The sequence below is a fragment of the Nicotiana tomentosiformis genome, chromosome 8, assembly GCF_000390325.3.
Source record: "Nicotiana tomentosiformis chromosome 8, ASM39032v3, whole genome shotgun sequence".
Classification (NCBI taxonomy): domain Eukaryota; kingdom Viridiplantae; phylum Streptophyta; class Magnoliopsida; order Solanales; family Solanaceae; genus Nicotiana; species Nicotiana tomentosiformis.
This window is the reverse complement of record NC_090819.1, coordinates 94,082,143-94,154,231: the sequence shown is the minus strand read 5'-3', so window position 1 is coordinate 94,154,231 and position 72,089 is coordinate 94,082,143. Positions and strand designations below refer to the sequence as shown.

Sequence of the window (72,089 nt, the reverse complement as noted above, 5' to 3'; positions counted from 1 at the left end):
TGAAACAAGATGAATTTGAATTATCATGATTCTTGGTCTTCCACCCGTATTTAGGGGCCAATTCTTTCCACAAGCGAGTCTCGGGCATCGTAATGTCCAAGATCTTTTGTAGCCACCAGTCCAAACCTTCAAACACCAGTGGGATTCATCGAGTTGTTGAAATAAACAAAGGATGGAGGATCAATACGACTATAAAAAAAATTTAGTAAAAGGAAATACTAAACAAAGAGCTTACGAGTGCGGTTCCAAGCGGCCAAAAAGGATGAAGTCATTCCCGGAATGATGTCGGTGGTGGCAATTGCAATGAACTGTTCCATCCATCCCCGATCATTGTCGTCATCCATGCTAGACAACAAAGCATGGTGTCCATGCTTGCAGAGGTTTATCATTCCCCTGCGGAAAATTTTGGGAGAATAAAGATTCATCATATGAGCTAGGGGTGGGCATAATACCGGCTGAACCGAAAAAACTGGCTGAACCATGAAGTTTGATTTTTCGGTTTTGGTTTAATCGGTTATTTGGTCGGTGTGCGGTTTTTAAATTTTAATTTTTTTATTTTTCAGTGCGGTTTACGATTTTGGTGTTTCAATTTTTGGTTAAACCGAAAAACCAAAATTTTGGGTATGAATCCAAAACTTACGTTACCCATCTAAAGGCTGAAGCCCACCCAATTTAACCAAACCCTAATTAGCCTACAAACTAAGACTTAGGTTACTTCCCATTTTCCTTCCTTAGAAATTAGAAATTAGGGTTCCTCCTCTATCTATAATGTTGCCGAGTGTCGACGCCCCTGTGACGCCTTCTTCCTCAGCTCGTCACTCATCATTCTTCCTCAGGTTAGTGGTTACCTCCTTCTTCTGAGTTTTCCTTCCACTACACTTCTAAGGTACCTCTTCTGTGTCAATTTTTTCAAATGTTCTAATCCATTCAATACGAGAAGAAAAATATCAATGCATGTTTCTTTTCCAATAAAATCAAACAAACAGATGTCCTAGATCCCTCACTCACGAAAACGTGTACAAGCTACTTTGCCCCTCCCTTTTTTTTTATTTAGTTAAGTCTTACATTGGATGTAAATCAACAAAGACGAGTTGTGTTTTTTCAGTTGAGATATACATTTGATCTTTTGTACTTTGGTGCCCTTTTGTCCACCCTAATCTCAACCTTCCCCCTACCTAATGCCCCTTCAAATTCTATAAAGACATTAGGGACAACTTAAGCAACATTAGTTTATTCTAGTGTCTTATTCTTGTTCTCTTCAATAATACTTTACAAAGACGACCGCATGATGTTAAATACTACTTAGTTTATTTCTGAATATATTTTCAGACAATACTAGCTCCCTTTTTGTTTCCTGTTGTAATTTTTAGTCCTGTACAGTGTACTGCATTTTCCCAATCCAAAAACCTTCAACACTTATAAATGCATGAGTTATATAGAAAATCTTTCAAAGGAAAGATAATTCAAACTTCGAAGCATATAAATAACTTTTATATCTCTATATCTTTTTTATCTTCTTTGTGTTGTTATAGCTTTGACAACAATAAAAAGCAGTATGCGTATGGTAGTTTAATATACTTGTTATATGATATCACGCAAAGCTTTTATCTTCTTTGTGTTATTGTAACGACCCAACAGGTCGTTTTGACTGTTAGAACCCCGTTCCCCTAAATAAAACTTCCCGTATATATTTTTAATGATTTATGACTTGCGGGGATGGTTGGTTCGCGATTTGGAAGTGTTCGGGTTGAAATCGGAACACTTGTTTCCTTAAGTTAGCCTTAAAAGACCAAGTTTGACTTCCGTCAATATTTTGAGAAAATGACATCAGAATCGGGATTTGGCAGTTCCAATTGGTTTGTATGATGATTTCGAACTTAGGCGTATGTTCGAATAGGGTTTTGGATAACCCTAGAGCGTTTTGGCGCTTAAAAGTAAAAATCAACTATTTGAAGGTTTAAAGTTCTTTAAAATTGGTTTGGAATAGGTTTTGGAGTAATCGAGGTCCATTTGGAATTTCGAGTATGAGAATAGCTCAGTATAGTGATTTAAGACTTGCACGCAAAATTTCGTGTCATTCCGAGTAGTTTAAGTATGTTTTGGCGCATTGGAAGTAAATTAAAGAACTTGAAAATTTTAAGTTTGAATCAATTTGGTTTGGGGTATGATTCTTAGATTTGATGTTGTTTTACACATTCTGTGAGTTTGAGCGAGTCCGTTTTATTATTTCAAACCTGTTGGTATGTTCCGGCGAGGCCCCGGATGCCCCGAGTGTTAACCGGGCGAGGCTCGGATCAATTTTGGAATTTTGAAGAAGAACTGAAGCCTTTTGTTTCTAGTACGTTTGCACCTGCACTTGGACAGCCGTAGGTGCGACTCTCACAGATGCGAGGTCTATGCGCAGAAGTAGAAAAAGGGAAGGGGAGGCCACCGCCGCAGATGCAGAATTTTGGCGCACCTGCGAACGCGCAGGTACGAGGCAGTGTGCGCAGATGCGAGAGGGGGGCAGGCGATCGAAACTCGCACCTGCAAGGATTTTCCGCAGGTGCGAAAGCTGCAGGTGCAGTACCCCTTCCGCAGGTGCGAAACCACTGCTTTGCAGAATGGTTAAAAATCGGGGCTCAAACATTTTGAGCCCATTTTTTCCCTCTATTTTCGGGCGATTTCAGAGCTTTTGAGAAGGGAGATCAACTAACAACTTGGAGGTAAGTTAATTCTACACCCCTTGAGTTAAATACATAGATTATAAGTATATTATAACTAGTAAATCTTAGAAATCAAAGGCTTAGATGAAAAACCTAGATTTTTATAAAAATGAGATTTTAACCACGAAAATAGTTATGGAATTGGGTAGAAATTATATATTTGAGTTCTTGAGATTTTGGGTAATGTTTTCATCCAAATATTTCCAGAATCCGGGCACGTGGGCCCGGGGTGAATTTTAGGAATTTTATTGTTTTGGATAGGGTAATTTATTCAATTGCCTAAATTAGAATTTTTGAATATGTATTAATTATTTCATATAATATTTGGATAGCTTCGAATATTTCGGCACTGAATTGTACATTTAACGCGATGTGGTAATCGGAAAGTGGACTTCGAGACAAGCTAAGTCTCTTGTCTAATCTTGTGAGGAGGAAATTACCCCATAGGGATTAAATTGAATAATTGTTGCTAATTGCGGGGGCTACATACACACGAGGTGACGAGAGTCCGTGCGTAGCTACTATTAATGCTAAAGTCCGGGTAGTTTAGGACTCAAAGCATGAATTACTTGTGTACATTATATTCTTTTTTTAATTAATATTAATTGATATATATGAATATATTGTGAATTGCTAGATAAAGATATTAAAGGATGAAAATATCATATGATTGATTTCTGTTTAAATTAATTAATCGTTAAAAGAAATTTTTCTTCCTCTCGATTTTATCTTATAATAAATATACTCTCCTTCCGGAGGTACATAAGAAAATGTCCTCCTTTCTTGTGGAGCGGGTCGAATGCCTCGGCAGGATAGATGCATCTATGGATCGCGCCGCACGTCCCTCGGCAGTGCACACGACACTCTGGATCGAGCCGTACGTCCTCGTCAAAAATCGTACATAATAATAATAATTACACGATACCTTAATAGTTTATTTCAGCTTGCGAAGCTAATTTATAAATTGGAGAATCCTTGAAATTTAATGAATTATTGATCCTTCTTGTTAAGGAATTAATTGTTATTCATGTAAATGAGATTAATTGATAAATTGGAAATTATTTGTGTGATAACCCAAAAGGTCATCTTATATTTTAGCACTCGAATATGCGCTCTTAAGCCTTAAAAATCTCATTTTTACCCTCCTCGATTTGCGTGTGCAGTCCGGGCAGGTTTCCGAAAAGCTTTTATGTTGAAAACTAATGTAAATAAGAATTATTGCCTTAAAAGTTGATTTTAGTTGATTTCGGTCAATATTTTTGGTAAACGGGCCCGGATCCATATTTTGACAGTCCCGGTAGGTCCGTATCGAATTATGGGGCATAGGCGTATTCCCGGAATTGAATTCGGAGGTCCCTAGCTTGAGTTATGAATTTTTGATGAAAATTAAAAGTTTGAAAATTATTTGTTTTTAAGAATTGATTGATATTTGGCATTGTTCGTATCGGGTTCGTATTTTGGTTCTGGAGCCCAGTACATGTTCATTATGATATTTAAGACTTGTCTGTGAAATTTGGTAAGAAACGGAGTTGATTTGACGTGATTCAGACGTCCAGTTGAGAAAATAGAAATTTTAAAGTATTTTTTGAGAATTTCATTTGATTTGGTACTAAATTCATAGTTCTAGGTGTTATTTTGGCGATTTGATTGCGCGAGCAAGTTTGTATGATGTTTCTAGACTTGTGTGCATGTTTGGTTTGGAGCCCCGAGGGATCGAGTGAGTTTCGGATAGGCTACAGAGTGAGATTTGGCTTGGAAAACACTGCTGGGCATCTGATATTATTGCAGGCCTCTGATCTCGCATTTGCGAGATCAGGCATCGCAATTTCGACCTCTGAGATGTTCGCATTTGCGAGCTTCTCATCGCAAATGGAAAGAGAAGTTGGGCCAATAGTTTTCGCATTTGCGAATTTTCGTTCGCATTTGCGAAGAGAGTCGGGGAAAGGCAGTGATCGCAAATGCGATCATTTAGTCGCATTTGTGAAGATACAATGGTCGCAAATGCGACACTGTCCTCACATTTGCGAAGGCAACGGGACTGTGAAGGGCATCGCAATTGTGAGTGTTCCTTCGCATTTGCGAAGCTAAGGTCGCAATTGCGACACCTGCAGCTGAGTAAAAGGGACTTAGACGGGATTTTTCATCCATTTTTCATATTTTCAAAAGCCTAAACCTTAAGAGGCGATTTTCCAAAGACCAAATCTTTCCCAAATCATAGGTAAGTGATTCCTAACTCTTTTCTTTCAATCTTTTATATCTTATAACAAGATTTCAACCTAGAATCTACAATTTTTATGGTGAAATTAGGATTTTTGGGTAGAACTTAGGAATTTCGAAATTTGAGGATTTAGACCTCAATTTGAGGTCGGATTCCAAAACTAATTACATATTCGGGCTCGAGGGTGAATGGGTAAAAGGATTTTGGTCCGAACCTCGGGTTTTGACCCAGCGGACTCGGGGTCGATTTTTTAACTTTTTAGAGGAAAATTTGGGGAATTTAATTTATGCAATATAATTGATTTCTTAAGCAATATTTGAGTCATTTTTGAATAGATAAGAGTGGTTTGGAGGTGAATTCCAAAGGAAAAGTTGTGATTGAGAATTAAGTGGCCTTCGGAGTGAGGTAAGTGTTGTGTCTAACCCTGACTTGAGGGAATTAGGAACCTTAGATTACTTGCTAAGTGAAATTCATGTGAGCGGCGTATATGTGAGGTGACGAGTACTTATGCGCCGCCAATTTACCTATTTTTCATGTTTCTCAGTTTTTCTTATATTGTCTCATTACTATGCCTAATTGCAATGTGTTATACTAGTGTTGTTCAATTTATCATTCTTATCATGTTTATGGATTTTCTGGTGATAATTGAGTTTTTATTTCTAAGTTGAGATTGATGTTACGAAACCAAATGTTGAGGTAAGGTTTGTACTTCTTATTCTATCTCCATGTTGATATTTATGCATTGCATTATGGTAAGGGAGAGTGTTAATGCATGAAGGGTGATGTCGTGCCATACTGTGAGTGTTAATGCACGAAGGGTGATGTCGTGCCATATTGTGAGTGTTAATGCACGAAGGGTGATGTTGTGCCATATTGTGAGTGTCAATGCACGAAGGGTGATGTTGTGCCATATTGTGAGTGTTAATGCACGGAGGGTGATGTCGTGCCATGATATGAGAGTTAATGCACGAAGGGTGATGCCGTGCCGTTTCTATTAATTTTATGGTGAGATTGAGAGTAAAAGCACGAAGGGTGATGACGTGCATTTTTCCTTACTGTATTCACTATTCCTATTGATTCGTGGTATATTGTCTGCTCCGGTGATCATTCTGTTGTAGTCTAAGTATGTTCCCCTCCCGACATTCCCTGTTTAGTTCTTCATTTCTGTTATGTGTATATACATTGTTAAATTGTACATGTTGATTTGTAGGTGCCTTGCCTTAGCCTCGTCACTACTTCGTCGAGGTTAGGCTCGACACTTACCAGTACATGGGGTCGGTTGTACTGATACTGTACTTTGCACTTTCTGTGCAGATTTTGATACCGACTCGGGTTGATCGAGTGATCGAGATTTTACTATTGGTCCGCTGTCCAGAGACTCAAAGTAGATCTGTCGGCGTACACAGACCTTGAAGTGCCCATTTATCTTTTCTGTTCTACTGTTTCTTTCATTCAGACAGTTGTATTTCTTTCAGACTATTACTTGTAGTAAATTCTAGAATTCTCGTGAATTGTGACTCCAGATCCGGGTGGTATTAATTAATACATTTTTTATGATATTCCCCACTTATTTGATTTCATCTTAGTTGAGTATTGTTAATTACTGAATGGAAATAAGGAATTGGTTTAATAATTCTCTAACGTTGGCTTGCCTAGTAAGTGAAATGTTAGGCGCCATCACGGTCCCGTCGGTAGGTAATTCCGGGTCATGACAGTTGGTATCAAAGCACTAGGTTTCCTAGGTCTCACGATTCACGAGCAAGCTTAGTAGAGTCTGGAGGATCGGTACAGAGACGTCTGTGCTTATCTTTCAGAGGCTATGAAGTTTAGGAACAAGTTGCACTTATATTCTTCTCCGTCATGCGATTTTGCTTTCTCAATACTGATTGAACTCTTCTACTCATATTCTCTTGCAGATGGCGAGAACACGTACCACTTTCAGAGCCTCCAGTGGCAGCTCCTACGCGGGGAAGAGGTCGAGGCCGAGGCCGTGCTAGAGGCCGAGGTAGGGGCAGGGCTCAGCCTAGGGCCCGAGCAGCAGCCCCAGCAGTGGAGCCTCAGATAGAGCTTGACGAGGATGCTCCAGCCCAGACTATTCCTACCGGACCAGCTCAGGTTCCGGAGGGGTTCATTGCTACCCCAGTACTTCAGGATGCTTTGGTCTGTTTGGTGGGCCTTATGGAGAGTGTGGCCCAGACTGGCGCATTTCCCATGGTACCAACAGTCTCTCAGGCTGGAGGAGGAGCCTAGACTCCTACCACTCCCGCTCCGGAGCAGATAGCTCCCCAGTATCAGGCTCCAGCAGCTCAGCCAGTCGGATTAGTTCAGCTGGTTATTGCGGAACAGGTCAGAGATGGGCCAGCTATGTCTTCTGAGGCTTTATGGAGATTGGACAGGTTTACTAAGCTCTTTCCTGTTCACTTCAGTGGTGCTCCTTCAGAGGACCCCCAGGAATATCTTGATAGCTATCACGAGGTTCTACAAAACATGGGTATAGTGGAGACCAATGGGCTCGATTTTGCTGCATTTCAAATGATTGGTTCCGCCAAGAAATGGTGGAGAGATTACTTGTTGACCAGACTAGATGGGTCGCCTGCTCTTACTTGGGACTAGTTCTCTCAGCTCTTCATAGAGAAGTTTCTGGCTATCACATTGAGAGAGGAGCGTCGCCGTCAATTTGAGCGTCTCCAGCAGGGCAGTATGACTGTTACTCAGTATGAGACCCGTTTTGTGGATTTGTCCCGTCATGCCATTCTTTTGCTTCCCACCGAGTGAGAGAGGGTGAGGAGGTTTATTTATGGACTTGCTCAGCCTATCAGATTGTAGATGGCTAAGGAGACTAGGAGTGAGATTTCTTTTCAGGCGGCTGCTAATATCGCCAGACGGGTCGAAATGGTTCTTACTCAGGGAGGTCAGGGGTCTGACAAGAGACCTCGTCATTCCGGTGAGTTCAGCGGTGCCTCATCTAGAGGCAGAAGTACTTTTGGTAGAGGCCATCCTCACAGGCCATTTCATTCAGCGCTTTGGGCATCCCACGGTGCCTCAGGTGGTCGTGGCCCTCAGATGAATTATTCCGACCAGCTAGCCTACAGTGCACCACCAGCTCCTATTAGTGCACCTCCACTCCAGAGTTATCAAGGTGGTTATTCGGGTCGACAGGGTCAGTTTTAGGGTCAGTAGTCACTACAACCAAGGTTATGTTATACTTGTAGTGATCTGAGACACATTGCTAGATTTTGCCCTCGAGAAACGGGCAGCTCACAACATCAGAGTTCTCATGCCATGGTTCCGGCACCAGTTTCTGCACCATCTGCTTAGCCATCCAGAGGTAGGGGTCAGGCAGCCAGAGGTAGAGGCCAGACTGTGAGAGTTGGAGGTCAGGCCGTTAGAGGTGGAGCCCAGCCAGTTAGAGGTCATCCTGGGGACGTAGTTCAGGGTGGTAGGGCCCAGCCCCGGTGTTATGCTTTCCCAGCCAGACCTGAGGCTGAGTTATCTGACGCTGTTATCACAGGTACTGTTTCAGTTTGCAGTAGAGATGCTTCAGTTCTATTTGATCCGGGATCTACTTACTCTTATGTGTCATCCTATTTTGCTTCCTATTTGGTTGTGCCTCGTGATTCTTTGAGTGATCTTGTGTATGTGTCCACACCAGTGGGAGATGCTATTACTGTAGATCGTGTTTATCGTTCGTGTGTGGTCACCATTGGGAGTCTTGAGACTCGTGTAGATCTTCTACTTCTTGACATGGTTGATTTTGATGTCATACTGGTATAGATTAGTTGTCACCTTATCATGCTATATTGGATTGTCATGCCAAGATAGTGACCCTAGCTATGCCGGGGTTACCTCGGTTAGAGTGGAAAGGAACTCCTGGTCATTCTGCCAGTAGGGTTATTTCTTATATGAAAGCTCGGTGTATGGTAGAGAAAGGGTGTCTAGCCTATTTGCCTTATATTCGCGATCCCATTGCGGATGTTCCTTCTATGGACTCAGTACCAGTTGTTTGTGAATTTCTAGAAGTATTTCCTGCAGATCTGCCGGTGATGCCACCCGATAGAGATATTGACTTCTGTATTGATTTGGCTCCAGGTACTCAGCCCATTTCTATTCCACCATACTGTATGGACCCGCCAGAATTGAAAGAATTGAAAGAGAAATTACAAGACTTGCTTGATATGGGATTCATTAGACCAGTGTCTCGCCCTGGGGTGCACCAGTACTATTTGTAAAGAAGAAAGATGGCTCTATGCGGATGTGTATAAATTATCGGTAGTTGAACAAGGCCACTATCAAAAACAAATATCCGCTTCCAAGAATTGATGACTTATTTGATTAGCTTCAGGGTGCCAAGGTATTTTCGAAGATTTATTTGAGGTTCGGTTACCATCAGTTGAAGATTAGGGCATCTGATGTCCCTAAAATAGCTTTTCGGACTCGGTATGGGCATTATGAATTTCTAGTGATGTCATTTGGGTTGACAAATTCCCCAGCATCATTTATGGATTTGATGAATCGGGTGTTCAAGCTTTATTTGGATTCTTTTGTGGTTGTATTCATTAATGATATCTTGATTTACTCCAGCAGTCGAGAGGAACATGAGTAGCATCTTCGAAGTGTGCCTCACACCTTGAAGAATAATCAATTATATGCCAAGTTTTCAAAATGTGAGTTTTGGTTAGACTCAGTTGCCTTTTTGGGACATGTATCGGCAGAAGGCATAAAGGTGGATCCTAAGACGATTGAGGCTGTTCATAATTGGCCTAGACCTACTTTAGTTACAGAGATCTGGAGTTTCCTGGGTTTAGTAGGTTATTATCGTTGGTTCGTGGAAGAGTTTTCATCTATAGCAAGCCCATTGACCAGATTAACTCAGAAAGGTATCCCATTCAGATGGTCAGACGAGTGTGAGATGAGCTTTCAGAATCTCAAGACTGCTTTGACTACGGCACCAGTGTTGGTATTACCCACAGGTTAAGGATCGTATACGGTATATTATGACGCATCTCACATTAGGCTTGGTGAAGTATTAATGCAAGATGGCAAGGTAATTGCATATGCGTCGCGGCAGTTGAAAGATCATGAGAAGAATTATCTTGTTCATGACTTAGAATTGGCAGCCATTGTTCATGTGCTGAAGATTTGGAGGCATTACCTCTACGGTATCTCGTGTAAGGTATTTACTGATCATCGTAGCCTTCAGTATCTGTTCAAACAAAAGGATCTTAATTTGAGGCAGAGAAGATGGTTGGAGTTGTTAAAAGACTATGATATCAAAATTTTGTATCACCCTGGAAAAGCCAATGTGGTGGCTGATGCTTTGAGTAGAAAGGCTGTGAGTATGGGCAGTTTTGCGTATATTCCGGTTGGTAAGAGGCCATTAGCTGCAGATGTTCAAACTTTGGCTAATCAGTTCGTGAGGTTAGATGTTTCAGAACCCAATCGGGTTCTAGCTTGCACAGTCGCTCGGTCTTCTTTATATGAGCGCATCATAGATAGGCAGTATGATGATCCTCATTTACTTGTCCTTAAGGACACGGTGCGGCACGGTGATTCTAAACAGGTTGTTGTGGGGAGGGATGGAGTTCTGCAAATGCAGGGTCGTATTTGTGTGCCTAATGTGGATGGGCTTCGTGAATTAATTCTTGAAGATGCACACAGTTCCAGGTACTCTATTCATCCAGGTACCGCCAAAATGTATCAAGATTTGCGGCAACATTATTGGTGGAGGAGAATGAAAAAGGATATAGTTGCTTATGTAGCTCGGTGTCTGAATTGTCAACAAGTTAAGTACGAGCATCAGAGACCTGGTGGTTTGCTTCAGAAGTTAGAAATTCCTGAGTGGAAGTGGGAGCGTATCACTATGGATTTTGTTGTTGGACTCCCATGGATTCAGAGAAAATTTGACGCAGTTTGGGTCATTGTAGACAAGTTGACCAAGTCAGCACATTTCATTCCAGTGGCAGTTACCTATTCTTCAGAGAGTTTAGCTGAAATTTACATTCGTGAGATTGTCCGCCTTCACGGTGTGCCCGTGTCTATTATTTTAGATTTAGGTACACAGTTTACCTCACACTTCAGGAGGGCTGTACAGCATGAGTTAGGCACGCGGGTTGAGTTGAGTACAACATTTCATCCACAGACAGACGGATAGTCAGAGTGCACCATCCAGATATTAGAAGATATGCTCCGCGCTTGTGTTATAGACTTTGGAGGTTCTTGGGATCAGTTCTTGCCACTTGCAGAGTTTGCCTACAATAACAGCTACCAGTCGAGCATTCAGATGGCTCCCTATGAGGCATTATATGGTAGACGGTGTAGGTTGCCAGTTGGGTGGTTTGAGTTGGGAGAGGCTCGGTTATTGGGTACAGATTTAGTTCAGGAGGCCTTGGACAAGGTCATGATTATACAGGATCGACTTCGTACAGCTCAGTCCAGGAAAACGAGTTATGCTAACCGTAGAGTTCGTGATGTTGCATTCATGGTCGGAGAGAGATTGTTACTTCGGGTATCACGCATGAAGGGTGTAATGAGGATTAGAAAGAAGGGCAAGTTGAGCCCTAGTTATATCGGACCTTTTGAGATTCTGGAGAGAGTGGGAGAGGTGGCTTACAGGCTTGCGTTTCCACCTAGTTTACCAACTGTTCATCCAGTATTCCATGTGTCTATGCTTCGAAAGTATCGCGGCGATCCGTCTCACGTGTTAGATTTTAGCTCTGTCCAGTTGGACAAGGATTTGACTTACGAGGAGGAGCCAGTGGCAATTCTAGCCCAAAAAGTTTGCCAGTTGAGATCAAAGAGTTACCCTTCAGTTCGAGTGCAGTGGAGAGCTCAGCCTATTGAGATAGCTACTTGGGAGTCCGAGTCCGATATGCAGAGTAGATATCCCCACCTTTTCACCAGCCCAGGTACTTTTCTATGTTCGTTCGAGGACGAACGATTGTTTTAGAGGTGGAGAATGTGATAACCCAAAAGGTCATCTTATGTTTTAGAACTCGAATCTACGCTTTTAAGCCTTAAAAATCTCATTTTACCCTCCTCGATTTGAGTGCGCAGTCCGGGCCGATTTTCGGAAAGCTTTTATGTTGAAAACTAATAAAAATAAGAATTTTTGCCTTAAAAGTTAATTTTAGTTGACTTTGGTCAATATTTTTGGTAAATGGGCCCGAATCCATATTTTGACGGTCCTGATAGGTCCGTATCAAATTATGGGACCTGGGCGTATGCCCGAAATTAAATTCGGAGGTCCCTAGCTTGAGTTATGAATTTTTGATGAAAATTAAAAGTCTGGAAATTATTTGTTTTTAAGAATTGATTGATATTTAGCATTGTTAGTATCGGGTCTGTATTTTGGTTCCGGAGCCCGATACAAGTTCATTATGATATTTAAGACTTGTCTGTGAAATTTAGTGAGAAACGGAGTTAATTTGACGTGATTCGGACGTCCAGCTGAGAAAATAGAAATTTTAAAGTGTTCTTGAGAATTTCATTTGATTTGGTACTAAATTCGTAGTTCTAGGTATTATTTTGGCGATTTGATCGCGCGAGCAAGTTTGTATGATGTTTTTAGACTTGTGTGCATGTTTTGTTTGGAGCCCGAGGGCTCGGGTGAGTTTCGGATAGGCTACGGAGTGAGATTTTGCTTGGAAAATACTGCTGGGCATCTGATATTATTGCAGGCCTCTGATCTCACATTTGCGAGATCAGGCATCGCAATTTCGACCTCTGAGAGGTTTGCATTTGCGAGCTTCTCATCGCAAATGCAAAGAGAATCTGGGCCAATAGTTTTCGCATTTGCGAGTTTTCGTTCGCATTTGTGAAGGGAGTTGGGGAAGGGCAGTGATAGCAAATGCAATCATTTAGTCGCATTTGCGAAGATACAGTGGTCGCAAATGCGACACTTTCCTCGCATTTGCGAAGGCAGTGGGACTGTGAAGGGCATCGCAATTGCGAGTGTTCCTTCGCATTTGCGAAGCTCAGGTCGCAATTGCGACACCTGCAGCTTAGTAAAAGGGTCTTAGACGGAATTTTTCATCCATTTTTCATATTTTCAAAAGCCTAAACCTTAAGAGGCGATTTTCCAAAGACCAAATCTTCCCCAAATCATAGGTAAGTGATTCCTAAATCTTTTCTTTCAATCTTTTACATTTTATAACAAGATTTTAACCTAGAATCTAGAATTTTTATGGTGAAATTAGGATTTTTGGGTAGAACTTAGGAATTTCGAAATTTGATGATTTAGACCTCAATTTGAGGTCGGATTTCAAAACTAATTACATATTTGGGCTCGGGGGTGAATGGGTAAAAAGATTTTGGTCCGAACCTCGGGTTTTGACCAAGCGAGCCCGGGGTCGATTTTTCAACTCTTTGGAAGAAAATTTGGGGAATTTAATTTATGCAATATAATTGATTTCTTAAGCAATATTTGAGTCATTTTTTAATAGATAAGAGTGGTTTGGAGGTGAATTCCAAAGGAAAAGCTGTGATTGAGAATTAAGTGGCCTTCGGAGCGAGGTAAGTGTTGTATCTAACCCTGACTTGAGGGAATTAGGAACCTTAGATTACTTGCTAAGTGAAATTCATGTGAGCGGCGTATATGTGAGGTGACGAGTACTTATGCGCTGCCAATTTACCTGTTTTCCATGTTTCTCAGTTTTTCTTATATTGTCTCATTCCTATGCCTAATTGTGATGTGTTATACTAGTGTTGTTCAATTTATCGTTCTTATCATGTTTACGGATTTTCTGGTGATAATTGAGTTTTTATTTCAAAGTTGAGATTGATGTTATGGAACCAAATGTTGAGGTAAGGTTTGTACTTGTTATTCTATCTCCCTGTTGATATTTATGCATTGCATTATGGTAAGGGAGAGTATTAATGCACGAAGGGTGATGTCATGCCATATTGTGAGTGTTAATGCACGAATGGTGATGTCGTGCCATATTGTGAGTGTTAATGCACGAAGGGTGATGTCGTGCCATATTGTGAGTGTAAATGCACGAAGGGTGATACCGTGCCATATTATAAGTGATAATGCACGAAGGGTGAAGTCATGTCATATTGTGAGTGTTAATGCACGAAGGGTGATGCCGTGCCATGATATGAGAGTTAATGCACGAAGGGTGATGTCGTGCCGTTTCTATTAATTTTATGGTGAGATTGAGAGTAAAAGCACGAAGGGTGATGCCGTGCATTTTTCCTTACTGTATTCACTATTCTTGTTGATTTATGGTATATTGTCTGCTCCGGTGATCATTCTGTTATAGTCCTTTATCTTGTATTCCCCTTAGTATGTTCCCCTCCCGACATTCCCTGTTTAGTTCTTCATTTCTGTTATGTGTATATACATTGTTAAATTGTACAGGTTGATTTGTAGGTGCCTTGCCTTAGCCTCGTCACTACTTCGTCGAGGTTAGGCTCGACACTTACTAGTACATGGGGTCGGTTATACTGATACTGCACTCTGTACTTTCTGTGCAGATTTTGATACCGACTCGGGTTGATCGAGATTTTACTATTGGTCCGCTGTTCGGAGACTCAAGGTAGATCTGTCGGCGTACACAGACCTTGAAGTCCCCATTTATCTTTTCTGTTCTACTGTTTCTTTCATTCAGACGGTTGTATTTCTTTCAGACCATTACTTGTAGTAAATTCTAGAATGCTCGTGAATTGTGACTCCAGATCCAGGTGGTAGTAATTAATATATTTTTTATGATATTTCGCACTTATTTTATTTCATCTTAGTTGAGTATTGTTAATTACTGAATGGAAATAAGGAATTGGTTTAATAATTCTCTAACGTTGGCTTGCCTAACAAGTGAAATGTTAGGTGCCATCACGGTCCCATCGGTGAAAAATTTCGGGTCGTGATAATTTGAATTGAAGGAATTTAATTAATATATTGAGAATTGTTGCATTTGAAGGAATTTGATTATTTCTGCTGGTTAAATAAATTATTGTAAATTCTGTGAATCTTACTGATTTAGATATTCTAGTTTTATTTCAATTATTATTATTGACTCATAGTGAGTGTCAAAGTCGGCTATCTCGTCTCTACCACTTCGAGATTAGGCTTGATACTTACTGGGTACACGTTATTTTCGTACTCATACTGCACTTGCTACACATTTTATTGTGTAGGTACATATATGTATAGCGGTCTTGTGGGCACAGAGGTGTAGTTAATAATTATGGGGACATAGGTGAGTTGCATTCTATATTACGATCCGCAGCTAACAGAGTCTCCTTCAGAGTTATTATATTTTCCTGTCTAATTTGTATTCTGGACAGATGCTGTATTTTATTTTTAATTCCCTAGTAAATGCTCATGCACTTGTGATACCGGGTTTTGGGAATGGTTTTAAATTGTTTAGAAATTTAGTTGCTAAAAATATTTATCATTTACTCTATGAGTTTTATCTTTACTATTTCATTGAAGAAATTTTTATTTCAAAAATACTAAAATGGGTAATTAAGTTAATTAATTATAGTTGGCTTGCCTGACATTGGTATCCGGCGCCATCACGGCCTATTTGGATTTTGGGTCGTGACAGTTATGGTAGTTTAACATTTGTTATAGGATATAACATCTATATACATTTTTATAGGATATAACTTTGCGTGATATTGCACAACTAGAACATTTTGACTTAAAATTGTTTACCAGTTTGCATTTTTAATTCTGTTTTCATTCAATTTTCTATAGATGACAGAAGTTGAAAGTAGAGTAAGTTAGGTGGGTTTATCTGAAAGCGAACCTACTTCTTCACCTACAAATTCAGTTGAAACTAGTCAAGGCCCAAAAACAAATCCGTACAATACAGATCAACTGCTTGGGATCATTTTGAAAAGTTTAAATATGATAATGGAGGTGATAAAGCAAAGTGTAAATATTGTGGTCATGATTATAAGACTGATTCACGATTGAATGGAACAACATCATTGAATACTCATTTAAATAAGTGTCCAAAAATACCACAAAAAGTTGATAATACACAAACACAATTGTGTTTACAAAAGGATGGGTAAATTAATGGTGGGGTGCTTTGGAAATTTGATCAAGAACTAGTTAGGAGGGCTTTAGTTGAGATGGTGATTACAGAGAAATTACCTTTTAGCTTTGTTGAAAAGAAAGGTTTTAAGAAGTTTATGAGCATAGCCCAACCTCTATTTAATGTTCCTTCTCATAGGACAATTACAAGGGACTGTTTTCAAGTTTACAGTGAAGAGAGGCTTAAACTAATGAAAAACTTCAAAGAAGTAAAACCAAAAATTTGCCTTACCACAGACGCATGGACTTCGTTACAAAGAATTAACTATATGTGTTTGACAGGTCATTTTATTGATAGAGATTGGGTGTTGCATAAAAAAAATACTAATTTTTACCCTATCTCTAGTCATAAGGGCAACGAAATGGAAAAAGTTATTGGTAATTGTTTGCTTGAATGGAAATTGGATAAGGTATTCATTGTTACTGTTGATAATGTTTCTTCGAATGATGTCACAGTCAAAGAATTGTCTAAACAACTAGATATATGGAAAACGAATTCGATGAGTGGTAAGCATCTTCATGTGAGATGCATGGCTCACATACTTAATCTAATTGTGCAAGATAGTTTGAAGGAAATTGATATTTCTGTAAAACGTGTTAGGCAAGCTGTGAGGTATATGAGATCATCTCCGCAAAGGACCTTAAAGTTTAGGGAATGTTGTGCACATCAAGAGGTAGAATGTAGCAAAATATCTCCATCTAAATCTACTTCATCTAATGACACATCTGATTAATCTAGTGGGAATGTGAGAACAAAGCAATTGTTGAAAAGGCAAAAGGAAGACTCTGGAAGTGTAGGTGCTAAATCTGAGTTGGAAAGATATATTAGTGAAGGACAAGAGCCATTGTCTGATGATTCTGATGACTTTAAAATCTTAGATTGGTGAAAAATTAATGCACCTTGATTTCCTATTCTATCTGAGCTAGCTCGTGATGTATTAGCCATTCCAATTTCAAGTGTTGCATCAAAATGTGCATTTAGCACCGGTGGCCGCATTTTTGATTCATTTAGGAGTTCATTGATTCCTCGGTTGGTTCAAAGTCTTGTTTGTGTTCAAGATTGGTTTATATGTGAAGGCACTCCTATTAATGTTGAAGAAGATTTGGAGTTTCTTGAGCAAATTGAACTTGGTAAGATTTTGCGTTTTATGAGTGTTTTAGTGAAAATTAGTTTACTTTGTAAGTTTAAAGACACACTTTATCAACTTCTATTTAGATATGGCAAAGAGCGGAAGAGAAACTTGCATTATTGAAAGAGATACTAGCATTGTTGATATATAGTTTGAACACGTGGGAAGTTTAAAGATTTGCTTGTTTTATGATATCCTTTATTCATTTTGTTATTTATAATTAAAAATATTTTATTAACTTGTGATCTTTTCTTTTTTTGTAGGTTCAACTATGTCTCGTGGTCCTAACGCTAGATCGCCTATTTGGGAACATTTTGAGCTAGTTGAAGTAAATGAGAAAGCCCGCAAAGCAAAGTGTCTTCATTGTGGTCGAGTTTATAATTGTCATCCGAAGTATTATGGAACTTTTGGCTTAGTGAAGCATATTAAGAAGTGTCTCATGCCTCATCCAGTGATTCGTATTTAAGACTTTAAGTATCCTTTTCTAGACTTACTTTGTGGCTTGTGGCTTGTGATTAGTTTGCCACTGTTTTGTTGTTTGGTGATAGAATTTCTAGACTTGTTTTGGACTTTGGTAGTTGCGAGTTTTAGCTAAACTGTGTTTGCTGAACTGTGTTAGCTGATCTTCTTGTTTGAAGTATTTAATGGCACATCTGAAATCTTTCAGTGGCACGTCTGAAATCTTCCAGTGGCACGTCTATCTATATTCAGTTACATAAATGGTGTATCTCTTGGTTTGTATTTCCATTTTCTATCTCAGAATGCATGCCAAAAAGATTAGTCGCTGTTACAGCTTTCTGATTTTTATATGGAAATTGGAAGGGAAAAAGATTTTCTTTGCAATTTTGTTTAGCTATAATTGCTAGCCAAAGGCCGACCTAAAATTCCGTAGTCTACATCGGATATAAAAATCTTGAACCGTTAATAACCAAAAAACTAAACTGGAAATAACTGAACCGAACCTTGAAAAAATCGCACCGAACCGTAAATACTTTGGTTTGATTTGGTTATTAATATTACAAAATCGAAAACCGATAAACCAAACCGTACTTTCATAATAACCGACCAAACCGACCGACGTCCACCCCTAATATGAGCTAAGATTAGTTCCTCTCCAGCTTCCTGGCACAAAATGCCGAAGGCAAGCAACTATCCTCCACACAGAAGGACTTACTTGTACCAAACACACCTTGTAACGGAGGCAAAACTCCGCAATCACGGAGTCAAGCTCTCCGCTCAATGAGAACGCACCCAAAGTAAAGGGATACATGTAAACATATGTAAAACCCACCTTGAGTAGGGTGACTCGCTTCGATAGATCAGGAGCGATAATCTCCAAGTCATGGCAGCGGCAATCTTCCTTCACTGCAGGAATGCTCGAAGGATGTATGGAAGAAGGATACATGCTAACGACCCATATACGAGAGTTAGCAGTAGGAAATTTCTCTTCGAAATCTTTTATAGTAATAAGACTTCTAGGGATGATGAAACTCACTGTTAGAGGAGCAAAGTCCTCGGTCTTGTTCTTGCTTTTTGAGAAACCGGTATGTTTTGAAGAAGAAGCCATTGTAGGAAAGAAAAAAAAGGGTCTTTCGTTTGAAGAGAATTATAGAAAGGATGAAGAAATAATATGCAAGTTAGATAAAGGAAGTTTGAAAAGTTATGAAGTATTAGGGAGGAAGAAAGTTTTGGCGGCTAAATTCATGGCCAGGATTACCCCGATAATCGACAAAAGTTGTGCTGAATCATGGGACGACGTGTGTTCGGGGCATTAAATGCGGAGAGACATGTGTCTAATCAACCGCCAGAAGCCTTCAGAGAGAATTATAGTAATTCCCACCAAAAGTGTATTTCTACCGACTTTCCGGTAACATAAAGTTATGTCACCGGAAAGCAGGGGGACCATCTGTATAGGATAAAATATGTTATGACACGTGGTTGTCCGAGAAAGGGACATGTGGAACCCAAGACCGGGGGATGACTGAAGACAATTGTTTCGTTTGTCACCAAGAAGAATAATGCTCATGAAGATGTGATAAATGCTCTTCTCCCGATAGCATTTAATAGAGAATATTCATAGCATTAAGAGCAGTTACCCATTACAAGGAATTTGGCATTTATGTTCACCGTTATATCTTCATCATTGCCCCTCATAATTTACATTAATAAAGAGCACGACCCTAGGACCCTTTTGATAGCTATAAATAGTGAGCTCGATTATCATTGTAAGGGACATGGATTTTCTGGCAAACTTACACTATATTTTATAAAAAGCTCAATTCAATCTTGTCTTCTGATTTCTTAATTTCTTTGTTGTTGTGCCCGGAAACCCTGTTCCTGAAATTGTTGCTTCTGTTGTTTTGTCTATATCCTAAGGCTAAGTATTGCATAACTCTTCGATCATTTATTTATTTCAGGATCAAATTAATTCACTTATCTAAAACCACATATAAATTCAATTGTATCATTTTACAGATAAACAAAGAAGAAAATGAAACTGTTGTTTCTGCTAAATGGCCTGTTTTTTACGTAAACTTTTTTCCTTCTTCCCAAAGATTTTGGCAAACACAATCGAGTAATATATACTTTTTATGTTTCTTTATATATTATTTTCGATCGATGAGATGATGACTGAATTAGTATTTTCACTAAAAAATTAGAATTGTTATATTCGAATTGATAAAGTACTTTATCTTTAATGACTTTAAGTTAGTTTGAGCCTTTTTCTATTGTTTCTGTTTCATTGTTTACTTTTAATATTTTGGTTATATATCGTTTGTATTTCTTGGTTCAACTCTTGCTGTTTTTATTATTCTTCATTGTCCATTTCTTTGCATTTTGGAATTGAGGTCCATGGATCTTGCAAATTTTAAGCGGCATGTCTAATTTCCATATTATAAGTTATGATATTTTATTCTTGAGTTCTTGTTCGGTTATAATAGTGCATCGTTCCATTATAAGAAACGAATCGATATGTCATATGTATTGGCATTAGTAGATCCAAAATAAAGTGGTAAAGTTATAGCAATTTAGCAACTTTGAAGTCTATGATCTGATTTTTGAGTCCCGAACTTATATTGAAATTCATATATAATCATTAGAAATTCTATGCTTTTTTAACCTTTACCGATCGTGGTCAATGATACTAATTATCTGTAAGAACTAATGCCAAATACTTTTTACTGTTTCATCTAAAATTTCCAATTTAGGATGACCAACCCTAGCCTGATTCTTTCTGAAATTTTGTGATTTTGGCTTCATTTTCTTACCTTTGTGGTGGAAGAATTACGATTAAAAGTATATTTTACGATTAGGATGTTACATATGATATACAATGTAAATGATTTTATTTGACATTATTGTAAGAAGGAATATATACAATACATATGAATATTGTTACGACCCAATTTCACTTGTAGGTCGTGATGGCGCCCAACACTACAGCTAGGCAAGCCAACTTATAAATTAAGCATACATTGATTAAACTTTTATTCCAAGAAAATAATAAAATACCAACTTCTACCAATGTGTGTGCCAAGACCCGGTGTCACAAGTGAATGAGCATCTAGTAGATTATACAAAACTCCAAATACTGTTTGAAATAAAATAGACAGAATATAAATATCAGAAGAGACACTGGTAGCTGCAGAACGGCTCAGAAAGGCAGCTCACCACTATGCTTTTGGATGACGTGGGTATGTGATGATAGATCCTCCACTAGTACCTGTCTCAGATCCTGCACAAAAAGTGCAGCAAGTGTAGTATGAGTACGTATACAACGTGTACCCAGTAAGTATCAAGCCTAATCTCAAAGTGGTAGAGATGAGATGGCCGACTTTGACACTCACTATAGGTCAGTAACAATTGAAATAAAATTAGGATATTTAAATCAATGTGATTTACAGAATTTATTTAATCAGCGGAAATAATCAAATTCCTTCAAATGTATCAATTTCAATATATTAATTAAATTCCTTTAATTCAGATAAATTCTAATTTATCAATTAAATCTCATTTACAGGAGTAACAATTAATTCCTTAACAAGCAAGAATAATAATTCATTAAATTTCAAAGATTTTTCAATTTACTAATTAGCTTTACAAGCTGAAATAAATTATTAAAGTATCGTGTAATTATTATTATTATTAAGCACGATTTCTGCCGATGACGTACGGCCCGATCCAGAGTGTCGCGTACACTGCCGAGGGACGTGCGGCGCGATCCATAGATGCATCTATCCTACCGAGGCGTTCGGCCCGCTCCACAAGAAAGGAGGACATTTTCTTATGTGCCTCCGGAAGGACAGTATATTTGTTATAAGATAAATTTGGGAGGAGAACAATTTCTTTTGACAATTAATTGATTTAAATAGAAATCAAGCCTATGATATTTCCATCCTTTAATATCTTTATCAAACAATTCACAATATATTCATATATATCAATTAATATTAATTAATCAAAGAATACAATTTACACAAGTAATACATGCTTTGAGTCCTAAACTACCCGGACTTTAGCATTAATAGTAGCTACGCACGGACTCTCGTCACCTCGTGCGTACGTAGCCCCCACAATTAGCAATAATTATTTAATCTTAATCACCTATGAGGTAATTTCCCCCTCACAAGATTAGACAAGAGACTTACCTCGTCTTGCCCCAATTTAATCCACAATTTTGTCTTTTCCACGATTATCCAACTCCGTCTGGCTCGAATCTAACCAAAATAATTCGATACAATCACTAAATATTATAGGAATCAATTCTATAAGAAAATACTACATTTTAAAGAAAAGATCCGAAATTAATTAAAAATTCGTCCGCGGGGCCCGCTTCTCGGAATCCAGCAAAAGTTATGAAATCCGATAACCCATTCAATTACGAGTCCAACCATACCAGTTTCACTCAAATCCGACTCTGAATCGATACTGAAATCTCAAAATTTTATTTCTATGAGATTTCTAAACTTTTCCAAATTTCAATCTCAAAACACTAATTAAATTGTGAAAACAATGATATATTCTTATATATTGATCAAATCCGAGTTAGAATCACTTATCCAAATATTTTTCCCTTGAAAATCTGCCAAAAGTCGTCTCTGCTCAAGCTCAAGTTCGTCAAAAATAGCAAATGGGACGAATGCCCTCTGTTTTTATATCTGTCCAGCAGTTTGGAATTGGGCCTCGAACAGGGCCTCGATCGCGGCATCGAACATGTGCCCTCGGTTGGGCCTCGATCCTAGCCCTCGAGCCATACCTTCGATCATGCCATCGAGCCTTACCTTCGATCGTGACTTCGATCACAGGCTCGAGCCTGGACCTCGGTCATGGCCTCGATCAGGGTATCGAGGTTGGGCCTTCGATCATAGCCTCAATCATAGCATCGAGCTTGAGCCTTCGATCAGGGCATCGAGCATGGGTCTCGATCCTAGCCCTCGAGCCTTATCTTCGATCATGCCCTCGAGCCTTGCCTTCAATCGAGGCTTCGATACTGAGCCTCGTCCCTGGCTTCGACTCAGGCCTCGATCGTGGGCTCGATATCTGGGGCTCGATCTGAGGCTCGATCTGAGGCTCGATATCTGGGGCTCGATATGATGCTCGATATCTAGGGCTCGATCTGAGGCTCGATCACAGCCCAGAATATGCAGCAGAAGAGAAAATTGCAACAGCTTTTTAAGTCTAACTTTTGATCCGTTAACCATCCGAAACTCACCCGAGACCCTCGGGACCTCAACCAAATATATCAATAAGTCCTAAAACATCATACGAACTTAGTCGAACCTCTAAATCACATCAAACAATGCTAAAATCATGAATCATACCCCAATTCAAGATTAATGAAACTAAGAGTTTTCAACTTCTACGTTCAATGTCGGAACCTATCAAATCAACTCCGATTGACCTCAAATTTTACACACAAGTCATAAATTACATAACAGAGCTATGAAAATTTTCAAAACTGGATTCCGACTCCGGTATCAAAAAGTCAACCCCCCGGTCAAACTTTCAAACTTTAAATTCCTATTTTAGCCATTTCAAGCCTAATTTCACTACGGACTTCCAAATAAAATTCCGATCATGCTCCTAAGTCCAAAATCACCATACGGAGCTGTTGGAATCATCAAAATTCTATTCTGGGGTCGTTTTCTCAAAATATTGACCGAAGTCAAACTTAGCACTTTAAGGCCAACTCAAGGAACCAAGTGTTCCGGTTTCACCTCAAACACTTCCAAATCCCGAATCAACCATCCCCGCAAGTCATAAATCATTACAAGCACCTACGGAAAGTTTTATTTTAGGGAACGGGGTTCTAAAAGTTAAAATGACCGGTTGGATCATTACAAATATATATAGATAAAGTATCTAAGTTATATTTAGTTTATGACTACAATTCATTTCTCATATATTTGAATGAACCGTTAGAATGGTTGGGAAGCATAACATAGTCTTTGATTGCTATGAAGATAACCGGCTAAGCTTGGCTTTAACAAATTTAGTCATTACAATTCGTATTTTAGTCAAATTGTATTACGGCATACCTATCTAACCAAATGGGGAAAAATTCAAAAATAACTAGATTTACAAATGATCGTTCAAAAATAGCCACAGTTTCAAAAGTAATCGAAACTTAGCCACTTTTCATATAAAGATAAATCTAAACGAAAACACTGTTCAAAATTCGAAAAATACTCCAGCATAATATACTGGCAGCATAAGTATACTTGATTATACTGGAGTTCCAGTATAATATACTGGACTTCCAGCATAATATACTAGAGTTCCAGTATAATATACCGGTCCAGCATAATATGCTGGAAGTTCATACACAGGTGCTTCAATCTCCAGTATATTATGTTGGAACTTTCCGCATGTTGGAGTTCCAGCATAATATGCAGGAAGTTCATACACAGGTGCTTCAATCTCCAGTATATTATGTTGGAACTTTCCGCATGTTGGAGTTCCAGCATAATATGCAGGAAGTTCATACACAGGTGCACCGATCTCCAGTATATTATGCTGAAACTTTTTGTGTTGCAGCAAAATAGTGGCTATTTTTCAATGACTTAGCAAACACTGACTATTTTTGAATGACTAGTTCGAAAACTGACTAGTCCGTACTATTTTTACAACCAAATGTAGTTGTTAAATTTCGAGTTGACCCACGGATCTAATCATTTTGGGTTTAGTACATCACATAAGCCGATCAATTAGGCTAACAATTTATCAATTTAAGCTTGTATTTTTTCTTTCAGATTTCGTTTTAATCATTACAAACATATTTTTTTAATAATATACACTGCTAAAAATTCGATAAAAACCGATCAAGGTCGACCGACCAACTTTGGTCGGTCAAAAAATAGGCCAAAAAACCGACCAAAGTTGGTCGGTTTTTCAAAATATATTATTTTTTAATTTTTTTTACGAAACCGACCAACTTTGGTCGGTTTTCTTTGGCGCAAAAATGCGGGAAACTATTTTTGAGTCCCGCAAAATTTATTTTTCAAGAAACCGACTAACTTTGGTCGGTTTTCAATTAAAATAAATAAAAATTAATATTAAAAAAAGAACCAAAATTGGTCGGTTAATTCGGCCGGTCATTTTAAAAAACCGACCAACTTTGGTCGGTAATTTTATTTTTTTAATAAAACCGACCAACTTTGGTCGGTTATTTTCGAGCGAAAATACAATTAAATAGTATAAATCAAATAAAAGATAGTCTTAAAATAAAATGCACCAATGGTCTAGTGGTAGAATAGTATCCTGCCACAGTACAGACCCCGGTTCGATTCCCAAATGGTGAATCTTTTGATTACATAATTAAAATACCGATCAACTTTGATCGGATTTTTTTGCAATATTTTTTTTTTTTGAATTTAATTGACCGACCAAATTTGGTCGGTATGCCTTTCCGTCCCCTAAAATACCGCTTATACGTAAATGGTCGCGTTTTGGACGGTTATTGGCCATTACCGACCAATGTTGGTCGGTTTTTTTGTCGGTTTTTACCGGATTTCTAGTAGTGATATATGTCGTTTTTAAAATATTGTAATAATTAACATGGGATACACGTGCGACGCACGTATCCAGAAACTAGTATAATAAAATGTAAGAGCGGGTCCCTTAAAATGAGATGGTATAACTGGTGTTTTATACAACTAGTATGTATAAATTTAATCCTTAGGGGTCGTTTCTTAGGATGTATTAGGGAAAAAATTATATTAGCTTTAGTATTATTAATCTCACTTTTAATATTGTTTTTCAATCTATATTTAACTAATACACGTATTAGTTATATATCCTATTTAGTACTATTCTTATACATAGTAAATTGTGACATTAGCAATGTCATCATTTTAATACATGGATAAACATGTATAAAGATAGAATTGTCATATCAAAACCTTTTTAAAATTCTTTATAAAGAATGTGGAGGGTATTTTTGTAAACAAACTATTTTAAAAAACAAAATTATGCAATGCATTTTTAATACACCAAACCAAACAATCAATGAAAAATAATCACAGCATTACTAATATCAATACTAATACATCATATGAAGGATATATATGTAGAAAGACGATGACCTGGTGTCTATAATTAGACCAACCATTTGAACCAGCTACCAACACAGCACAACTAGGAGTATCACACCAACGTTGTTGTACCCATTCATTGTCAGAAATTAGAAAGTAATTTATGGGGGGGTGGGGGGGGTGGGGGGGGGGGGGATACTTTAATTTGTGAGTTGATCAATTGGTTATGAGCAATTTATAGAGCTGCTCTAACCCATTGGTCTCGTTTCTTTTCTATTAGGCACGTTTCTTGTGGCATGGCATTTTGTGACCTCGTAGATTACATAACTTTAAAGTCTATGTTAATTCGTTGTTCTTGTAATCTCTTTTTGTTTCCAGCTATTGTAGTTTGCTTATGTCCTTAATTTTCTGTCGTCCCATCAGACAATTTTCCTGTCTTTTGTGGCTGTCCTCTTTGCCAATCTCTTCGAAAACAAAACTTTTATTTTTCTTGAAGCAATTGTAGTTGTTTTAAATCCTTATTTTCCTGTCTCTTCGGACCAATCTTCATCTCTTTTATATATATATATATCCTCTTCTCTAATAATCTCTTCGAAAATAAATGCTAAAATAGAAACCCATCTGCTTTAATAGTTTCGCAATCACAACGAAATTGATTTTTGGATAATTATTTGAAATTTACCGCTGTATATTATATTTACTTCGAAATTTAATGAAATTCTTTTAGTAAAGAACAGCTATATAGAATAAATATATCACCTAAGGTAGGTAAACTAATCTTTTATTTAACTTTGTGAGTTGTATCCAATGAAAACACTCAAAATAATCTTGAAATATCTCAACGTAAAATATTTTCCACAAAAGGAATTTCCCATAACCAAACATTTTACTTTATAACAAATACACCCAAATAATCATCTTATCACTGCAGTAAACCTACTATAAATCATCTTTTATATTGAACGCTTAAAGACATACTATTAGGTTCAGTAATACTTTAATAATTATTAGTTTGTCCTATGTTTTGCGACATCCACAAGTATATAATAAAGCTTTTTCTAGGGTGAAGTGCACAAACATCCATTTTTGTGGTTGTTTAGCCGGTATTTATTTTATCCTAAAAATTTAAACTAAAATTTTTAATTCCAAGACGTTTGTGTCCCAAAAAACTAAAATTCAAGACATTGATTAATTTCTAAATAACAACTCTTTAGAATCGCTACGTGATGTCGTTTCTACCTTTTTCCTATGGCATTACCCAACAAAAAAATAGCTTTTCTGATGGGCTAATTCACTCTAGCCCAACTGCAGCCTATACTTTATTTTTAGTCGTTCCAAAATATAATAGTCGATAAAATATATATATATATATATATATATATATATATATATATACACACAATTAGTATACATGTTTAATATACTTCTTGGCTAGCAAAGACAATTAATTTTGACTGACCGGTCGATTTTGTATTTTGCGCTCTTCTTCTTCTTTTTGTGTTCAGCCCACTTTACTAATGTGAGTTCATCAGAATCGAAGCCAGGCCTAAGTAATCCAACTGGGCAGACTGGACTAAGCAAGCCTATAGGCCTAGTGATCCGATTATTTTTACATGGTAGAGCTCTTATATAATACTCCATCCGTTCTAATTTATGTGAACATGTTTGACTGGACACAAAGTTTAAGAAAAAATTAAAACTTTTATAATTTGTGGTCCTAAACATATCAGAAAGTGGTCCAGAGTATTTGTGTGGTTATAAAAGTTTCTCATTAAGGGCAGAATTGAAAGTTTAAGCCAAATCGTTTTCAAATTTAGAAATGAGTCATTTTTTTTTAACAGACCAAAAAAGAAATAGGTTCACATAAATTGGAATGGAGGGTTATATTAGTGTTACCATATTTGAATTATTCCAATAATAGCAAATTCTATTACAAATATAGCATATTTAAATAAAATAGTAGTATTTAATAGTAACTCATTTATTCTCTAACTCTTCCTAAAAACAACGGATTATGTTTAAATTCTTAATATATTATTTCTCTTTCTATCTCATATCACTCTACCATTGACTTTTCTTCTTCGGATTTCCAACCTCTTCGCTGCTTTTCTCTATTGCCTTTCCAAGTATCAAAAATCAAAATCCTTCTTATAATTTTCACCCATCCATTAATCTGTCAATTTGTTCGATTTATTTTTTATATTTTTCCTTGTGATTTTGGTTTGAATCTCAAAATTTTAGAAAAAATAAACAAACATATATATATATATATAATATATATATACGGAATACCATAATTATACCATCTATATAATTATATATACACACTTTAACCGAAGCAACATCCATGTGTTGATCTTTCTAAGAATATACCGTATTATTAATTATACATGTTTATTATTATATAATCATATAAGATTTTTATTATACCAAATGTATAAATAATTTATAATGTATGTATACCATATATATATACCATATATATTTTTACTAAATATATGTATTTTATATTTTTTTCAGAATATAAGGATGTTTATGGTCAACATACATGATTTCTTCCAATATTATACATATTATTAATTATATACGTGTTTTAATGAAAATATTATTAAAGAGAACATATTGACTGAATGTATATTTTAATTCAAGATGAGTAGCAAGTGCCGTAATTTATTTGTGATTGGTAGGGCTTGTGTATCATTAATTAATATGCCTATTTTAGTGAAATTTGGTAGGGAATTTTATTTTTGGATGAACGTTAACATGTTTCCTTTTATTTTTACTTATTTTTAGGGATTATTAACTAGCATCCCTATTTTAATGGGATTGAGTGATTTTCTGCTATGCAATATATTTACTTAGTTGACACGAATGTAAAACTATTGCTGCTAGGTTCTTGAAATTTTTTCTTATATATTGCCTATTTATGTTTTTCCTTTGTATAAACTTTTCTGTTGAGACATCATAATACCCATACAAGATCATCTAACACGCGCTCTAAAAACAGCCTTATGAGTAGGGGTGTTCATGGTTCGGTTTGGATCGGTTTTTTCCTAAAAAGAAACCAAACCAAGTAAGTCGGTTCTTCAAATATTGGAACCAAATCAAACCAATTAAATCGTTTTTTTATCGATTCGTTTTTTGTTGGTTTTTCGGGTTTTTCGGTTATTTATTGGTTTTTTTCTTAAATATGATACATACACTACCAAACACATATTCCGCCTATTACATTTTCAACGTAACATTACCAAACCAATTGCTCTTTGAGAAATCTATTATTTACCAAGATGTATTGATGATAATTGAATAAAATAGTGATGAATAATTTAATTACGCAATTAAAAATTAATTATTTTTAATAAAAAATAAATTCTTCTATTTAGCAAAAGAAAACTACCATTAAAACTAGAATGTTGTAACGACCCGACTTGTCGTTTTAAGAATTAACGCCCCCGTTCAGTGACTTAAGGTCTCGAGCAAGCATAATAAGTATTGTGACCCGCGGGTGTGGTCGAGTTTGATTTTCAGAAGATTCGAAATTTAATTAAAAGAACAATTCTTATTTAAGAAGTTTAAAAGAAAAGAGTTGACCGGGGAGTTGACTTTTTGATATTGGGGCCGGAATCCGATTCTAAAAATTTGAAATACCTACATTATGTCATTTATGACTTGTGTGCAAAATTTAAAGTCATTCCGGATTGATTTGATACGTTTCGGCGCAAAACCATAGAAGTTGGGAGATTCGAAAACTCATAATTCGATTCGAGGCACGATTCATAATTTTGACGAGATTTGAAGCCTCCACTAAGTTCGTATTGTATTTTGGGACGTGTTGGTATATTTGGTTGAGGTCCCGAGGGGCTTGGGTGTATTTTTGGATCATTGGTTGAGAGATTAGTAAAGTTAAGAAATTTGAGAGTTTGGCCATGGTCAATATCGGGTCAAGACGATCTCTTTTCAGTGTTTTGAGTGCACGAACAGGTTCGTAGCGTATTTTATGATTGAAATTCATATATGGTTTGTGTCCGGGAGGTTCCCGGATGAGTTTCGGGAGTGCTGAGGCAAAAAGGGAAATGCGGACCTCAGGGGTGTTGTGCGGACCGCACAATTTTGGTGCGGCCGCACTCATGTCCGCAGAGGAGTGTGCGGCCGTACTCAGGAACTCTCAGATTCGATGGTCCGACTTCGGAAGCTTATATCTTTTGATCCACAGAGAATTTTGAGATGATTCAAAAACGAAAGTTGTAACCCTTCGTGTCTAGTCTCTAGAAAGGTAAAGAAGTCATAATTTGGACATCTGTAGAGAAAGTTATGACCAAAATACTAAATTCTGACAGTGTAGTTCCAAAAGAGTGCGGCCGCACCATTTTTGTGTGACCGCAGGAGCTGGGGATGTGCGGCCGCACCAATTTTGGGCGGACCGCACATTGAAAATTCAGAGGATGTACTATATATCCAAGGTTTAGGTTATTATTTCATTTTGGACTTTGGAAGCTCGGTTTGAGACGATTTTTTGTGAGTTTTTCAAGAAATTCATCGGGGTAAGTAATTCTAACTCGGATTTGGTTAATATACATGAATATATTACTGATTTAATTATTTAATTAGTACTTTGAGATGAAAATTTGGAAAAAATTGTAGAAACTTCATAAACCACAAATTTAAGATTTGGAAGTCGATTTGTTATTGGAATTCGATAAAATTGGTATGGTTGAACTCGCATCGGAATGTGTGTTCGGATTTCGTAAAAATTTTATCGGGTTCTGAGAAGCGAGCCTCGTGTTGACTTTTGTTGACTTTTTGGAATAAATTTTTAAGTCGATGTTTTATTATCCGAAATTATTTCCGATGAATTTTAACGAAGTTATACAACTGATTTGAATAGATTTGAGCGGTCCGGAGGTCAATTCAAGCAAGAAGGCGATTTTGGAATATCGGCATAACTTCAAAAAGGTAAGTGTCTTGCTTAACCTCGAGTGGGAGAATTACCCCTTAGGCATTGAGTTTTATGTGGAAATTTTGTAATTGAAAACCATATACGCGAGGTGACGAGTACGTACTTGGTTTATATGTGCAAATTATATCTGTTGAAATTCGTAGACTCCCTTAAGTATTAAGTTGGAAAATCGTTGTAATTTATTAAATCCCTTATTTGTCATGCCTCATTCCTTATTTGCCGATGTTATTTTTATATGATAATTTGGTGTGATTGCCATTTGACTTTTATGTGAACTCTGTGTTTGTTTGAGTTGCCATTTTTATGAAAAATACTTTCATTATTGATTTTATCTACAGATAATTTAAATGAAAATTTTAGTTAATAAGATGAATAAATCTATTTATTTCCTGAAGTTGTGATTTAAAAGAGTTGTTGTTCCTTGATGAATTACTTTTCAGTTCACGTTGTTAAAAATTTGGTATTGAATTATAAAAGCCGTGAATCATATTGAGGTAAAGTGCCAAATTATGAAATATTATTAAGATGTTGTGCACATTATGATCGAGTCGTGGCTCCTTATTATGAAAAAATAATGTGTTGTTGATTTTTGTGGCAAGTTGTAATATTTGAGTACTTGATGTGCAATTTGTGATATGTTGTAATATTTGAGCACTTGATGTACAATTTGTGATATGTTGTGATACGCGAGCATTTGAGGTGCGAGTTGTATTATGCTGTGATATTTGGGCTCTTAAGGTGCGATTTGTGAAATATTATGATATTGATACGCATGCGGTGAGACAAGGGTGGCTTGAAATGTGTGGCTAATAGGGGAACTACTAGAAGTCATGCGGTGATATAAGGTCAGGATGTTGAAACGCATGCGGTGAGATAAGAGTGGCTTGAAACGCGTGGCTAGTAGGGGAACTACTAGAAGTCATGTGGTGTGATAAGGGTGGCTAAAACGCGGGATGCTATTTCGGAAAAAATAATTTCTTTAAAATTAAATGTGAATACTCCCACGGTGATATAAGAAAATGAGATATTGTGAATTTAATTATGATTTGGGACTACAAGGCGGTACCTAGGGAGTGCCCTGTTGATATTTCTTTATTGATGTTCTTGTCTTGGGTGATTTTGTTTCATTTAATATGTAAATTCTTGTCTTCTTCCGTGATGTACTAGTTGACTTTATTATTATATTTTTTGTACTCCTAGTTATATTGTGTTGGTTTTGGCTTTTTAGCACGTGACTCTGAAGAAGTATATTTCTGATTTTTCTTACTGATGTTCGATGATTGAGTTGATTTAAATACAAGGAATTATTATGTTTTAAATTAAATAGTTTTACATTCAAATTAGTAGTTATTTGATGCTTTAATTTAAGTGCAAATATTATTTTCTTCACCCAAATGAATTCTAAAATAAATTCATTTCTTTGTTGATTTTTTACTTGATTAAAAAAAAATTATAAACTTACTTTATTGAAAATAAATTGATCATGTGGATCTTATATACTTTTATTATGCACACGTGAGTTGTCCGTGTGGTTGTGATAGAAATATGGGCACGAGGTGCCGTGAAAAATATGAAAGTAGATTGAGACCCGTAATTTTTATGATTGTGAAATGAGGTATCACATGGTAACTTTTACTTGAAAATATATTTATTGGAAAGTATTATATCCTGCAAATTTTTATTTGAAAAACATATAGGCGAAAGAATTTGTATTTGAAGGAGTTGATTAATTGGTTGTACTTGTGTTCCTTATTCGCCTGATCAATAATTATGATGTTCTTGTTTCATTGTTGTTATATCACTGGTTGATTTTGTTGCTATCATTGCTAGTTATTTTCCAGTATTATTTTGTATATTATATTGCACAGGTTAATAGATTAGTGAGTGTCTTGACTGTACCTCGTCTCTACTCCACTGAGGTTAGTCTTGATACTTACTGGGTACCGACCGTGGTGTACTCATACTATACTTCTGCACATTTTTGTGCAAAGCCATGTATTGGAGGTATCATACTCGGACATAGTTAGAATGTGATCACAAGGATTCAAGGTAGAGTTGCTTGGTCGTCGCAGTCCCTTGGAGTCTGTTTATTTTATTGTACTGTTAATTTTTAATCAAATAGTATTGTATATTTGGTCCTCGTGATCATTCTATGTATTCAGTTAGAGTTCGTGACTCAGTACTACCAGTCTTGGGAGGTTGTATATTTACTTTTGCTCCGCAGTTAGTTTTGATTACCTATTAAAAAAATGGCTTTAAAATATAATTGAAATTGGTTTACCTAGTCTTAGAGACTAGGTGCCATCACGACGCCTGTGATGGGATTTTGGGCAGTGACAAATATAAAAGCAAAAAATTAGATTATTATAATAGCAAAGAACTGTTCATTTCATTGTACTATTAATTTTTATTCAAACAGTATTATATATTTGGTCCTTGTGATCATTCTATATATTCAGTTAGAGTTCCGACTCAGTACTACCAGTCTTGGGAGGTTGTATATTCGCTTCTGTTCCGCTGTTAGTTTTGATTACCTATTAAAAAAATGGCTTCAAAATGTAATTGAAATCGGCTTACCTAGTCTTAGAGACTAGGTGTCATCACGACGCCTGTGGTGGGATTTTGAGTTGTGACAAATGTAAAAGCAAAAAATTAGATTATTATAATAGCAAGAAACTGGACTAAAAATTCAAACGACTAATTGTACCATAAAATTTTAGAAACTTTATATATATATATATATATATATATATATATATATATATATATATATATGTAAATAATAAATTAAATAGCTACTTCATTAGTCGATTTGCTTCAACTTTTTCGATTATTTTTTTTATTTAAACCAAAACCAAACTAAACCAAATTTGACCGGTTTTTAAAATTCAAAACCAAAACCAAACCAAACCTAAAAAGTGTCGATTTTTTTGGTCGGTTTAGTTCGGGTTTTCGGGTTTTTATGAATACCCCTACTTGTGAGTTATAAATCTTGTTCTTTATGCATAATTTTGTGCGTTTTCAATATAATTCTCCGATAGATCAAAAATAATTACAACCGCTAGCTAAATATATAGAAAATAGATATATAAAATAAATATATTATACATTAATATACAAAAAATATATTACCAACTATTATTTTGAGGTGCGGCTATACTATGTAAATTTCACTAATATATTTATATAAAAAGGGTCAAATTAAGAAGCAGTAGCTAAAAGTTAAAACATAAATGGATCTGAACTCTTAGGAGTATGATTAAATTATAATTTCTTAGTTACTGAATTGTCATCTTGGAGACAAGCCATCAAACTAATTAATTGCATAATATTCCCAAGAGTAAGGAATCACGATCAAACGTAAAGTATACTCGTTTCAATTGAAGAAAAAGGACCACAAAGTGAGGTGATCCTTTAAATTCTCAAAGTTTTTCAATTATATTACAAACTGGATAATAAATCATCATTGTATTTAATTATAAAGTTAAGCATTTGCAAAAACTTTTTTTAGTCGAAGCAGTAGCCAGAGAAGCAAGAGCAACAAGGAAAAATCCGCTTCAGGCATTCTAGATGCATGGCTTCCAATCTTATCTTATACATGTCAGAGATTTTGACGATCACTAACGCATACAAAACAAATCTCATAATTATTTTTTGCATGCAAAAGTAAAGAGGAAACAAACAAAAGAAAGTGCGGCAAGGGCATGTTTAATTTTCATTATTAAGATTTTTTGAATAATGAAAACCATTCATTGAATAATTGATTTTTCCTATTTTCCGTTATACCAATTAAATTCATTATAAAGATTAGAGATTAACAAAAGAAAAATAAGTGGACCTAGCCTATTAAATTATCACTATATCTCATATTCAAAAATTAAAATTCGATTGATATGAAATTGGAGCAGTTGTCTTTTTTTAATTTTATTATTTTTTCTATTTTAGACTTCACAAGAATTTATCGATATTTTCGATTAAATCTTCATGTTACTAGATTTTCTATATGAATAAATCACTGTTCTTCAAGTCACACCGTAAAAGTTATTTATTTATCTTTATTTGATTCTATATGAAAGATTAATTCCATCATTATAATTTCTATCTGGATTGTGTATCGATATAATATTAAGTAATTTTGTATTAGTTTCTTACAAATTGTGCGAGTAATTAGTCAATCCATGTAAAAACATAATTTGGTGTCTCAAGATTTATAGAGTAAAACAATTTGCTTTGTTATTTATTGTGGGCATAGATGTTGATAGTATACCTACTTGTACTGCAACGACACTGGCCATAGCTGTCCATGCTTTAATTAATACATTCAGTAGAGTGCTACCGGCTACGTGGGTGGTGAGTGAACCAGTCGAACTAAAAATTACAATTAGGAAATACAATATTAATTTAATTGGAAAATGATATTTACCTTTAAACAATTAATAAGCCCCAATTTGTTTTGAAAACATTCTTAGGAGGGTTTTGACGAATTTATTACTCCACTAAGAAGGTTCATTATTGTATATAGATTCTAGTTGATTATTTGATTTGAGCTTGAATAGTTTGATGTTTTAATTTTTTCATTAAACTTATCAAACTTTTGAAATTATAAAATCAAAATTTAATATTTATAAGAATAGTAGTAAATTTTATTATCCCGTGGACTAATCCCTAGAATTTTTATTTAAATATGAAATTACTTTTCAATTTTTTTGAACTTAATTTCAATAATTTCAATGTTCTTACTTGGAAGCTAATCACCTTTTCTAGACGGTTGGAATATTAAATATTAAAATTAACGAATAGCAAAGCAACACGAAAAAAAAAAAACACAAAGATATTCCTCGTAAATGTGCTAATCTCCTTTTTAGTAGTTTAATCTACATCTAACGCCCTAATGAAGCATTGAAGCGTAATCATCTCATTAATTGACTAGCATTAAAAACTGAAAATGAAGATATCGTCAACGAAACTTTTTTTTTCTTTCTAACTGTGATGTACTAGCTTTGATTACCTTGTTTGAACAATGATTGTTCGCTACGTTGTGAGTGCTATCTTGATCATTGGACTGTCAGTTGTCGCCGCCGTTGACGGCAGGGATGTGCTGAAATTACCATCGGAAGCATCAACGTTTTTCAGTGGTAATTATGATGATGATTCAATTGGTACTAAATGGGCTGTGTTGGTTGCTGGATCAAGAGGCTACTGGAATTACAGGCACCAGGTTACTCTTCACCTTGCCCCTAATTTAGCTTTTCACCAAATTAAAGATTTTCCTTTTTTTTTTTTTTTCTTTTCTTTTTTTCTCTCTCTCTCTCTCTCTCTCTCTCTTTCTTTTTGGCATTTGAGTAGCAAACAAGAAGAATCAAATAAATAGATGAATAGAAGGCAAAATGATTGCTTTGAAGTTTTTGTATTTTCTGGTTTTTGGTATCAGTTAGAGTTAAGTAGCTGTTTATGAGCATGTCGACATACTATCAGTTACCCTAACCAACATATAGGCTTTGTTTGGTAATTAAGGTGATATGAAAATAGAAAATGTCTGTGATTTATTTGAACAAAGCTAACGCCAAAATATGTGGTACCATATTCTTAATTATTGAGAATTTGGAGGTGCAGCGGCTACTTTGTAAGCTGAATTTGCGTTTGCATAAAAATATTGGTTAGATATGGATGAAAACTTGAAATGGAGCTCAGACGAGGCTATTGGAATGAGAATAATGCACTGTTTTCTATGAGCTCTTGCTTCTATTTTGCTAATAAGCGTTGTAAATTTTGTCTCTTTTGTACCAGGCAGATGTTTGTCACGCATATCAGCTGTTGAAGAAAGGTGGCCTCAAGGATGAGAATATTATTGTGTTTATGTATGATGACATTGCTCATAATTTTGAAAATCCTAGGCCAGGAGTCATCATAAATAGCCCTAATGGTGACGATGTCTATAAAGGAGTTCCAAAGGTAGGTTCTTTCTCAGGCATGAATCACTAACTAAAATTTTAAACAGTTAATTTTACTCTAATCTGATAGTATTTCCCTATGGCAGGATTATACAGGGCATCATGTTACAGCCAACAACTTTCTTGCTGTTATCCTTGGGAACAAAGCCGCTCTTAGTGGAGGCAGTGGGAAGGTGGTGGAAAGTGGTCCAAATGATCATATCTTCATCTTCTACAGTGATCATGGTGGTCCTGGAGTGCTTGGTTAGTTTCCTGCATGGAGTTTATGATGCCTCTTTGTTGGTGCTTGTTTGTTACTTAATCGCTCATATAATTTTCTTTCCTTAAGGACTAGCCAAAAAAGTCTGTGGTTACTTAAAAGGAGGCAGTTTGGTTCTTGTTCAGTTGTTATTCTATTTCTTGTGTTGGACCGATTTATTGACTATAATAAGCTTTAGCTCCATTTCTTGTTTGCTTTAGATATTATTAACTTATGAGTTTGAATCTCCCTTTTAGTTTTCATAATTCTAGTTGCATATTTGTGACAGAATTTGTGGCTTGAAAGTTGAAACTTGAAAAACACACTCTCTCTCATCCCTTTTTTTCTTCTCAATTTGGAGTTTTTGGATTTACTTTTTATGCAGTAAGCTGGGTCTTTGGGTACACCATGGAATCCAATGTGAATATTGCTGGGGAGAACGGTTCATTTCTCTTTTTTTCTTTTTTCTTTTTAATAAAAGGGTTCATTTCAGTTTCATTCTTAGGAGTACTAACAAATGTAGGTGTAGGTTTGGTGGACTGAATCGACTAGATATTTATTGGATAGAATTAGGAATGAAGTTATTCGGGACAAGGTGGGAGTGACCCTGTGGAGGCAAAGATGCGTGAGGCGAGGTTGAGATGGTTCGGGCATGTTAAGAGGAGAAACACACATGCCCCAGTTAGGAGATGTGAGAGGTTAGCCTTGGGAGGTGAGAGGAGGGGTAGAGGTAGGCCAAAGAAGTCTTGGGGAGAGGTGATCAGGCGTGACATGGCGCAGCTTGAGCTAACCGAGGACATGACCCTAGATAGAAGGGTGTGGAGGTTGAAGATTAGGGTAGAAAGTTAGTAGGTAGTCGTGCGTTTCCCTTTGTCTTCTCTAGTTCGATAGTATTAGTGCTAGTACGGTACCCTTTTTTCCTTAGTTTGTTATATTCGCATGTCTTTTTCTGTTATTACTTGCCATCGGTAATTCCGTAGTTTGCTAGCAGTACTTCGTTCATATTCTCGTTTGCTGCCTTGGACTTAGTTTTCTAAATATATTGTCTTGCTATTACTTGTTATCGGTACGTCTTTCATATACTGTATTGCTATCTTCGATTTACTTTTCTAATTATTTGTCTTGCTATTACTTGCTATCAGAGCTTCTTTCACCATCTTTAGCCGAGGGTCTATCGGAAACAGTCTTTCTGCCCTTCCAGGGTAGGGGTAAGGCTACGTACATCCTACCCTCCCCAGACCCCACTTGTGGGATTATACTGGGTTGTTGTTGTTGTTGTCTGTTATTAGGAATAGGGCAACTGGAAGTATCAATAATTGTAGGGTTGAGCTTAAGGTTGGATTATTTGTTGATAATCTATGTTGTTATTGTTTTTTTAGTTTATCGGTTTGGTAATTACTACTAATCTGCAACGCTTTATATTCTTATATTTTCACAAATCAGGGATGCCTAGTGGCCCTTATCTCTATGCTGATGATTTAATTGATGTCTTGAAAAGGAAGCATGCTTCAGGGACATACAAAAGCTTAGTAAGTCGCTTTTGTCAGTTCGTTTCTTCTTTTTTCAGTTTTAATTTTCTGTCTATGGCTTGTAACTGTTGAGGGTCAGAGATTTTTGGGGTCAATCCGGTTGACGCAATTGCTTATTGTCATATCCCGTAAATGATCTTCAGGTCTTTTACATTGAGGCTTGTGAATCTGGGAGTATATTTGAGGGCCTTCTACCTGAAGGTCTTAATATCTATGCAACAACAGCATCAAATGCTGAAGAGGACAGTTGGGGAACCTACTGTCCAGGAGACTATCCAGGTCCTCCTCCAGAATACCAGACCTGCTTGGGTGACTTGTACGCTGTATCTTGGATGGAAGATAGGTATTCACAGGCTTTCAGATGCTCTTTCCATCCTCCTTTTCGATTCTCCTCTTTGTTCTTCAGCTTACTAGTTTGTGAGCAGGTGACTTGCCAATGCGAGTGGCATGTCTGTGTTTTCTACGGTTTGATGATGTAATATTTAGAAATATAACGATTTCGAGTTCTTTTAGGTGGTATTTTTATTGTTTCTGTAAATTCTGCTGTCTGTTGACTAACTATGATCTTTCTACATGAACAGTGAAAAACACAATCTCCGAAGAGAAACTTTAGGAATGCAATATGAGCTGGTAAGAGTTTCTTGACAACTATGTATATGCAATTGAAAGGAATTTTTCTATTTCTCTTTCTTCTTCTTTAGTTCTTTTACTTATTTTGGTTTAGGAAGTGTTTCTTCTTAGATGATAAGGCAGAATAGCTGACAAGCCTTACTAGGGAAGATTATAGATGCCTTTTCATTATTGTTTCTTTAAAAAGAAACTTCTGACATCCTGATTTTGCAGGTTAAAAGGAGAACTGCTAACTCATTTCCCTATGCAAGTTCGCATGTCATGCAATATGGTGATCTGAAGCTAATGGATGATCCTCTTTCCCTTTATATGGGCACCAATCCCGCAAATGATAATTACACTTTTCTGGACGAGAATTCCTCACTGCTCTCCGCAAAGCCTGTTAACCAACGTGATGCAGATCTTTTGCATTTCTGGGACAAGGTATGCACTAAGCTCCTTTAGCCAGTGTAATATTCTGATTTAATAGTCCAAACGTCAACTTCCAAGTGATTTAGTTGAATATTTCACTTGTCTTACTAAATTGATGGAACCCTTAATAATAAGTGCAGTTTTGATGGCTAACTGAAATAAAAACCAGATGCTTCTTGTGGTTCTAGAGAAGCATTCTAGGCAACGAAACTCATATTTTGCGAAGATCATTGCAATAATTTTTTACCCGATAAGCTATTAAATATTGGACTAGTTAACAAGTAAAGATAAACAGATTGGGTTGAGGATATTATTATGGGTCAGAGACTTTTGTAATTAAGATGCACTGTGGAGTAGGAAAGTTTATGGTTTATCTTAGAGAGAGCATAATTCTAAGGTTTAATTTCGCGATGCCTAGGAATCAGTCATAACATGTAAATATAGAGTGTCATTTGAGGAAAATTTATGGTTTTTCTTAGAGGGCATAATTCTTTGGTTTAATTTCGCGATGCCTAGGAATCAGTCATACCATGTAAATGTAGATTGTCATTTGTCAGTCTCTTCTTGATTTGATCACTCATACTGCTGGGTATAATTCATTTGGTTTGATTTAAAACTAGTAGCAGCTAATATCCTAATTTTTTCCTGAAAAATGGTAGTTCCTCAAGGCTCCTCAAGGTTCTGTTAGGAAAGTTGAAGCCCAGAAGCAGCTGAGTGAAGCTATGTCACACAGAATGCACATAGATGACAGCATTGTTCTTGTTGGGAGGCTTCTATTCGGAATTGAGAAAGGTCCTGACGTGCTGATTAGAGTCCGACCTACTGGCGAGCCTCTTGTTGATGATTGGAATTGTCTTAAATCCTTTGTAAGCATATTCTAGATCTCTGTTCAAACCATTTATCTTCAGAATCTTTACTTACCTAATGCGTTGAAGATTTGGTTAGGGGCAGGGTGGTCTTTTTAATATACAGAGCTGTTCATATGGCAATTGACGATGTGACAATTTCTGTCTTATTCCCCTGTTGTTCTGCTTGAAGTTATGCTTATCAAAGATGTAATTTCCTTAACCTTTTTCAGGTAAGAACATTTGAGACACGTTGTGGATCATTGTCCCAGTATGGAATGAAACATATGCGTGCTGTTGCTAACATATGCAACTCTGGTATAACAATGGAGCAGATAGCCAAAGTATCAGCACAAGCTTGTGTGAGTATTCCTTCCAACTCTTGGAGTTCTCTCGACGAGGGATTTAGTGCATAGGACACACAAATTCTGATCTCTCGGGGTATGATCTTCTTGGTATCATTGACTTCATGTATACCTTTATGTAAAATGATCGTAAATATGCCTTTTCTTAAAAAAATTAATGTACATTGGTTATTAGAAAAAAATGATTGTACATATGCTTCTTTCTTAACATGGTGGTGATCTTGTATAAGTAAAGCTGACAGATGCTTATCACTTTGTTGTGTTAATGCATATGATTGATAAGCATTAATTAAAAGTGAGCTGAAGTAGGTTTGTGTGCAATTGATAAGCCTAACTCACTAGGATAGATATTTAATAACTATGATATTGCACTTAATACGAAAATATGAGAACTATATTAAAAATAAACTTAGTATTTCTCTTTGTAAGTTCTGGCCTCCCACGGACCTGATCATGAAAATTAGCACAAATCGTGGATGTTATTCAATTTCTGTTGTGGAATTTAAGGTCACTTCATCCTCCCGTCAGAAAATCTGCAGTAACTAACCTTTCAAAAAGAGAGGGAGAGATATTCTACTTGAAGCTCGTTGAAAATGGACAATTAAACATCACAAAGAGAAGTTGCTTTCAGTATTTTTGGGGCTTCAGCTTGTATGGAAATTAATCCTGCATTTATTAATATGGCAAAATACAAAATTGGCTGATCGGCCGAAATTAATTGCATTCGCTAGCCAAAAAGTGTATAAAATAAGTATATTATATTTATATAATACACATATATACAAATAATTTATATTTTGTAGGCCATTATTTTTGTGATCGGCTAAAAATATACATTTCTCTTACTATTATATTATCTGGCAATTGTTCCCGTACTTCTGAATTCTTTGTTTTTTTGGTCAAATGTTCTTGAAGGTTGTTTGTTTTCTGGAGGGCTCTTGAATTTGGTAGGCTGGTATGTGCTAAAATATAGTGAGGTGCTTTAACAAACTGGGATATGGTTGGCACATGAATAAAGTAAATGAGACCATAATTAGTTATCTTAAACAAAATGACAATTAATTTGTGTGTGTTTCTGTTAGGGTTTTTGCCCTGAATTTTTTTTTATATCATATTTGAGTTTTACTTTTTTCTTAAAACAAAATTAAAGTATTACCATAATTACTTTTACTTTTCTTGAAAGGAAAATATATTTCTCTTCCATATTTAGTTATTCATTGTCTTGGGAGAAAATATTTGGACATCTATAAATTGAAGGCATCCTTCTTACAACTAGTATGTGTTTAGAGAGTTATTTTGAGGGAGAATTTTCTCTCAATAGGATCTTATGTTTTCTTTTAATAAGTAGGCCAATTGGCCAAACCATATTTGTATGCATATTTTAGTATATTTTTCTTTGTGTCTGATTTATCGACATCCAATGTTTGCAATTATTAGCATGCTCATGACGCCCTGTTATTTTTGATCCCAACAAGTGGTATGAGAGCTAATGGTTCGACGAGGTTGGAGACTGGTTGAAGGCGGGTTTAGATCAAGCAATAACCAATATGACGATAATAAAGATTTTTATCCAAAAAAAAAAGTCTGAGTACTACGTGTGGAGACACACTTTCGACCATATATTTTCAACATACATGCTGCTGCACTTTAAAACAAAAATCATTTTAACCCATGTTTATGGGTTCTTACTTTCGAGTTCTAACTTTCAACTCATGCTTACTTTTAATGCATGACACCACTTTAACCATGTTCATGACTTTTAGCGATGGGCTTCAATACTTTTAACCCATGCTTACTTTTAATGCATGAGTTCCCACTTTTAACTCTACTCACTTTTAACATAGAGCTTCACTTTTAACCCTGCTTACTTTTAACGTAGGGTTTCGAAACTTTTAACTCGTGTTCACTTTCAATGCAAGAGGCTCCAACTTTTAACCCATACCTATTTTTAACTATGACAAACTACATTGATGAAGATAATGCACGTGAAGAATGTAAATCAAATCTTGTCCGAAAATCAGGCAAAAAAATGGGAGATTTGTTAGGGTTTTGCCCTGATTTTCTTACCATATTTGAGTTCTACTTTTTTCTTAAAGAAAAGTCAAAGTATTACCATAATTGCTTTTACCATACCTGAAAGGAAAATATAATTATGGTCGTCTTTGGAGAAAAAGTTTTGGATATCTATAAATTGAAGACATCCTTCTCATAACTAGAACATACAATAGCATCCATAATGTATTCATTTAGAGAATTTTATTTAGGGGAGAATTTTCTCTCAATAGGATCTTATGTTTTTCCCCATATGCAGGCCAATTGGCCAAACCACATTTTTATGCAAATTTTAGTATATTTTTTTGTGCCTGATTTATCGGTTTGCAACTATTAGCTTCTCCATGACGTCATGTTATTTTCGATCCCAACACTACTCATGAAACACGAAATTTTTGCTAATAATCTAGTAAACTGTTACGACCCAAATTCATCAATAGGTCGTGATGACGCCCAAATCCCAGCTAGGCAAGCCAACTAATGATTTAAACATATATTCATTTCTTTAAAAATTATTCGAGTAATCAAACTCTTCGAAGTTTCAACAATTAAGAAAAAAATATGAAAAAAATAAGAAAAATAAAACCCAAGTAAAATAATTAAAACCAAAAATTCTACTAGTGTGTGCCAAGACCTGGTGTCACAAGTATATGAGCATCTAGTAAATTATATAAATTTCTAAATACTGTCTGAAATAAAATAGACAGAATATAAATACAAAAAGAGGCACTAGTTGATGCAGAACGACTCAGAAAGCAGCTCACCACTAAGCCTCTGGATAACGTGGGTATGCGCCGATAGTTCCTCCGATAGTACCTGTCTCAGGTCCTGCACAAAAAGTGCAGCAAGCGTAGCATGAGTACGTAAACAACGTGTACCCAGTAAGTATCAAGCCTAATCTCAAAGAAGCAGTGACGAGATGTCGACTTTGACACTCACTATGGGTCAATAATATTACAATAGGAATATTTAATTAAACATGATTTTTAGGTGAACAACAATAATTTTCTAAACAAGCAGAAATAATTAATTCCTTACATTTCAATAATTTTTAATTTATCAATTAACTTTACAAGCAGCAATTCAAATATCAAGGTATCGTGTAATTATTATTATTAGGCAAGATTTCTGCCGAGGTCGTACGACCCGATCCAGAGTGTCGTGTACACTGCCGAGGGACGTGTGACGCGATCCATAGATGCATCTATATTGCCGAGGTGTTTGGCCCGCTCCACAAGAAAGTAGGACATTTTCTTATGAACCTCCGGAATGAGAAGTTATTATAAAATTAACACAGATGGTGTTCAATTTCTATTAACAATTAAATAATTTACACAAAATTCAAGTATATGAAGTTTTGATCTTTTATAATTTTCTCTAACAATTTACAATATAATTCTAATAATTTAATTAAATACAAGATGCAATTATCACAAGTAATTCATGATTTGAGTCCTAAATTACCCGGACATAGCATAATTAGTAGCTACGCACGGACTCTCGTCACCTCGTGCGTACGTAGCCCTCACAATTAGCAACAATTATTAATTTAGATCACCTATGGGGTAAATTCCCTCTTACAAGGTTAGACAAGAGACTTACTTTGTCTCAAAGCCACTTCCCGATCACAATATCGCATAAAATCTCAATTCGGTGCCGAAAAATCCAAAACTATCCAAATGTTATGTAAAATAATTAATACATGCTCAATAATTTAAAATTAGACTATTAAATTAATTACCCAACCCAAAATGGTAAAATTTCTAAAATTCACCCTTGGCCCACATGCTCGAATTTCGAAAATTTTCGGAGAAAATCGTTACCCATAATCTCAAGAACTCAAATATATAATTTTTCATCCAATTCCATAACCATTTTCGTGGTTAAAATCTCATTTTTATTCAAATCTAGATTTTTCCTCTAACCCTTGATTTTCACAATTTACAGGTTATAATCTACCCATAATCTATGTATTTAACTCGAAGTGTGTAGAATTAACTTACCTTTAAGTTGCTAGTTAAAATTCCCTCTCAAAAAGCTCCAAAATCGCCTAAGAATAGAGAGAAATGGGCAAAAATAGTTGTTTTCCCGTTCTTTAAGGGTTCTGCCAAACAACCCTTTCGCATCTGCGGCTCGCAGGCCGCTTCTGCGGCTCCGCATCTGCAAAAAATGCATCGCAGATACGGCATCCCCCTAAGCCGGCCCCGTTCGCTTCTGCGGCTTGTACATCGCATCTGCGATGCGCTTATGCGGTTTGTACCTACGCATCTGCGCCCAGTCCGCTTCTGCGGTGCTTTTCACGCACCTGTGGGCTCGCACCTGCGGCTGGCCAAGCGCAGGTGCGGTTGCAGCAGAAGCTGGAAGCTTCAACTGCAGCTCCAAGGTCCAAAATCGATCCGAGCCTCGTCCGATTAACAACCCGCCCGAACATACGAACAAGTTTGAAATCATAAAACGGACTCGCTCGAATCCTCGGAACATGTAAAACAACATCAAAACTAAGAATCATACCTCAAACCAATTTGATTCAACTTAGAAATTTAAAATTCTTCAAACTTACCCCGAACGCGCCGAAATATACTTATACTACTCAGAATGACACCAAATTTTGCGTGCAAGTCTTAAATCACCATACAGAGCTATTCTCAGGCTCGGAATTCAAACGGACTTCAATTACTCTAAAACCTACCCCAAACCAAATTTAAAGAACATTAAACCTTCAAATAGTTGATTTTCACTATTAACCGCCGAAACACTCTCGGGTTGTCCAAAACCCGATTCGAACATACGCTCAAGTCCAAAATCATCATACAAACCTATTGGAACCGTCAAATCCGATTCCGGGGTCGTTTTCTCAAAATGTTGACCGAAGTCAAACTTGGCCTTTTAAAGCCAAATTAAAGAACTAAGTGTTCCGATTTCAACCCGAACACTTCCAAATCCCGAACCAACGATCCCCGCAAGTCATAAATTAATAAAAGCACATACGAAAAGTTTTATTTAGGGGAACAGAGTTCTAAAAGTCAAAATGACCGGTTGGGTCATTACATAAACCACAAAAGTGAGTGACTAGGAGGAAACAAAGGTAATATTTTATGTGACACTTAAGAAAAACTGAGTGATAGCACTGTAGTTTAATAACCTTTTTTTTTGATGTAATGGAGAATATTTAGGGACAGATTGATGTAGAGATGTTTCAGAATTGGTTTCCTTCTTTATAGGGAATTACAATATTTTATAGGATATATCTTTTTATACTTTTACCATGTTCATGTTGTATAATATGTTATTCAATTTATAGTTGTAGATTATGAAATATTTTATGAAACCATAAGTAATTATATAAATCTTCCTTCAAAGTAACAGTTGTGTCTATAATTGTCTTTCTTAGGAACGGTTGTGACTTGTGAGTATAAATGTAACTCTTCGCATGCTGTACTTGAACGTTTAATCGAGAAGATAGAATGCCCACCTTTATACAATCCATTTTTGCTTGCCTCTCACCAAAGTTCGGACTAAATGGTCAAAGCTCCGGCTAAGAAAAGAGAGGCGGAGCTATGGAGGGTAGGCTTCTCATTGTATGCCGAGCCTTTCAAAAACACACAACCTCGAATCTATTCTACCCTACGCTACCATCTTTCTTCCTTGTGATTCAACCACGACGGATATTTAGTCAACTGTGGTTACGCTTACACCAAGAACTCCTATTCTATTTCATCAAGAGCTGATTCAATTGCAGCACTTACTGTAACAAAAAGAGCTGTAAGCTTTTTAATAAGAAAATAGAAGGAAAAAGTCAAAAATGGAAAAAAAAACCAACCCGCTAGGTAAGCCAATTATCAAATATTCAATTCCAATGAATTTAATAAGGCAATTAATTAAAAGAAAATATATGAAACCAATACATTTCCCCAAGAACTGATAGTACAAATCATGAGCTTCTAAGAGTAGAGTTTACAAAGTTGGTATGAAATAAATACATCATCTATTTGAAAAGTACATAAATAGAGTTTTATGAATCTAAGGCTACCATGAACAAGAGGCAGCTACAACCGGAACGCAGGTACACCTTCAGATCCGGTTCCCGACGAACGCAGCAACATCAACATCCAACATCTGCACGCAAGGTGCAGAAGTGTAGTATGAGTACAACCGACCTCATGTACTCAATAAGTAACAAACCTAACCTTAGGTTGAAAGTAGTGACGAGTGTCGCGCCCCTTTTTCTCGCGAAATCGGGTTTCGACATTGACAACTCTTTTAAAGGAAGGGTTATTCAAAAGAGAGAGTCGCCACCTAATAGATTAATGTGCGTTAGGGTACCTATTTGCAAATGACTCGGATTTACTAGTTTGCATCACCAAAGATCGGGTAAGGGCTCAAATTACCTCGAGGAGAAGGTATTAGGCACTCCTCGAGGTCCACAATGGTGGGTCCCGGCCGAACTCGAATTATGTGAATTAGTCTAAGAGAAAAGAAACAGTTTGGACAAATAAAGAAATATTTTAACAGGAATGTGGGGGGTCCTAAGTTTTTTAGCCTAAAGGATCACCCCGTGTAACATAAATAATATTTCGTAACTCCCTCAAGATGGGATGTTACTCATATTATTCAGCGAGTACAGACTATCATCTCCTGCTACCCGATTACTATCTTTAAGTTGTTTACCTAAAACGCTCTATTTAATTCTAAGTCGTGCCCTATGCGTGCACTACCCGTCCCGTGTCTATTGTCGAGGAGGTATTTGGACCTCTATTTCAGGGTGGTTCTAGACCTTAACTTAGGCTGCTCAAAAGAAAAAAAAAATACTAAGCGACAGACAAAAACATCTAGGACTCTCAAATAGAAACAAGTATGGGCTCAAGTTAGCCTCCGCATTTAGACATCAAATGCACGCCAAACTGATTAGCATTGACAGATTTTATTAATTGCAGAATCCTATAGGCGGGATATCTATGTGATATTGAATGAACGAGCAGGCAGTCATGTATAAAATCAGTTTCTGAATACGATTATTAGAACCTAAATAAATTTGCTAACTGATTTTAGCATAATACGATTAAGCCTATTAGCATGGTATCTAGGTGTTTTATGCGATAGTAAATAGTGGCAAGTCACAGAAACAGACCCAGAATTATTTGTTTTAGCCCTATAAGCATGTTTTCCAGCGAGGATGAAAATACAGTATTTGAAAACTCATAAATAAACAGGCAAAAATTAAATTGGTTCGAACCTATAGGCATGCTTTCTACAATTTGATCCAGTTTTAGATCCTATAGGCATGATTTCTATAATTTGATCAGAACAGTGCGCAAACAGAAATTTGGATACATATTGGATCATACCAGAACATAATTGGACCAAGCATTGAACCTATGGACATGGCTGCTAGCACATAATGACTGAATATAATAAAATACCTATAGGCATGATTTCTAACACATCACATATGATAACACATTGTTGGACCTATAGGCAGGATTTCTACCCATCTTATTGCAAATGTAAAATATGAGCCACTTCCCAATTTCACTAACACCCCATAATTGTTATTACAAATAATTATTACAGACCAAAATTTAATAAATATATTACAAAGTAAGTGTAACTATAGGGAGCCTACAGCAGGCCCAAATACACCTGGACAGGCCAGGCCTTCCACTCATAATAACTCCAAAATCCATGTTCATAGATACAAAGTAACCAGTTGTTGAGTGATTCACTCATATATCAAGGCTAAACATACAGAACCCAAATCCCTAGTGTGTCAGAGTTCCCAAGGGCTTCAAGAACCCAGGGCAGTGCTCACACTAGAGAGATCAGAGGACAGAACCTAAGTAGCCTTGGCTTTCAGCCGGCTAGGAGTAAGAATTCAGAAGGATCAGGGGAGTAGAATGGGATTAGGGAATCTATTGAAGGACATAATCACATATTGAACATATATGAACAAATAGTAGACATGCTTAATCCTAAGTAGACTTAATCAAGTTTTAGGAATTAAATCAATCACATGCTAACAAGGCAAGTTCATAAGCAGATTCATAGTGATAACAGAAGATCCAGATTAGACTAAGTGCAGGAACTAGTGTCATAAGAAGGGATCCCATTAACTAGCAATAGGTCAGGACATATTAAAACTGATTAAGGCAGTTACTAGAGGTGTCATAATATAGTAAGAACAAAGTCAAACAGGCCACATTATAACGGGTTCAATAAACAGGCTTATAAATCTGTTAATGCACACATCTATACATGGTTAACCAGTCCACAGGAAAAGGCATGAGAGCATGTTTATAAACAGGTTCATAACAGACTTAACTTTAAAAGATAGTCATCAATAACATAGAGCTTAAGCAGAATTTCATTAATCAACTCAAAATAGGTTCAAACATGTCTCAAACTACAAGTAATAGCATTTAGGATAACATAGTCTAATTGAAATAACACGTTGAGCAAATAATCATAGTGAAATGGCAGAGGGTCTAATAACTCACCAGTTGAGATGAAACAGGGAAGGAAGGGATCCAACAGTGTGGTAAATATCACCAACAGAAGCAAGAAATTGGAGATTTCTGGCCTTGGCTTTCAGCCGACCAGGAATTAGAATACAGAATGAGATTATTCAAGAATGGAAGCACACAACTTTATTATAGTAGTGAAAGTTTTTCGAACTCAGAACTTCCCAGTCTCTTCTTTTTTTTTTTAAAGGGGAGTGGGGAGGGGTTTAAATAGTGCAGGGATTAGAACATAAACATGAAAAATAGCTGGTTTAAACACCAAAAAGGGCAAGTACTTAAATCAGTAAAATTAAAACCCTAAATTTTAGGTAAAAATACACAAGATTGGCAGAAAATAAGGCAAAGAATCACATAATGCGTACAATGAACATAGACAAGAAATTATTCACAAGAAGCACAGAGTAGAACCGGATTTGGTTCAAGTAAAAAAAAGGTCTGAAACCCTAATTTGGGTAAATCACATAATCGGCAAAAAAATAAAGGCAAATAATCACATATTAGCATAAAACGAACATAGATAGGAGTTTATTCAAAAAGAAACACAGAATTGAACTAGATTTGGTTCAATTAGAGAAGATCTGAAACCCTAATTTAAGGCAAGTAAAAGGAATCAACAGAAATAGGAAGATTCGTGCGTAATAGAATGAATATAGACGAAATAATGCTAAAAATCAAGCTTGAACCAGTTTTGGTTCGAATCAAAAGAGAATCTGAAACCCTAACCTTAGGAAATCAGCAAGATACGAACGAATCGGGCTTACATGGTTCAAAATAACGTGTTTGGACTTAAGGTCATCCAGATTCAAGAGGTAAAGATCGATTTGGACAGAATCAAAGATGGGGTACTTGCCATGTTTAGGAAAGTACCTAAGTTATTCCATAAAATAGCACCAAATAAGGGAAATATCTCGAGTGAATGGGGAAAGAATCCCATTAGGAACGGGATTTGGGGGGATTTTAGTGAGGCGACAGGATTAGGGTTCATCAGAGGAGGGAAATAGAGGCGACGAATTTGGGAAATGAGGGTTAGGGTTTGGGGGGGTGGAGATATAAGGAAAGGGAGGGATCGTTTGTGAGCCGTTGATCATTTTTGATCAACGGTTGGGATTTGAGCGGACTGGATTGGGTTTAATTGAGTGGGTAAGGGTAATTGGGCCAGGGGTATTGGGCTTGGGGTAATTGGGTAGGTTTGGGTAGTTTAGGTCCAAAAATTTAATTGAAAATTGGGGCCAGATTTTAAATACCCAATTTATTAAATAAATAATTTATAAAAAAAATGAATAAATAACAAAAATATTATTTGTGCATAAAAATGATTAAAAATAATTATTTAACACTATAAAACTATAAAAGGTTATTTTTTTGCATAAATAAAGTAATTATAAGCATGTATGGGCTATTATTGCAAAATGTGCAATTTTGCCTTAAAAAATGCAAACGTAATTATAACAAATGTACTAAAAATATTTAAAACCTAATATGGGTGTAAATGATAAGTGTAGATGATAAAACCATCATAAAATAATTTGTAAGGTAATTAATAGATATTTATATATAATAAAATGCCGAAATAAATTGATTTAAAGCCTTATATATATATATATATATATATATATATTTAAAAAATATGAGGAAAAAATTGGGTATCAACAACGAGCTTGTACCAAGGTCAGAGTCCAACTTCAATAACCAACAACAGTTCATAACCACATAAAGCAAGTGATGAAAGAAGTAACCCAAGGAATAAGTGCTCAGCTAAATCATGATTTTCAAAAATAGTTCTGCCTTTCAAGTGTATCAGTGAAAGTCCCAAGTCATTTACCGAAGTTGCCAAAAATACGAATAAGTTTGAAAACAGAATTTTTTTTCCCAAAAATCCTTTCAACAATGATAAAATATTTTATTTTCTTTCGAGATAGCCAATGGAGAAATGCATCACTATGCCCGTAGGCCAATATGTGTGAAAAGTCATGAATGACGAGATACCGTACAACGTGAGGAAAATACATCTCTATGTCTGTATGTCATGGGTGCATGTCAATGCAATGTATCTCAGTGATAAAACCATATACATACTTCTCAGAGTATCAATTCACTCAGTCCTCCCCATCACTCAGTCCTCACAGTCACTCAATCCTCCCAATCGCTCGGCACTCGCACTCGGCACTCGGCACTCAGTAGGTACCTGCGCTCACTGGGGGTGTGTACAGACTCCAGAGGGGCTCCTTCAGCCCAAGCTCTATAATCTGTACGGACAACTCACAAGCTGTACGGACAACTCACGTGCTATAGTATCAATATCTAGATCCGCACGGACAACTCACGTGCTATAATAAACGTATTTGGCTTGCTGCGGCGTGCAACCCGATCCCATAGTAATAAAGTATATAAAGCCAATATATCTTGTTGTGGCGTGCAGCCCGATCCCATAAGTATCCTCACAATCAGGCCCTCGGTCTCACTCAGTCATCAATCTCTCCAGTCTCTCGGGCTCACAATGTCATGAAACTAGCCCAAAATGATGATATGATGAATCAATAAATTGCAACAGAGACTGAGAGATGATATGAAATGAATGAACATGACTGAGTATGAAATTTTATTTTAAACAAATAATTCACAGCAATATGACCTCCGTGGGTCTCAATAATACTGGCACATAGCCTCAGCATGATTTTTAATATGATTCTCAGCTCAATTTCTTTAACACATAAAACTACATAGAAAATGCCAAGATTATTTGACTACAAAATTTCACGGAACCAATTACGACATAATTTCTATAGTGCACGCCCACACACCCGTCACCTAGAATGTGCGTAACCTCCAAACAATTCACATAATACGTATATTCAGGATTCATACCCTCACCTCCAAGATTAGAAGAGTTACTTACCTCAAGCCGTGTAATTTTTTATTCTGCAATGTCTTTTCCTTGTGAATTGGCCTCCAAACGCCTCGAATCTAGCCACAAATAATTCGACTCAGTCAATAAAATTTATTGAAATTAATTCCATAAGAAAATACTAATTTTCCAACAAAATCCAAAATTTAGCTCAAAAATTGCCCGTGGGGCCCACGTCTCGGAACCCGACAAAAGTTACAAAACCAGAAAGCCCATTCACTCACGAGTCTAACCATACCAATTTTACTCAAATCCGATAACAAAATCCCATTCAAAACCTCAAAATTCTAGTCCAAGAACTCTTTCTCATTTTCCCCAAATTTCCATCTCAAAATACTAATTAATTGATGAAAATAATGATATATTCGTGTATATTGACCAAATCCACGTTAAAATCACTTACCCCGATGTTTTTCCTTGAGAATCTCTCTGTTTGCCCGAAAAACGGATAGAGTTAAATTTATACGCAATTCTAAGAATACGTGGTATAATTCGGTACAAATCGGAAAAGTAAGTAGAAAAATATCGAATATTGACTGTAAAAAAGGAATGAAATACAAACCAAACTAAGTAGAAAACGATTTATGAACAAGCAAGATGAATCAATGTACAAGACTTACAAAATGATAATTTCTCATGTATCTATATGTGAATATCAATAATCTTTTCAATAAGGGAGTGTGTAGATGCCTCAATGTTCAATTGCCTTTTACAGAAAAATAGCCACTCTTTTATAGTGGAGGGATCCTACTTTGGATAGAATACAAAATACATAGTAAGGATCCCATGATAGATTAGTTAATTTAACTTTTCCTTAATTCCAGCCGAGATTCTCTCCCCAAGTGCGGCTACAACGGCTCTTGTCTCTCAGCTCGATCTTGGTCAGACTTGATATTGGTCGATCTCCAGATTTCGAGCTCGATACTGACTCGAGCTCAATATTGACTCGGGCTCGGTATTGACTCGGGCTCGGTATTGACTCGGGCTCGGTATTGACTCGAGCTCGGATCTTGAGTTCGATAACGCCACTTCACATCATAGTTCGATTTGGACTTGAGCTCGATAATGACTTCGAGCTCGGTATTGACCGATCCCTGAATCTTGAGCTTGGTAACCTGGCTTCAGATCTCATCTCGGTATTGTAAAAATGACCCTCGATCTATTATGTTCCAATCACGACTAATTACATGAAGGGCAAAATCGATTTTGACCGTATACAGATAGTCCCCTCATTTCTTGGGAAGAATACGGCGAGAAACGACATGATTTTCCAATGATACGACTAGATACACACTGACGTTTGCATCGAGCTCGACCATGATGTATACGATAACTGTCCCATCGATTTAGTTACCAAGGCATTAAATGTGTGTCAGATGATGGTCGACCACTGCTGATATTGAACCGTCATTGCCAAGTCTATAAATAGCTCCTCTATTTACCATTTTTTACTTTTAGATCTCCAATATCCAAATCTTCTAAGTTCTTTTTCGCATCTTCTGAGTTCTTCATCTACAAATTTGTGATTTTTCACTGCAAATTTCTTCTCAAAATACAAACTACTTCTGATCTTTGTTCACAAAAGTTTAGATGGCAAAAACGTCAAAAACTGTTCCTCAAAAAGAGAACGCCTCATCATTGCGGCCTACCGGCGACAAAACACCGGTGGAGCCACGACCTGAGGAGTATGTTCCCGGGATGTGTGTTCTTACTTCTGATTTTAAGATCGATAAAGCCTCTCCGGTTCCCGGTCGATGCGAGCCTGTATCGAGGTATATGTGCTCGATAACTGAGGGATACCTTAAACAGGTAAGGAAAGATTACAACTGGGAGAACAAAGAAGTGATAATCCCGACTCCCGAAGAAGATATTACCACTCATGTGAAAGGGTTTTTAAGTGTTTACACTTACCATTTCACGTTGGGCCCCCTCGACCCTGTTGTCATCGTTTTTTGCCGCCAATACCAAGTAACCCTAGGCCAAATCCATCTTTAATTTTGGCGAATTGTTATTCTGATCCGCTTCTTCATGAGAAAAGTCGAGGGGATGCCTTTCACCCTCGACCACCTTATCATGTTATATATCCCCCGCCTCTATCGAGGTGGGTTATTAAAGCTCCAGCACTGGGCTACCAAAGTATTGTTCTCGAGCATAGACGAGGACAATGACAGAAGCTGGATGGGCCGGTTCGTTCGAGTGAGGACTTCCTACCTAATCCCGGCCGAGAAGATGCCATTTCCCGAGCAGTGGAACCTGAATCGTAAGTATAATCCCCAAGTTAGTTCCTATCAATTGTTTTGCTCCTTTGCCTTTTCTCATCGATATCCTTTCCCGTAATGTAGTGATTTCTTGGATGCCCGGTGCAATTACTAACCTCAAGAGCTGGGTTCGGGACCTAGCTTCGACCTCTACGTACGTCGAGCCCTCATGGCGCGATCTATCGAAGGGCCGATGGGAGGCCAAAACTCATGGTAAGCCCCTTTTTGCGTCTTTGATGATTTTGTTTGATGCATTTCTTACTTAATGTCCTTTCATACAGGCCTTGGCAAAGATGTTGCTTGAGGCCCTTATCTGGTGAGGGGGAGACTTCGATCCCGGCACAAAAATCGGCGAAGGACAGAAAGAGGAAAACAATCTCAACCTCGGAGGATCCCGAACCCAAGAAGAGGACAACTCGTAAGCCGAGGAAGAACATCATTCTCCTAACCGAAGACTCCGTTCAGCGTCTAAGGGATGAAGACGAAGGAGAGGAAGAAGACAATTTCGGGCTGGTAGCCCGAGTAAGAATGAGAACTGAGGCCCCAAAGGCCACTGAATCGGTGAAGGCTGCAGAGATTCCATCTCGAGATGAGGGAGTCTCAGAAAGAGAATCGGGCGAAGTCCTCAAGTCGTCGAAGATCGAGGATGCCTCCCACCATAATGAGCCAACGGTGGGTACGACTGTGGGGGCTGATCCTGAGGCTTGCCGAGATGGAGAGATCGCCCCAAGTGATCCACTTGGGGTAATGGAAATTGGAGGCTCCCCGCTGCTACCCTCGTTTTCCGAGGAGATGATTCAAGAGGCTCGGGTCTTAAAGACTCTCTCCATCGAAAGAGGCCACGGAGAGGAAGATCCATTCCGTGATTATTTTACTGGGGTCGAAGATGCTACTGGCCTGAGTGATTTGGAGGTTTTGAGGAAGGACTTGGGTGAGGCATCGAGCCCTTTCAACGAAGTGCAGCAAGCTCTGAATCGGGTAATCCTTTACTCCTCTTGTTGGTATTACCCTTGTGTTTGTTTTTTTCTTCCTGTCTAACTTCTTTTCTTCTTTCTGCGTAGGCTTCAGTGTTTAATCGGGAAGCATTTTCTCGGTCTCGAACTGAGCTGAGTCGGTATGTGACCGACCTTCGAGGGCTCACGGAGGAGAGGAATGCCCTTAAACTTCTCTGTAGGTAAAGAGAAGAGGAGATCAAGGACCTCCGAGCCTAGTTGGCCAAGGCTCACCAAGACCAGACCGAGCAGGTAATGAAAATCTTAAAAACTCATGGGCTCGATTCAGGAACGGTGGCTAACATTTCAGCCTCATAGCTGCAGCAGAAGATCGAGATAACCGGGCAGCTCCATGAGGAGGTCGATATGATAAAGGAGGAGACCTTTGATTGGAAAGAAGGTATGGACCGCTTCGCTACAGAAAAGGAAATTGCTTTATCCAAATTATCATCGGCCGAAAGTCAGCTTCGAGGCATAAAGGAAAAAAGCTCAATTCAGTCCAAGAGGATAGAGGAGCTCGAGGCTCGGTTGGCTTCCGAACTTGCAAAGGCCAAGTCTGAAGCTGAAAAGGCAAAGTCCGAGGCAGAGGCGATTGTGGCTGTCTACCGGGTCGATGCTGAAGCCGCTCAATTACAAGTGAGAGGATAAGGTCAAGTTGATTTAGGAGATACTTAGCACAGCTTAGTCCAGACAGAAGAGTTACGCGGATCAAAAAGTGCGTGATTTATCATTTATGGTAGGAGAGAAGGTTCTCTTGAAAGTCTCGCCGATGAAGGGTATCATGAGGTTCGGAAAGAAGGGAAAGCTGAGTTTGAGGTTCACCGGTCCATTTGAGGTGTTAGAGCGTATTGGAGAGGTTTCTTACAAGCTTTCTTTGCCTCCTAGTCTATCAGGAGTTCATCCGATTTTCCACATGTCTATTCTCCGAAAGTACTATGCTGATAGGTCACATGTGTTAGATTATAGCACAGTTCAGCTAGATGAGAGCTTGGGTTATGAGGAGGAGCCAGTTGCCATTGTGGCCAGGCAGGTCCACCAGTTGCGGTCTAAGAAGATTTCAGCGGTAAACGTCTAGTGGAGGGGTACACCAGTCAAGGAGGCAACTTGGGAGGCCGAGAAGGACATGCGGAGCAGATATCCACACTTATTATAGAATTCGATTCTAAGAGAGAAAGTTTAGCCAACATACCTTGATGGAGCTCTTTAGTGCTACTAAAACCACCTACTACTCTTACAACTTCAATCTACATCAACATAATTCAATTGGACTAATATTAGTAACAAATTCCATAATTTAGGCCATTTAGACATTTTATCAAACACCTAGTAGGCATAAATCTTTACATCTCTTACCCATAGAATTAGTTCATCCAACTACTACCATTTACCAACAATTTATCCCACCATCATTCTTAAACAATTCATAACTTCCAACATCACATACATGACCATCCAACCACACCCAACCAACAAAATTCCATCAAACAATCACCTTTCAATCTCTACAATGGATATGTATTTAAATTGGAAACTTATGGCTTCCAATCACTATACCATAAGTTTCAATACTTAATTCATACTCATATTCCCATAATATATCCATACATGTAAGTCTAAGGGTGTAGGATTATCTTTTGGAAGAAATCTTGCAAAACCCTCCTTTGAGTTCTTGAAGAACTTTCTTGAAGATCTATGTATTTTATTGAGGATTGAGTTAGTTTTTGGGTGGAATTGATGGAATGAAACATAAAATTAGTAGGGATTACTCACCTTGAAGATGGGGGGAGTTGGAGGTCTTGAGAGAATGGAGGAAAACCCCAAAGTTCGGCCAAGAGAAATGGGGTAAAATGAACCCCGAAATGAGTATATAGCATTTCGGGCGCCACAGGTGGCGTAGGGCGCTGCCTGTGGCACTGGTTCCAGTAGCTAAAAGATCCCAGCGCCAGGGATAGCGCCCCGTGCTTCCCTAGGTGCTGGCGATGGGAAATGGTTTTTCCTGATACGGGAATAGGCATAACTCTCTCATACGATGTCCGAATTCGACGCTTCTTTTGCTATGGCTCCGTAATTTCAATACAGATCTAATGCTTCAATCAAAACTGAATTTGGAGCTCATTTGATTATTGTGATACCACATATACTCGAAGAAGCGATGTCGAAACATCCTAGAAATATCCAAATTATATTCCAGGCATACGCCCGAGTCTAAAATCACCATCCGGACCTAACGAAATTATCAAAACTCCGATTCGAGGTCGAATACAAAAGAAAACTCAAACTTGATCATAAATACCATGGGTCTCCTTTAATACTAGAATACGTTATTCCCGAATACCGTTGTCGCACTTTAAAATCTTAAATCATTAGAAAATTTTAACGGGGCCTTATAAATTCATTTGCGAAATTTTATGAGGTTTTACACTTAAGCACTTCAAAATTTTTCGGGGTGTTACATACTCTATATATTTGTTTCTCCAATCCCAGGTTAGACTTGTGGAATTTATTTCGACGTGACCTTCTTCGATTACCGATTTTATGAGTTGTACGACAGTTCTCGAGTTGAGTTCGTCATCTTCGACCGATGAACCTAAGTTCGCAAGAGCGTCAGCCTCGCTGTTCTGTTCTCGGGGTACATGTTGCAAAGTCCATTCTTTAAAGTGATGTAGAGTCACCTGTAATTTATCCAACTACCTTTGCATTCGATTTTCTCAGACTTCAAAAGTCCAGTTAACTTGGTTTACCACGGGGAGGGAATCACACTTAGCTTCTATGATCTCTGCTCCCGAGATCCTAGCTAGTTCGAGACCTGCAATCATGGCCTCATACTCGGCCTCATTGTTAGTCAATTTTGTAGTTCTGATAGACTGTCTAATTACATTACCTATGTGTGATTTTAGTATAATGCCTAATCCGGATCCCTTCGTGTTCAAGGCACCGTCCGTGAAAAGCTTCCCGATTTTATAAGTAGCTCTCTTTCAATCTCGGGCATGAGGTTTGGCGAAAAGTCAGCGATGAAGTTTGCCAAGATTTGAGACTTGATAGCAGTTCGGGGTCGATACTCGATATCGTATCCGCCGATTTCTATGGCCCATTTGGCCAATCGACCCGAAAGCTCGGGTTTGCACAAAATGTTTCGAAGAGGATAATTGTTACAACATGTATCGGGTGAGATTGAAAATATGGTTTTAATTTCCTAGAGGCACTTATTAAAGCAAGCGCTAATTTTTCTAAGTGTGGATATCTAGTTTTGGCCTCGCTTAAGGTCCGACTGGCATAATAAATAGGGAATTGCGTACCTCGTTCTTCTCAAACCAGGACTCCACTTACCGCTATATCTGAGACAGCTAAGTGCAAGTAAAGCTGTTAGTCCACTTTCGGGTTATGAAGCAGAGGCGGGCTCGATAAATACCCCTGTAGTTCTTCCAAAGCGTGTTGGCATTTCGGAGTCCATGCAAAGTTGCTTCTCTTCTTAAGTTGTGAGAAACATCGGTGGCTCATATCTGAGGATCTCGAAATGAATCGTCCCAAGGCGGCTATTCTCCCCGTTAAACTTTGTACAGACTTCACATTATCCACTATCGTGATGTCCTCGATAGCTTTGATTTTATCGGGGTTGATTTTGATTCCTCGGTTGGATACCATGAAACCAAGAAACTTGCCCGAGCCAACCCCGAATGCACATTTTTCGGGGTTGAGCTTCATATTATACTTCTTTAGCATGTCGAAAGTTTCCTGCAAATGCTTTAAATGGTCCTCTGCTCGCAGGGACTTAACTAGCATGACATCAATATAAACTTCCATTGATTTTCTTATTTGTTTTTCGAACATTCGATTTACTAGGCGTTGATAAGTTGCACCATCATTTTTAGACCGAATGACATTACGTTATAACAATAGGTGCCGTATTTAGTGACAAACGAGGTTTTTTCTTGATCCTCCAGGTTCATTTGTATCTGGTTGTACCTAGTGTAGGCATTGAGAAAACTGAGAGTCTCGTGGCCGGCCGTGGCATCGATCATATGATCGATGCTAGGTAAAGGAAAGGAATCCTTAAGGCATGCTTTGTTCAAGTCTTTATAATCTATACATATTCTAAGTTTGTTTCCTTTCTTAGGGACCACTACCACATTTGCTAGCCATTTGGGGTATTTAGCTTCTCGGATGGATCCTATTGTAAGACGTTTGGTTACCTCGTCCTTGATGAAGGCATGTTTGACCTCGGACTGGGGCCTTCTTTTTTGCTTTATCGGATGGAATTTTGGATCCAAGTTTAGTCTATGAGTGGCTATCTCCGGTGGGATCCCTGTTATGTCGAGATGGGATCAAGCGAAACAGTTCATGTTAGCTATAAAAAACTGAATAAGCTTTTTCCTGAACTCGGGATCTAACCCCATACCCAGTTATACCTTTCGCTCGGGCAGATGTTCGACTAGCGTGATTTGCTCCAGTTCTTCGATCGTTGACTGGGTAGCATCGGTATCATCGGGGACCACAAAGGATCGAGGGATCCTATAGTCATCGCCTTCATTAGTCTTCTGATTCTCTAGTTGAGTCGAGGCTAACGTTTGTGATTGCTATTTTGTATCCTGTTCACCCTTAGAATCTAATCCCTTTATCGATGATAGTGTACATATCGGAATTACCTCATCGATGGTGAACATTTCCCTTGCGGCCGGTTGCTCTCCGTAGACCATTTTGACTCCCTCCAATGTTGGGAATTTCAGAACCTGGTGGAGGGTTGAGGGTACAACTCTCATATTGTGGATCCACGTCCTTCCAAAAAGAGCGTTATACCTCATGTCGCCTTTGATCACGTGGACTTTCATTTCTTGGATGGTCCCAGCCACGTTTATTGGTAGGACTATCTCGCCCTTAGTAGTTTCACATGCCATATTGAATCCGTTTAGAACCAGGGTTGCGGGCACGACCTGGTCCTGTAGACCGAGTTGCTCTACGACCTTCGATCTAATAATGTTGGCCGAACTACCTGGATCAATTAACACACGCTTAACTTGGGTTTTATTCAAAAGTACAGATATTACCAGTGCATCGTTATGGGGTTGCATGATTCCTTCTGCGTCTTCATCACTAAAGGACAAGGTTCCTTTAGGTGTGTAATCCTGAGGCCTAGATCACTTCTCTCTTTAAACCGACATCTTAGTGTGTTTAAGCATCGCCCCCTAGGGGATATCGATCCCACTGATGATCATGTGGATGATGTGTTGTGGCTCTTCTTGTTCGTTTTTTCTGAAATCCCTATTTTTGAAATGGTTTTTGGCCTGGTCACTTAAAAATTCTCGAAGTTGCCCTTTATTGAATAACCGGGCTACCTCCTCACTCAATTGCCTACAATCTTCTGTTCCGTGGCCATGAGTGCCATGATATTCGCATATTTGGTTGGGATTCCTCTGGGCTGGATCGGTCTGCATAGGTCTAGGCCATTTAGTATCTTTGATGTGTCTGATAGCCGATACGATGGCAGATGCATCGATGTTGAAGTTATATTCCGATAATCGCGGTGCTTCCTTAGGTCCAGTATGCCTGTCAAACCCATTCTTGTTCATCAGCCCTCGAGACCCTTGGCCTCGGTCACTTCTTTTATTGCTTTGTACGAGGTTACATCTTGGTTCGTTACCCCTATAATCTCCACTATATGGCCAGTATCAGTCCCTGATCGGCCTTTGCTCTCTGTTGATGTCCCTTTTAATAACGGACCCAGAACCCAACTGGTCGTCTTCGACTCTAATCTTTGATTGATACCGATTGTAAACATCGGCCCAGGTAACAGTTGGGTACTCGATCAGGTTCTGCTTCAACCGTCGTGAAACTATCGAGCTTCGTTCGTTCAGACCTTGAGTGAAAGCTTGAACAGCCCAATCGTCTGTGACTGGTGGTAGGTCCATTCATTCCATTTGGAAACGAGATACGAATTCTCTTAGCATCTCATTATCCTTTTGTCTTACCTTGAAAAGATCCGACTTCCTAGTTTCGACCTTTATGGCTCCAACGTGTGCTTTTACGAATGAATCTGCAAGTATCGCAAAAGAATCGATAGAGTTAGACGGTAAATTATGATACCATATCATTGCTCCCTTTGACAGGGTTTCACCTAATTTTTTCAATAATACAGATTCGATCTCGTCTTCCTCTAGATCATTCCCTTTAATGGCACATATGTAAGAGGTGATGTGTTTGTTGGGGGTCGGTCGTTTCATTATACTTAGGAATTTCGGGCATGCGAAACTTCTTGGGGATCAGTTTCGGAGCTGCGCTCGGGGGGAAAGACTTTTGTACGAATTTTTTGGAATCCAAGCCTTTCAATATCGGTGGTGCCCCCAGGATCTGGTCAACCCTGGAGTTATACGTTTCCACTTTTTTGTCATTTGTTCAATCCTCCTTTTCACTGACTCTATTCATTTTGTCAGTTCCTCGAGCATCTTAATGATTTCGGAATTAGCCCCCGATTCTTGCTCATTCGACCTCATTACAACTGGCCCCGTTTTGTGGGTGACTTCTTGGGGTGGACTGGGCTCGAGCCTGGTCGGTGCCTGGGTTTGACTCTACAACTGGGCTATTGCTGCTTGTTGAGCTTGCAATATTTCGAAAATCATACGCAAGTTGATTCCGTTTTCCTCAGCGTTTTGGGTATTTCGAGTTGTAGATCGAGTTCGACCTTGAATGCTATTTTTAGTGTCGGAACGTTGGTTTGCCTCAATGGCCACATGTGAATTAACGTCTATTGGCTCTTCGACCCGAGCTCCAACAAGATTGACAAGTGGCCTTTCGCCCCCGGGCATTAAGTTAATGTTTTCATCTTAAAGGCCAGCTTCGTTGTCGATAGGTAGGGCAATTAATTGAGAATTCGTCGTTTTCAGCCTGAAATCAAAGACACTTTCAAGAGCAAGTGTAAAATAGTGTGTTTTACAGAGATTTGTACCAAATAACCACTGTTATCCTTAGCCCCACGGTGGGCGCCAAACTGTTTACTTGAAAAATGGATAGAGTTGAATTTATATGCAGTTCTAAGGATACGTGGTATAATTCGGTACAAATCGAAAAAGTAAGTAGAAAAATATCGAATATTGATTGTAAAAAGGAATGAAATACAAACCAAACTAAGTAGAAAATGATTTATGAACAAGCAAGATGAATCAATGTACAATGCTCACAAAAGGATAATTTCTCCTGTATCTATATGTGAATATCAATAATCTGTTCAATAAGGGAGTGTGTAGATGCCTCAATGGTCTCATAATTATACTTGAACATATACTAAGTAGTAAATGGGAAAACAGGGTTGTAATACTCAAAACAACCGGGCGGGTCATTATATTCTCCCCCACTTAAACATACATTCGTCCTCGAACGTGACAAGAGTTGTTTCCAAGCCATCACATCACTATTCCATCTTACCACGCATATACCCAGGGTGATCCCACGCCACCCTATTCCATGGACCTGAAAACACAACACAATTGAAGATTATTACGTTAACCTTAGTCCGTAAACTTATAACCCAATTTCCAACATCCAGAATTTCTTACAAAACCCGAGTCTCACATCTACACATTGTATAAGTTTGAACAAGCTGTATCAAGCCATAACCATAACCCCTGATATAATCACATTACACACTACACAACTCGTATACTTGCAGCACTATTCCCGATTACCATAACTACTCAAAACCAACCCGGTACTGATATTAAACCCCATATCAAACAAAACCTCTTTCCAAAACCTTCGTACACTGCTGATAATGGAAGAAACATGCGGAAATCTCATGACCCCTTATCAGATCAACAAGTCATGGAGATCTCTCGCCCCAACTATAATCATAATCACTTCCTAAGCCGACTTTCAATTTTATACTCCAGAATATACCGTAATCAAACCTGATAGTACCCATTCCAGGTCCAATGAACTTATATTATTAAACACAACTATCCAACAGACACGCCACATCAATATAACTCCAGCCACCACTGCGCAATCCGTGTACCCAAATTTGGGAGATGTCTCAAGGAAAAGAACCATATTGCAAGTTCAACAAGCACCACCACAACCACAATGTTACAACCAACTCCTTAAATTTCGTGAAGAGGATAACTATAGGCGCATGAGCACAATTGTAGAGGAAGGAAATTAATGAATCAGATAAATTATCATAGAAATAAAATTCTCACACACGGCACAGACAACTCACGTGCCAATAATATGAATCGCCTGACATGGTCACAGGCCTCCAGTCCAGCATATCATACATGAGCAATTAAACAAGTACACTTGTATATGATAATGAAATAAGATTCTCATGCTCCTGGATTGGTATAAATAACACGTTTCTCACACTAAAATCATGGTAGAAACCATCAAGAACACTTTGAAATCTATCTGCACATAACCAAGCTATTAGAACTAAATTTCTCTAACTTGACCAAACCACGTAGGTCACCAAAACCCAAGAACATTTCCACCAAAATATCTGTAGAGTCTCACCACATCATAATTACCCCTATAAATACCACAACCGAAACACCCACTCTGAAAATGCCTTATTTGAGTCTAAGGTCGTTTCATTCACCTTCCTGATACTGAAATATAAAATTCATAATGATATCTAAAAAATGCCACAAGTCTAGACATCATCCAACACTAATCTCAGATTTTAGCCATAATCAAATCCGCCAAAAATTCTCAATTGTTACATATTAATCTCGAATCCATTAGAACTTTCTTGAGAGTCACCCCCTTTGTTCAAATCCACATTACACCGCCCAAATGGGCCAAAAGACACGTGACCCATTAGCACAACAAGACTCAAAGAAGTAACTCTACTTTAATACCACCTATCAAATTCATACACCGTGCACACTACATCATTCACAAATAACAACTCACTCATCCCATGATTTTCATATACTCATAAGGCGCAATATAACCTATATCCAGAAATTTCCTTACTCGAGTCATTCTCGAACTCCACCTCTGCAAGTCATCACTGATTCCCAAGTATACTTCAGACCAAAACAAAAATATTTGACACATAACCATGAATTGAATTGTCAATAGCAGGCTCCCCCACTTGGCTTAAAGCCATCAATTAAAACACTCGATAATTCGCAGTACCCATACTCTATTACTGCCTTACAACATCGGAGTGGCCAAAATAGTGAGACACCCTAACATGAGGTATTAAGCCTTCAAGTACGTTTCTAATTAAAACGAGAAAAAAAGAAATCGCAACTGCATGCCAACATAGACTAGTTAAATTTTCCTACTCCAAGCTAGAACATTAAAGCAAAGGAAGCATCAAAATCTAATGAATATCGATATGGTTGTGCACATTTAATTGGAACAAAATCTAGAGTGAAACCTCTCAAGTCTCAGGTCTTTGGGGGATAGGATACCCATGAGAAGTTTCAGAAAGGGTGAATATGTACGAACTTGAAATGACAAAACATTGGTAGAAAAAACCACCTAGACTCTATAGGGGAATTAGATTTATAGGACTTTTGAACACTTAAAGCAATTTATAAGACAAAAGTGTTAAAATTGGTGTAAAAAGGACACTTTCATTGTTAGTGTTTAATATTTATAACTAGGTTTAAAAAAAATTCCAAACTTTTACAACTATTACAACTGCCCCAAATGGGCCCCACCCTCTCTGAAAAACGGAAACCCTCCCCAGCTCCTATTCCCGCTTCCAGCCCCCATTCCTAATTCACCAAAATCTACATTTTTCCTCTTGTTGTTGTTGTTGTTGTTGTTGTTGTTGTTGTTGTTGTTCTTGTTCTTCTTCTTCTTCTTCTTCTTCTTCTTCTTCTTCTGTGTTCAATCTCTTCTTCTTCTTTCTTTAATCCCGACATTATTTTTTCACAGATCTTCGTCTTTGAGGTTCTTGTTTTTTGTTGAGAAAGATTGGTGAAAAAAGAACAAGAACAATTGGAGATTGACCCTTGTACCATTAAGAAACACTTGATCGTGATTTGCTAAATTGACTTGTGCATTATCTCAAGGGAGATATTCAGTCTATTCGTCATTGTTGGTAAGTAAAAATTGGTGTTTAATCTTATTTTTTTCGTCTGCAGATATCAGGTTTTTTGTGATTCTTTAAACATTCGGTGAGATGTTTCAAACATCAGGTGAGATGTTTAAAACATTCTGTGAGATGTTTAAAAGATCCTGATATAATTTTAGGTAGTTGTTTCAAACATCCTGAACGTCCATTCAGGATGTTTCAAACATCCTCTCACGATATTTCAAACATCCTAAGTATATTCTCAAGATGTTTTAAACATCTTCTTAGAAAGTTTGAAACGTCATTAGGATGTTTGCAAAAAAGTTGATTATTTATACCAATTATTTATATATTTGTGATATTTCCAGGTATTCCATTACAAAATGGTTAATTATATTGTATTTGGAGTTGATTGCCATGGTAAAAGGGTGGAGTGTTCTACCCGTTTTACCTGGCGTTCGAAGAGTAAAGGGACAGTTCTAATAAAGATGTGTAGAGATGTTACGTATGATGAGTTTGTTGACAAGATTATTGTCGGTTATGAATTAACTTGTTGTCCGAGTGATATCTCCATAACTTACATGCATAGCATTTGTGAAAAGCACAAGAAAGTAGCTCCATTAAAATAAAGAATTATGATTGTTTGAGCTATTTTTGGAAGATGAAAATACGCCCATTCTAAGGGTATCTGTGGTTGAAAGATCGGTAAAACTTACAAATTCACCTCCAATGGAACAACATGATAGCCATGGATTGGATGATATTGAAGAAGATCTTTTGAATATCGATATTCCAAAAATGGATCATTTGAATATGGATATTCCAGAAACCGAAGAACAAGAATATGCAAATTTTCCTGGAGTTGAAGGCAACTCACAAGTGGTAGAACCGACAACACAAAGCAGCCACAATTATGAAGACGACACAAAGTTTTATAAGGGTTTAAGTTTCAAAAAAAAGCGCGAGCTAGTTGTGTCATTGAGCTTGCTTCCTTGAAGGCTCCTTTCTGTTTCAAATCAAGAGTACTAAATTTGTGTACTGTGTCAAATGTGTAGACAATAATTGCAAGTGGTAGTTGCAAGCCATCAAATATATAAGTACTGACAGGTTTTATATTACGAGGTACAAGAATAAGCACACATGCGGGTCATAATATCTTACAGAAAAGCATCCACACACCTCATCGGATGTCATTGATGAATACATCCATTCTAAGTTTGAAGAGGGCAGAGTTCCATCTAACAAAGAAAATATGGAAATGGTTCATTTAGATTTGGGTTGTAATGTTAGTTATTGGAAATGTATGAAGGGAGTCATATTGCAAAGGCTATGGTAAGGGGAACTCCAGAGCACGAGTATGCAATTTTAGATGCGTACCGATACGCGCTTAGGAAGGCAAATGAAGGAAGCAAGATGGAATTGAAGCTTGATAACTGTGGGAAGTTTCAGTACTTTCTTATAGCTTATGAATCTTGGAGTCAGGGGTTTTTGTTTATGAGGAAAGTCATCACCGTTGATGGGACATTTTTGATAGGAAAGTATCGTGAAGTGTTGTTGTCTGCCGTAGCACAGGATTCAGAGAACCATATTTTTGGTGTGGCATTTTGTGTAGTAGACAAGGAGTGTGATGCCGCATATGAATATTGTTTTGAACAATTGTCCAGCATACACCCCGACAGTGTTGAGTTGTGTATAATTTCTGATAGGCACATAAGCATACCAAATGGGAACTCAAACTTTTACCCTAAGGCTCATCACAAATTTTGCATGAGGCACCTTGCTGAAAATATTCGCAAAATTTTTTATTGCGGCGATTTGCTTCACCATTATTATTCTGCAGCTAAGGCATATAGGATTGATGAGTTATAATGTCTCGGCCAGTCATTTTGAGTATTACAGCCATGTTCCCTAATTTACTGCTCAATTTATGCTTTACAGTGGTTATGTAACTTGCCGGGATAATTGGTTCGGTTCCGGTGAGGTTTTGAAATGAATTGAGACACTTAGTCTCCAAAATAAAACTTAAGTTGAAAAGGTTGACCGGATGTTGACTTATGTGTAAATGACCCCGGAATAGAATTTTGATGATTCCAATAGCTCCGTATGGTGATTTTGGACTTAGGAACGTGTACGGAAAATTATTTGAAAGTCCGTAGTTAAATTAGGTTTGAAATGGCTAAAATAGAAATTTAAGTTTGAAAGTTTGACCGAGGAGTTGACTTATTGATATCGGGATCAGAATTCGATTCTGAAAATTGGAATAGGTCCGTTATGTCATTTATGACGTGTGTGCAAAATTTGAGGTCAATCGGACTTGAATTGATAGGTTTTGGCATCGAATGTAGAAGATGGAATTTCTTAGTTTCATTAGGCTTAAATTGGGATGTGATTCGTGATTTTAGCGTTATTTGATGTGATTTGAGGTTTCGACTAAGTTCGTATGATATTTTAAGTCTTGTTGGTGTATTTGGTTGAGGTCCCGGAGGCCTCGGGTGTGTTTCGGACCAAGTTTGGCTGGATTGTTGCTGTTGGTTTGCTGGTGCTGATGTTGTTCTTCGCAAACGCGAAGGGACTCACATGTTCGCGAAGGTTCGAGGGGCAAAGCTACGCGTTCGTGATTGAGGCCTCGCGTTCGCGAAAGGGAAAGACGGCCTGGGGGAAGTTGGTCTTCGCATTCGCGGTGGAGAGGACGCATTCGTGATTGAGTAGCCTGGTGAAGCATCGCTTTCGCGAGGTCAGGCTCGCTTTCGCGAAGAAGAAAATTTGGGCAGCACATTTTTGTGCTTCGCGAATGCGAGGCAAGGGTCGCATTCGCGAAGAGGAAAGACCTGGACAGAAAGTTTAAGTTCTGAATTTTGACGATTTTGAGCTCGAAAATAGGCAATTTTCGGGAGATTTTCAAGGAAAACAATGGGTTAGGTGTTCTTAACTCAACATTAGTCAAATTACCCGAATCCATGGTTGTTATTAAAATTTAATTGGTGATTTATGTGTTTAATTTGAAGATTTAAGGGTTGAGTTGATGTCAAAATTTGGTAAAATTTATATGGTTGGACTCGTGGTTGAATAAGTGTTCATATTTTATAACTTTTGTCGGGTTTCGAGACATGGGCCCCACGAGCAATTTTTGACTTAGATTTCATATTTTATTGGAAAATTAGTATTTTCATATGAAATTAATTCCAATAGTTTATATTGACTGAATTGAATTAATTGCGATTAGATTCGAGGTGTTTGGAGACCGATTCGCGAGGCAAGGGTATAACAGAGTAAATAATTTTACGGTTTGAGGTAAGTAATATTTCTAAACATGGTTCTGAGAGTATGAATCCCTGAATTTTTGTGTTAGATCAATTGTTGGAGGTGATGCACATACTAGGTGACGAGCGTGTGGGTGTGCACCATATAAATTGTGACTTAAATCAATTCTGTGGAGTTGTAAAATTAAAGAACCATGTTGTTATCCGAATATTCTCCACGTGTGAGGGAAATTGAGCTGAGATTCGTATTAAAGATCATGATTGGGCTATGCGCCGATATTTTGGGACCCACAAGGTTGTGTTGCTATTGAATTTAATTGTTTTAAAAATGTACATTTGATACTCAGTCATGTTCATCCATTGTGAGGATATTTATAGGATCAGGGTTACCCATCTGCAACAGGCGATATTGGCTATATATATATATATATATATATATATATATATTATTAATATATGGATCGGGACTGCCCGCCTGCAGCAGGCCATATCGGCTTTATATCACGCTTGGGCTGAAGGAGCCCCTCCGGAGTCTGCACCCCCCACAGTGAGCGTAGATGATTTATATTCGGGATGGACTTCCTAAGGCATGGTCTTGCCTTACTTATTTATATTTGTGATGAATTTCTCTGGACATGGATCTTGTCTGAATCATTATAATTTGGGAAAAACTTTACCACATGGGCTGGATTTGGCCTTATACGGTACTGAGTCACTGACTGTCAGTTGATGTGTATATATATACGGGTTGGAATTTCCCTGGGCTGGATTGGCCATATACAGTACTGAGTGACCGAGTAATTTGGGATCGTGAGTACACGAGGTTTTCCCACTGAGATGTCATATTCCTCATATCATTCAGTATTGATCTATTTTTCTTGTATTGAGTTTAACTGTTGAACTTGAAAGCATTGCCTACATTTCTGTACTGTTATTTCTATACTGGACTGCCTGTTGAGCTCGTCACTACTTTCATCCCAAAGGCTAGTCTTGTTACTTATTGAGTTGGTTGTACTCATACTACACTCTGCACCTCGTGTGCAGATCTAGGTGCTTCTGGACACGACGACTGTTAAATCTCAGAGTATTATCAGTTGGAGACTATCAAGGTAGCTGCCTGGCGTCCGCTGACCTTGACTCTCTTTCTTTCAGTTATTGTACTATTCTATATTTTCAGACAGTGATTTTATCAATCAGACTTTGTTATCATTTAGATACCCATGTACTTGTGTTCTTTTATACCTTTAAGTACCTTAATTTCTTCAAACATCTTGATAGATGTTTCAAACATCTTAAAGTAGTTTGATGTTGATGCTATTATCTCCTTGTGTTTTTTTCACCTTCAACTACCATCTAATTTCTTCAAACATCCTGATAGATAATGATGTTTAAAATATCTAACGCAGATGTTTCAAACATCTATCAGGATATTTGATATTTATTATCATTAAATCTACAAGATCAATAGGTTGACGATCAGTCATTTGAAGTATTTAATAGGTTGATATTTACTTTTTCATAAGGTCAATAGGTTGATTATTAATTATTAGACCTATTTACTATATCAATTTAATAGGTCGATGCATAATTATCCACAAGATCAATAAGTGGACGATAAATTATTCGAAGTATTAAATAGGTTGATGTTCGCAAGGTCAATAGGTTGACGATCAATTATTTGACGTATTTAAATATTTTATGTTTAATTATCCATGAGATCAATAAGTTGACGATCAATTATTCGAAGTATTAAATAGGTTGATGAATAATTTCGTAAGGTCAATATGTTGACGATCAATTATTTGAAGTATTCAATTATTCTATGTTTAATTATTCATAAGGTCAATAGGTTGATGATAAATTATTTGAGTATTCAATATGTTGACGTATAATTATCCACAAGATCAATATATTGACGATCAATTCTTTGAGTATTTAATTATTTCACATTTAATTATTCACAAGATCATTAGGTTAACAATCAACTATTTGAAGTATTAAGTAAGTTGATGTTTAATGGTAATTTGATGTTGATGTTGATGTTATTATTTCCTTGTATTTTTTTCTCCCTTCAACTACTATCTAAATTTCTTCAAACATCCTGATAGATGTTTGAAACATCTGTGTTAGATGTTACAAATATCATTGGGATGTTTCAAACATCCTAAGGATGTTTGAAATATCTAACGCAGATATTTTAAACATCTATCAGGATGTTTGATATAGATTGTGGTTAAAGCTACAAGATCATTATGTTGAAGTATTCTTAGGTTAATCAATAGGTTAATGTTTAATTATAATGCTTATTTATCCATAGGATCACTCGATTAAATATAACTTATTAATTTAACAATAATCGGGAGAAAACATCGTGATAGATGTTTAAAACATCTTTTGAGATATGTTCAATGTTAGGGCCAAACATCCATCAAGATATATTTCAAATATCCATTAAAACCATCCAAAAAAAATCAGATAATATCCGTAAAAATAAACTTAAACAATAAAATTGGTAAATCATCCATTTATATCATCCAGAAATAATATAAAAATATGCATCAATTACAAATCATATCATGGTTCCATGTTCTTATGAAAGATATCTACAGCCATTTTCTCCCTGAACTCGCTAACAATGTTGCCATTCATCTTGTCCATCGGAGTGTTGGTATTGAGGTGCTCAATGAATATTAAGGACCATGCTCCACAACTACTATATGTGTCATCTCGTGGAAGATCAAAGACCCTTTCAGGTATCCAATCATTGTTCAAGGATTCTTTAGGCAAGTGCATGAAAAGGCCATATGATCGGAGGTATCTTGGGAGCATTGTGCTAATGGGATACAAAAATTCACCCAACTTTTCATCAGTGTACACATAGGTATTGCAGTCGCAAATAAGCATCTTTGACTCTTCAACAAGAAATACAACTGTGACATAATGATTCCTCTCAATGTTGTATACATAGAAGATCCTTTTTGCACCATTTCAAGGTCAGCCACCACAGAAAGGCATCTCTCCTCGAGCATACTTTAGATCATCCTTATGAAATTGGTACTCATTCAAGATCATAGGAAGAGATGGAACAACATTCACCTTGTCCACCTCATCACACAGAGTACTATAGCGTTCCTTTAAGATATAAAGAAAATTACAATCCATATATCTGCTTGATCATAGTGCTTGGGGTATCTTCTGTGCCTAATACGCATAAGAGCCAAGAAATCCTCCATGTACTAGTATTAAACATCAAACATCCATAAGCATCAGTTACAGATCCATTAGGATATTTCAAACAGCTTACAAGATGTTTCAAACATCTTACAGGATGTTTCAAATATCTTACAGAACATCTTACATTGGAGCAAGAGAAATAATGAAGCATTAGTTTAATTCAAGGGAAATGTATCTGGTACTTAGTTCATGATACTAAAGACATGCAACACTTCTGACTATAACTTTCTAATAGAGATACAGAAAATTTTGAACATTGTACTTGCAAAAACTAATCTTATTGTGGATC

The 72,089-nt window shown here is 37.3% G+C and overlaps 3 protein-coding genes across 3 annotated transcripts; all 3 read left to right on the top strand.

Annotated features, from left to right (window-relative positions):
- The first annotated feature begins 35,487 nt into the window (after positions 1-35,487).
- LOC104101855 (vacuolar-processing enzyme-like) lies at positions 35,488-40,855 on the top strand. The gene is made up of 9 exons (XM_009609380.4): positions 35,488-35,809; positions 36,379-36,543; positions 36,629-36,785; positions 38,224-38,309; positions 38,453-38,652; positions 38,891-38,939; positions 39,153-39,362; positions 40,010-40,216; positions 40,429-40,855. The coding sequence occupies exons 1-9, from the start codon at positions 35,612-35,614 to the stop codon at positions 40,609-40,611; spliced, it is 1,455 nt and encodes a 484-aa protein (XP_009607675.1). The 5' UTR covers positions 35,488-35,611; the 3' UTR covers positions 40,612-40,855.
- Positions 40,856-56,018: 15,163 nt separating this feature from the next.
- On the top strand, positions 56,019-56,360 carry LOC138897843 (uncharacterized). The gene has a single exon (XM_070183862.1). The coding sequence runs from the start codon at positions 56,019-56,021 to the stop codon at positions 56,358-56,360; it is 342 nt and encodes a 113-aa protein (XP_070039963.1).
- Positions 56,361-66,605: 10,245 nt separating this feature from the next.
- On the top strand, positions 66,606-67,175 carry LOC104101856 (uncharacterized). Its single transcript, XM_009609381.2, has one exon. The coding sequence runs from the start codon at positions 66,606-66,608 to the stop codon at positions 67,173-67,175; it is 570 nt and encodes a 189-aa protein (XP_009607676.2).
- The last annotated feature ends 4,914 nt before the right edge of the window (positions 67,176-72,089 follow it).

Excerpts from the sequence above, each read along its gene's own strand:
- LOC104101855 (XM_009609380.4), top strand. The coding sequence starts at position 35,612 with ATGATTGTTCGCTACGTTGTGAGTGCTATCTTGATCATTGGACTGTCA. Across the intron at positions 38,310-38,452 it reads CAGGGACATACAAAAGCTTA|GTCTTTTACATTGAGGCTTG; the intron begins GTAAGTCGCTTT and ends AATGATCTTCAG. Across the intron at positions 39,363-40,009 it reads TTTTGCATTTCTGGGACAAG|TTCCTCAAGGCTCCTCAAGG; the intron begins GTATGCACTAAG and ends GAAAAATGGTAG.
- LOC138897843 (XM_070183862.1), top strand. The coding sequence starts at position 56,019 with ATGGTAGGAGAGAAGGTTCTCTTGAAAGTCTCGCCGATGAAGGGTATC.
- LOC104101856 (XM_009609381.2), top strand. The coding sequence starts at position 66,606 with ATGTATGAAGGGAGTCATATTGCAAAGGCTATGGTAAGGGGAACTCCA.